Genomic DNA, 72,089 nt, shown 5'->3' with positions numbered 1-72,089 from the left:
TCTCAGTTATAAATTTTGGATCCGTTATATAACTGAGTGATTTAGAGCAACTGAGTTGTTCTACAATCCTGTATTTCTCCAGTCTAATAAAAATAATTCATTTATTACTATATATTTACTGTAATTCTATTGTACTGCGAGCGTGTATTCAGTACTTATCAATATGCCATTAATCAACCTTTTTAGCATCCACAGTGGCCCTACGAGGTAAGTGTTATCTCTTTTTCAGAGAAAGAAAATGAAGCACATCGAATGAAGGTATCTTTTCTTTCCTATTATGGTATTATGGATTTTTTTTTTTTAAAAAAAAGGTCTTTACTTAGAATTCACTATGGCATGCAGGTAGGATTTCAATGAATTTTATTTTTCCAAATAAAGTTGATTTTGCAATTACTATTTACTGAATTCTTTTATCACTTATTTTCAACTCAAACTTTATCATATAATACTGAATTCCTCTATATACAGGATCTGCTTCTGGACTCTGTTCTGGTCCATTGATCTGTCTTCCCTGTCCTGTGCCATTTCACTGTTTCAATGACTAAATTTAAAATGTTTTGATATTTTGTAAGGCATGTGTAACTTCTTTATTTTTTCTTAATATTTTCCAGAGGTTAAACAAATCCAAACCATTTTGCCCATTTTCTCTTCTGCATGACTAATTAGGCTGAGAATTTTCAGGTTTAATAGGAAAAATGTATTGGATTAAAATTAATTTGTGTGGGGGGTGGGAGATGAGGATAAGGGGGATCAAATATATGGTGATGGAAGGAAAACACTCTGGGTGGTGAACACACAACGGGATTTATAGATGATGTATTACAGAATTGTACACCTGAAATCTATGTAATTTTACTAACAATTGTCACCCCAATAAATTAAAAAAAAAATAATTTGTGGAGAACTGACTTTTCCAAACCATGGTAGGTATCTTCATTTATTCTCATCATCTTTCATATCCTTCAGTGAGGTACTATAGTTGTGTTCTTGTAGGTCATGCATTTTGTGTTGGAGTTATTTCTAGACATTATTATTATTGCTGTTATGAATAGGTAGGGCTAGCTTTTGGACGATGGGTAAAATTTGGATATGGGGAACAAAAGTAACCCAATTGAAGGTTTCGTGAAGAAAATAAGCATGTAGTGTCTGGGAGAAAGTAAGGGTTAATTATTGGGTGGTAGACGCTATATGGGTGGCTTTTTATTATCTCCAGGAGAAATTTTACTGACAATACTTACCTTACCTCCTTGATAGGATTATTACGAAAGTTTTTGAAACATGTGAGATATATGTAAATTAGTCTTCCAGTTTAATGCAAAATAAGCAGAATTGTTACTTGAGGCCTGTTTAAGTGTTAGATGAGTATATTCTGACACCTTGTGGTCATTGAAGGGTATGTGTGATGTCATAGTTCCATTGGTTGAACTGAAAGGATAGGGATTTTCCACAGAATCATATTTAGAAGTAAAAGTGGAGTTTAAAGATAATCAAATCCAACCTTCTTGTTTTACACATGAGGAAAGTGAGGCCCAGAGAGCAAATGGACCTTGCCCAAGCTCACACAGATTCTTTTTTTTTCATATTTTTTTTTATTGGGGTGACAATTGTTTGTAAAATTACATAGATTTCAGGTGTACAATTCTGTATTACATCATCTATAAATCCCGTTGTGTGTTCACCACCCAGAGTCAGTTCTCCTTCCATCACCATATATTTGATCCCCCTTACCCTCATCTCCCACCCCCCACTCCCGTTACCCTCTGGTAACCACTAAACTATTGTCTGTGTCTATGAGTTTTTGTTTCTCATTTGTTTGTCTTGTTCTTTTGTTGTTTTTGGTTTATATACCACATATCAGTGAAATCATATGGTTCTCTGCTTTTTCTGTCTGACTTGTTTCACTTAGCATTATACTCTCAAGATCCATCCATGTTGTCACAAATGGTAGTATTTCATTTTTTCTTATAGCAGAATAATATTCCATTGTGTATATATACCACAACTTCTTTATCCATTTATCTATCGAAGGACATTTTGGTTGTTTCCATGTCTTGGCCACCGTAAACAAGGCTGCAATGAACATTGGAGCACATGTGTCTTTATGTATAAATGTTTTCAGATTTTTTGGGTAGATACCTAGGAGTGGGATTGCTGGGTCATACAGTAATTCTATTCGTAATTTTTTGAGGAACATCCACACTGCCTTCCATAACGGTTGCACCAGTCTGCATTCCCACCAACAGTGTATGAGGGTTCCTTTTTCTCCACAGCCTCTCCAACACTTGTTACTATTTGTCTTGTTGATGATAGCCATTCTGACTGGGATGAGGTGATATCTTATTGTGGTTTTTATTTGCATTTCTCTGATGATTAGTGATGTTGAGCATTTTTTCATATGTCTATTTGCCATTTGTATATCCTCTTTGGTGAAATGTCCCTTCAGGTCCTCTGCCGATTTTCCAATTGGGTTGTTTGTTTTTTTGTTGTTGAGTTTCATGAGTTCGTTGTATATTTTGGATATTAGCCCCTTATCGGAGGCACTGTTTGCAAAAATCTTCTCCCATTCAGTTGGTTGCCTCTTTATTTTGTCGATGGTTTCTTTTGCTGTGCAGAAGCTTTTAAGTTTCATGTAGTCCCATTCATTTATTTTAGCTTTTACTTCCCTTGCCTTTGGAGTCAAATTCATAAAATGCTCTTTGAACCCAAGGTCCATAAGTTTAGTACCTATGTTTTCTTCTATGCAGTTTATTGTTTCAGGTCTTATGCTTAAGTCTTTGATCCATTTTGAATTAATTTTGGTACATGGTGACAGATAGCAGTCCAGTTTCATTCTTTTGCATGTGGCTTTCCAATTCTGCCAGCACCATTTATTGAAGAGGCTCTCTTTTCTCCATTGTATGTTTTTTGCCTCTTTGTCAAAAATTATCTGTCCATATTTATGTGGTTTTATTTCTGTGTTCTCAATTCTATTCCATTGGTCTATGTGTCTATTTTTCTGTCAATACCATGCTGTTTTGATTATTGTAGTTCTGTAGTACAAGCTAAAGTCAGGGAGTGTCACACAGATTCTTAGCAACATATCTGGGATCATTTTTTCTGACCTCTTGCCTATTGCTCTTTTTACTATATCATGTTCCTTTTGCTGATTTCCTACAATTATAGGAAAAAAGAACTAAAATAAAATAATTATAATTTTAAGTCCAAGACAGACTTCTCTACTTAATTTTGATGTTATCTGTGAGGAATTTAAATCCTTTATGCGTATATGTGTTGGGGTGGTGGTGGTGGTTTTTCCTGTGGGTGAGAGGGAGGTGTAGGGCTGGTTTCTGGGTGTTCCTAAAGCTGGTCAAATTGTAAACCCTAAAACATTGAGTCATTTCAACTTAGTGCAGTGGATATACACAATGCTTTGAGCGTCAGGGACCTAGAATATTTCCCAAATCATTCACAGTGTTTTCTTAATAGCCCAAGGAGTCCTGCACCTTTTGAGAATGGGTCTGCCTTAGTATTGGCTCTCCGGCATTGGAAGTATAGCCTCAGCCTGAGTGTCGTGATCAATTCAGAGCACAGTAGCTGGGGCCATTGGCCATTTTTACTCTCTGGGGATGAGGATCTGAATGGTGCATTTTCATGATCACCAAAGTCCTTCCATTGCTTTCCACAGATCTGCTTTTCCACACGGGTTCAGGGAGCAGCTGCGCCATGGTTTCCATGTACATTTTTCTGAGAAGAAGGTTAGTGGGATGAACTATGACCCTAGTCATTGCAGTTGATCTTAGGGCTACCATGTCTTCTCAGCAGGTCCTGATGGTTTACCTGGTGGTGTGACCCAGATTGTCACTCTTGAATGGTCTCGAGCCTTGGAAATCAGATCCTTCTCAGTTTGACATTGCTGCACTTGTCCATTCACAGTTACAAGGGGACAAGCATACCCAACTGGATCACCTGGGTTCCACACCTAATTCCTCCTGGACTCCTTATGTAAAAGCCATCCTACCTCCTTCTGCTGATGAGGGTCAGTATTATGACTCCTCTTCTTGCCTGTGGGTCTTTTGACACAAGGAATCCAGAGCTCTGACTTGTAGTTCCATCAGCTCTGACTGTAGTTCAGTGGGATCCTTGCTATGTCCCCTGGAAAGAATGTGGCCCCTTTGGGAAACTGGACCTTCAATCCTGCGGAGCTCAGAGTTGAGGGAAGAGAAAGTTTAGAAACCCCCCGTTGGTCACTGGGTGCGATGTTAAGTCAGGCTACTCCACTCCTTAGTTCTCAGACCCATGTGTTCTTCCTAGTGAGGACCTAACCTCATATCGAGGCCTTTGACTTAACACATACACTACGTTTCTCAGGATGGCACCCCATCATTTCAGAATGTTGTCCTCAAGCTAGTGCTTCAGCTGAGCCTGTAGAAAGCCATTCCAGCACCCTCTGAGATTGGTTGCTCTGAATGGTGTGGTGTGTGATATAACCAGTAGGTCCCATGGTGATGGATCCACGCCCACACCCCCCTCACTGTGAATTGCATGCTGTACTTCTGTGCCTATGTATTCTGTAAGTCCCAGGCGAGTGGTGCTGACTGAGGCTCTGCTAACAGAAAAGTCACACCCACTGCCAGATTAAATGTCTATCTCTGTGAGTATGAATCGTTGGCCCCCTTCAAGACAGGAGTGTTCAATTATAGTCAATTTGAAACCTGTAGGTCTCTTTGAGTAGTGCCATACCAGGAGCATAAGATTGGTCTCTGTTTCGGATAATTTGGACATTAAGAGGCAGCAATCGCTAGCTTGGCCTTGGTAAGTGGGAGTTCATGCTGCTGGGCCAACATGCAGTTTCTGTCTTTGCCACTGTGGCCATTCCATTCCTGTGGCCATCCTGACAGTTCTGGGCTGGCCAGTGACAATGGATAGCTAATGCTGACTGGTCAATTTATTTTTCTACTTGATGAGTGTAGCTTCCTAGTAAATTTTCAATTGGGACATATAAATACTCCAACTTTGTTCTTTTTCAATGTTGTTTTGCCCGTTATGTGTCTGTTGCATTTTCACATCAACTTTAGGGTCAATTTGTCAAGTTCTATAGAAAAAAAAAAGCCTACTGACATTTTGATAGAGATTATATTGACTCTATTGATCAATTTGGGGAAAATTTCCAACTAACAATATTAAGTCTTCCAATCCATGAATCCATTTGTTTAGATCTTCTATAATTTCTCTCAGCACTGTTTTGGAGTTTTCAATGTACAGTTGTTACACTTGTACAAGTGTTTCTAGTATCATGAGTTTTTAAAATCATAAAAGGGTTTTGGATTTTGTCACATGTTTTTCCTGTGTCTATTGAGATGATGTGTTCTTTTTCCCCCTTCATTCAAATACTATGGTGTATTACATTGACTAATTTTTGTATTTTGAACTAACCTTGTGTATCTGGGATAAATCCCATCAATCGTGATGTATAGTCCTTTTTGTGTGCTGCTAGATTCAGTTTGTGAGTATTTTGCTAAGGATTTTTGCATCTATATTCATAAAAGATACTGGTTTGTAGTATTCTTTTCTTGTGATGTCTTTGGTTTTGGTATCTGAGTAATTGCTGGCCTCATAGAGTGAGTTAGGAAGTGTTCCCTCCTCTTCTAATTTTGGAAGTTTGTACAGAATTGGTGTTAATAATTTTTTTCAGAAGTTTGGTAAAATTCATAAGTAAAGCCCTCTGGGCCTTGACTTTTCTTTGTGGGAAGTTTTAGAATCACTAATTAGTCTCTGTGCTAGTAATAGGTTGATTCAGATTTTCTATCCATTCTTTAGTCAATTTCAGTAGTTTGCATCTTTCTTGGAATTTTTCCATTTCACCTAAATTTTTCAATTTGTTTGTATACTGTTGTTCATAGTATTCTCTCATAATCCTTTAATTTCTCTAAGGTCAGTGGTGATAGCCTCTCTTTCATTCCTGATTTTGATAATCAATGTCTTCATTTTTCTTGTTTAGTCTTGCTAAAGGTTGTCAATTATTGTTCATCATTTCAAAGAGCCAATTTTAGTTACACTGATTTTCTCTATTGCTTTTGTGTTTTCTATTTCATTGACCTCCACTTTTGTCCTTATTATTTCCTTCTTCCTTCATCTTCTGGGTTTAGTTTGCCTTTCTTTTTCTAATTTCTCAAGGTGGAAGCTTAGGTTAATGGTTTGAGATCTTTCTCTTTTTTGAATACAGTTTCAGGTGTACAGCGCAGTGGTTAGGCAGTTATATAATTGATGAAGTGATCCCCCTGATAAGTCCAGTACCCATCTGACACCCCTACATAGTCTTTACAACATTATTGACTATATTCCCCATACTGTATTTCACATTCCCGTGACTATTTTGTGACTACCTATTTGTACTTCCTAATCCCCTCACCTTTTTCATCCATCCCCTCAACCCTCTCCCATCTAGCAATCATCAGTTTGTTCTCTGTATCTATTCTGTTTTGTTTGTTCATTTATTCTGTTCTTTGGATTCCACATATAAGTGAGATCATATGGTATTTGTCTTTCTTAGTCTGACTTATTTCACTTAGCATTATATCCTCTAGGTCTATCCATGTTGTTCCAAATGGTAAGATTTTATTCTTTTTTTGGCAGAGTAATACTCCATTGTATAAATGTATAATTTTTTTATCCAATCCTCTATTGATGGACATTTCAGTTGTTTCCATATCTTGGCTATTGTGGGTAGTGCTGCAGTACACATAGAGGTGCATATATTTTTTTGAATTAGTGTTTTGGATTTCTTTTGATAAATACCCCAGAGTGGAATTGCGGGCTCATAAGGTAGTTCTATTATTAACTTTTTGAGGAACATCCATACTGTTTTCCATAGTGGCTGCATCAATTTGCAATCCCACCAAGAGTGCACAAGGCTTCTCTTTTTTCTACATCCTCACCAACATTTCTTGTTTGTTGATTTATTGATAATGGCCATTCTGACAGGAGTGAGGTGATATTTCATTGTGGTTTAGATTTGTATTTCTCTGATGATTAGTGATGTTGAGCATCTTTTCATGTCTATGGGCCATCTATGTATCCTCTTTGGAGAAATGTCTGTTCAAGTTCTCTGCCCACTTTTCAGTTGGATTTTTTGTTTTTTGCTGTTGAGTTGTATGAGTTCTTTTGGGTTTTTTGTTTGTTTGTTTGCTCGTTTACAAATTTTGGCTATTAACCCCTCATCAGATGTATCATTGGCAAATATCTTCTCCCATTCAGTAAGATGTTTTTTCATTTTGTTGATTGTTTCCTTTGCTATACAAAAACTTTTTAGTTTGATGTAGTCCCATTAGTTTATTTTTTTCTTTTGTTTCTCTTGCCTAAGGGTGATGTCTGAGATTTTACTTCCTATATTTTCTTCTAGGAGTTTTATGGTTTTAGGTCTTACATTTAAGTCTTTAATCCACTTTGTGTTTATTCTTGTACATGGTGTAAGAAGGTGGTCTAGTTTCATTTTTTTGCATATATCTGTCCAGTCTTCCCAACACCATTTGTTTAACAGACTGTCTTTAGCCCAATGCATATTCTTGATTCCTTTGTCACAGATTACATGACCATATAGGCATTTATTTCTGGGCTCTCTATTCTGTTCCAATGATCTATGTGTCCATTTTTATGCTAATACCATGCTGTTTTGATTACTATGGCCTTGCCGTATAATTTGATATCAGATAGCATGATACCTCCCACTTTGTACTTCTTTCTCAGATTGCTATGGCTATTTGGTGTTTTTTATGGTTCCATATAAATTTTAGGATTATTTGTTCTGTGAAAAATTGCCATTGGTATTTTGATAGGGATTACGTTGTATCTATATATTGGTTTGGGTAGTATGGACATTTTAACTATATTCATTCTTCCTATCCATGAGCATGGTATATGTTTCCATTTATTTGTATCTTCTTTAATTTCTCTCTTCAATGTCTTATAATTTTCTGAGTACAGGTCTTTTACATCCTTAGTTGAGTTTATTCCTACGTATTTTTTTTTGATGCAATTATAAATGGGATTGTTTTCTTAATTTCTCTTTCTGATAGTTCATTATTGATGTATAAAAATGCAACCAATTTTTGATTATTAATTTGTATCCTGCTACTTTACTAAATTTATCAGTTCTAATAGGTTTTGATGGGATCTTTTGGGTTCTCTATATACGGTATCATGTCATCGGCAAAAAAATGACAGTTTTACTTCTTCCTTTCCAATTTAGATGCCTTTTATTTCTTTTTCTTGTCTAATTGCTCTGGCTAGGGCTTCCAATACAATGTTGCACAAAAGTGATGAAAGTGGGCATCCTTGTCTTGTTCTTGATCTTAAGAAAAACACTTTTACCTTTTCCCCACTGTGTATGATATTAGCTATTGGTTTGTCACATATGGCCTTTACTATGTTGAGATATGTTCCCTGTATTCCCACATTGCTGAGAGGTTTTGTTTTTGTTTTTTTAATCACAAATCAATGCTGGATTTTGTCAAACACTTTTTCTGCATCTATCGATATGACCATATGATTTTTATTTTTTATTTTGTTAATGTGGTGTATCATATTAATTGATTTGCAGATATTGAACCAACCTTGCATATTAAAAAATGAATCCCACTTGATCGTGATGTATGATCTTTTTAATGTATTGCTGAATTTGGTTTGCTAACATTTTGTTGAGGATTTTTGCATCTATGTTCATTAGGGATGTTGGCCTATAGTTTTCTTTTTTTGTAATGTCTTTGTCTAGTTTTGGAATCAGGGTAATGTGGCCTTGTAAAATGAGCACGAGAGCCTTCTATCCTCTTGGATTTTTTGGAATAGTTTGAGGAGAATAAGTGTTAATTCTTCCTTGAATGTTTAATAAAGTTCATCTGTGAAGCCCTCTGATCCAGGACTTTTATTTGTTGGGAGCTTGTTGATTAATGATTTGATTTTGTTCATAGTAATTGCTCTGTTCAGATTTTCTGTTTCTTCTTGAGTCAGGCTTGGAAGATTGTATGCTTCTAGGGTAGGAATTTATTCATTTCTTCCAGCTTGTCCAATTTGTTGGTATGTAGTTGCTCATAGTATTTTCTTAACATTTTTTCTATTTCTTTGGTGTCTGTTGTCACTTCTCCTCTATTATTTCTGATTTTATTTATTTGGGTTCTCTCTCTTTTTTCTTGATGAGTCTGATTAAAGGTTTGTCAATTTTGTTTATCTTTTCGAGAAACCAGCCCTTAGTTTCATTGATCTTTCATATTGTTTTTTTCAGCCTCTGTTTTGATTACTTCCATTCTGATCTCTATTATTTCCTTCCTTGTACTCACTTTGGGCTTTGTTTGCTGTTCTTTGACCAAGTCCCTTAAATGTAAAGTCAGAATGTTTATTTGAGATTTTTCTTGTTTCTCTAGGTAGGCCTGCATTGCTATGAATTTCCCTCTTAGAACTGCTTATGCTTTATCCCATAGGTTTGAGGTCATTGTATTTTCATTTGTCTCAAGGTATTTTTTGATCTTCCTTGATCTCATTGTTGACCCATTCATTATTTAGTAGCATGTTAAGTAGCCTCCATGTGTTTGTGTGTTTTTCAGTTTTTTTTCTTGTAATTGATTTCTAGTTTCATACCATTGTGGTCAGAGAAGACGCTTTATATGATTTCAGTCTTCTTAAATTTACTGAGACTTGTTCTGTGGCCTAACATGTGGTCTAGCTTGGAAAATGTTCCATATGCACTTGAAAAGAATGTATATTCTGCTGCTTTGGAGTGAAATGCATTTGATATTCTCCCTTTCATAAAATGGGATTTTTTAAAATTAGTTTCAGCTGTATAAAACAATGCAATCGTTAGTCTTTTCACCCCTCACAAAGTGATAACCCCCCTCCCCCAATCTATTGCCCCACTGATGTCATATATATATATATATATATATATATATATATATATATATATATATATATATAAAACAATTCCATTGACTCTATTCCCTATGCTATACTCCATATCCCATGACTATGTATATTAAATTATTAAATTATAGTTGACATACAATATTATTCAGCTTCAGGTGTACAGTACAGTGGTCAAGCATCTACACTGTCCATGAAGTGGTCTCCCTAATAAGACATGTTCCCATCAGACACCGTAAAAAATCTTTACATTATTGATTATATTCCCTAAACTGTCTTTCATATCCACGTGGCAATATTGTGGTTACCAATTTATGCTGTCTAGTCCCTTCCCCTTCTTCCACATCCCCATCCCCATCCCTCCTAGCAACCATCAGTTTTTCCTTTATATCTCTAAGACTATTTCTGTTTACTTTGCTCATTTATTCAGATCTTTAGAGTCCACATATAAGTGAGATCATATGGTATTTGTCTTTCTCCGACTGACTTATTTCACTTAGCATAATGTTCTCTAGGTCCATTCATATCGTTGCAAATGGTAAGATTTCATTCTTCTTTATCACTATGTTTCTTAAGCATTCTTTTGAGCAGTGTGTTAAACTCTGTGTCTAGTAGGTTGGCTGCCTTAATTTCATTTAGTTCTTTTTCTGGAGGTTTCTCCTGTTGTTTCATTTGGGACATGTTTCTTTGTTTCCACATGCTGGCTGCTTCTCTGTGTTTGCTTCTACATATTAGGTAGATCTCCTATGTCTCTCTGCCTTTGCTCGGTGGCCTTATGTAGTAGGTGTCCTGTGTGGTCCAGTGGCACAGTCTCCTTGATCACCTGTGCATGTCTTCCAGGAGTGTCCTTTATGTGTGTTGTATGTATTCTCCTCTTGTAGCTGAGCCTTGATTGCTTTTGGTGCATCAGTGGGCAGGATTAACTCCCAGGCTGACTGACTGTGAGGATGGCTATGCCTACAATGAATGAGCTGCTGTGTGTGGGGTGATGCCTCAGAGAGGGATTTGCGCCTCTGGACTCTATTGCCTGTTGAGGTTACTTTTTGCATGTGACACTTGTGGGGCTAGGCAGGTAGTGCTCTGGTGTGGTCTGAAGTTGGCCTGTGGGTGCGTTGTTTCTGGTGTCCCTTGTGAGGGGCTCCCATGCTGGCCAACTTCAGCCTCGCCTGTGACCAGCCCAGGGCTACCTGGTAGGAGCCATAAAGCTATATATGGTTGGTTTCTGCCTGCTCTGGACCTGGAAGTGTGTGGGGGGTGACCTTGCTGTGAACCGAGGCTGACTGTCACTAGTATTGGGACTGGGGTAGCTTAGCAAAAGGCCCAGAGCCCCCTAGGCCTGTTGCCACCTGCTAGCTGCCTGTAAGACCCAGCTGTTAAAAGAGCCTCCTTAGGTGCGTGGGCTGGTCTGGTTGACCCAGTGTTGATAGTGCCTCTGGCAATGCAGCACTAGCTGGACAGGGTGGGGTCCCAGGGAGTCACGAAGCATGACCAGTGGTTTTTATGAAGTTAATGCAGATTCAGTTCTTGCCCCAGTGCCTGGCCTGTGACCGCTTCACAGAACACCCTGAGAACACTGCAGCTAGCCACCACTGGCCTGTGACCACTTAGCAAAATGCCCTGAGAACACTGTAGCCAGCCATCGCTTACCTTGGGCCTGCAGGTCCCTGAGAGCTTCCCAAGAGAGACTGTAGTGCAGGCTGTGGCTCACTGCCCACCACTGAAAGTTCCCAGGGCCACAATGGATATCTGCTGCTAGAAAAGGCTTTCACAGGTCATGTAGCAGGGCTGGCGCCAAGAGCCAGGAGTGCCCATGGTGATGAGGTACCAGCAGTGCGAGTCAGGGACCCAGGGCATTACCCAGGTGGTGCATATGCGTGGTTTCCAGCCACCTTCTGTCTCACTGTGAGGGACAAAGAGTCCTCACTGATTTTCACTGCTAGATGTTGTGGGAACTTCTCTTCCCAGTACAGAATCCCTGGACTGGGAAGCCCAGTGTGGGGCTGGGACCCATCCCTCTTCCAGGGAGACCTCCACCACCGAGGTGTCCCACTCAGTGCTCAAGCACTATCTGTGAGTTTGGGGTCAGCCTGTTTTGTGTCTCCACCCCTTCTACCAGTCTCGATGTGGCCTTTTCTTTATATCCTTAGTTATAGGGGTTCTATTCAGCTAGTCTTCAGATGATTCTTAAGGTTGATTCTTCTATAATTTATTTGTAATTTTGGTGTGATCCTGGGAGGCAGTAGGCAGTAGGCATTACCTAATCTGCCATCTTAGACCTCTTCCTGTTCTGATTCATTTTTAAACAGTTGATATCATGAAGCAACTCAGGAGCACATCCCCACTTTTTGGAAAACAATGATCTGAAACTCTGATTTGACTATAATAAGTTAGTGATTGTTATTATCATCATCATCATCATTACTTGACACCAAATAACACTTTAGTTAATATACAATTGCTTATCTAATGGGTAGTGTATAATGTTTATTATACACTGATATATAGCAAAAAATAGTCATTCCACCTATCAGAAATCCAGGGGGCTGGCTGTATACACAATTAAAATTACTTTAGCAAGAGCTGGTCTATGTGGAGTCACTGCTTAAAATGAAAAGAAATTCTCATGATAATGATAACTTTGTTTTAACTTTGTGTATCAGTGACATAGTTGTTAATCATATTGTCATTCCCATAGGGGAATAAAAGAGGAAATCAGATATACCTAACAAAATCAGAAATACCATGTTAAATAAATTAAAAACAACTGAGACTAGATTGTGCAGTCTGTGTAAAGAAATACAAATAAAATTTCCACTGAAGGCCTGCTCCTTTATTTCATCTGCTTCTTGTCCCTACTCAAAACACTTCTCTCCTGCTTTGTAGAAAATTTGAATTCCTGACTCAGTAAGACACTTGCAGTCTATTTGGTTGAAAGAAGAGTGGCCATACTTTTCTGGTTAAATGATGCATTTATTGTCTCAAGTTGTGTGGTGCTGTATGAAAAGCCATTGCGGGGTAATTTTATAAATTTATGTTCTCTATATTCCACTTGATATATCTTTTAGGTATAGCATATGCTATATCATCATCTGTGGGGGTTTTTGTGTCTAGGATGACACTCTCATTTTTCATTACATCTGGAAAGAAAAACAGAAATTGTTGGTATAAATTCAATAAAAGAGCAATAAGTGATATAACTACATTACTCATTCATTCCTTAAATCTGACAATATGAGTTGACTGTTCCTAGCCCCACCCCTTCCCTCATTTTCTGTCCTGTCACTGATACAGGATGAGGTGGCTCAGACTACAGTGCTGAAAAATGCCCTGAGGTTCCTGCCACCAATAGAAAGGGAGAGTGGCATGATAAAAATTACATGAGCTGTGAAAAACAATTATAGTAAAATGTTTAATTTTAGTATCTAGATGATGAGTGTGTTCAATGTATAATTCTTTCAATTTTTCTGTATATTTGAAATTTTTCATAATGTTAGGAAAAACAGAAAAGTGGTGGAGATGGTGGCAAGAGAAGTTTTGGTGTAGTGGTGAGGACACAAACCTGGTTGGAATGGGTGTGAGAGATAAGCGGAGGAAAGGAGCTGGAGACAGCGGGTTTTAGCAGCTTTTTTGAAGAGTTTTACTGTAAAGGGACAGCAAATTTACAGTAAATGGAGCAGTAGCTGGAAGGGACTGAGTGAAGGAGATGATGGGAGAAATGACAGCATGCTTTTATGCTAATGGAAATGATCCAGTAACGAGGTAAAATACAATGATGCAGGAAAGGCAAAGAATTACAGGAGGGATGTCCCGTGTTGATGTTAGGAATAGAATTCTGTGCACAGGTGGAGTGTTGGCCTTAACATGAATAATCTATAACAACAGGAAGGAAGGTAGAGAATATGAGTACAAGTGCAGGTGTGTGGGGGGGTGTAGTGATGGGAGCTTGTGGAAGTTGTCTTTTTTTAAAAAAATTTGTATTGGGTAACTGTTTTTTCCAGGACCCATCAGCTCCAAGTGAAGTCATTGTCCTTCAGTGTAGTAGTGGAGGGCACAGCTCAGTTCCAAGTCCAGTTGCCGTTTTCAATTTTTATTTGCAGGGGGTACAGCCCACCATCCCACGTGGGAATTGAACCGGTAACTTTGTTGTTAAGAGTTTGCACTCTAACCAATTAAGCCACCTGGCCACCCACTGGCAGCTCAGCAGCAGCTCGTTGTCTTCAATCTAGTTGTGGAGGGCACAGCTCACTGGCCCATGTGGGAATCGAACAGGCAACCCTGTTGTTCGGAGCCCATGCTCTAACCAACTGAGCTATCCAGCCACTCCCTGGAAGTTGTCATTTGACCACCTGTATTTTCTCAGTAAAAAAGAAATAAGAATAGCAACTGTGAGGATGTGGGAAAATGTGTTAGGGATTTGAAAGGAGAGGAAAATACAAGTGATAGTCTTCTAGGAGAATGGGAAAGTAAATGGACTGGGGAAAATGGAATAGTCTATTTTTTAGTTACCGATGGTCAACCACAGTCTGAAAATATTAAATGAAAAATTCCAGAAATAAACAATTTATAAGTTTTAAATTGCACGCTGTTCTGAGTATCATGATGAAATCTCACACCATCCCACTCCATCTTGCCCAGGATGTGTAACATCCCTTTTTCCAGTGTCTCTACTGTATACACTCCTGTCCATTAGTCACTTAGTGGTTGTCTCTATTATCAGATCAGTTATCAGAGAGAGAGAGAGAGACCACATTCACAGAACTTTTATCGCAGTATATTGCTATAATTGTTCTATTTTATTATTAGTTATTGTTCTTAATCTCTTGCTGTGCCTAATTTATAAATTAAACTTTATCATAGGTACACATGTATAGGAAAAAACATAGTATATATAGGGTTTGGTGTAGTGGTGAGGACACAAACCTGGTTGGAATGGGTGTGAGAGATAAGCGGAGGAATCTGCAGATTCGGGTATCCACTGGGTGTCTTGGAACATATCCCCCATGGATGAGACGGGGGACTACTGCATGAGCTTATCTGTTTCCCTGTTCCTTTGCTAACACAGTATGTCATCAAACATTTTGTTCTCTTTCAATATGATAGTTGAAAACCTATATTTTGGTGTACTTTTAATTTGTATATTGCCATGCATGAGGGAAGCATCTTTTCATATGACTAAGAGTCAAAGCTTACAGGAGAATTTTTTTTTTTTTCTGGGAGACTACCTCTCAATCTTATGAGGTAAACAATTCGACTTTCTGTCTCCAAGACTAAACCTACAATAGGACTCAGAGCCCTGGATCACAGTAGCTTTGGGGTAGAAAATGTCTTAAAAGAGGTCTTAGGTTTTGTCCAAGCTCACAAGAAACACATCAGTGGTAGAGTAAGGACCATAATCCAGGACTTCTGATCCCCTGGCTGGGATTCAAGTTCTGTGCTTGGCACTTGGGGATAGCAAAGGTTTTGGAGCAGGCAAGTGATGAAACATTAATACGTGAGCTTTAAGAGAAATCAACTCATGTGTTTGTGATGGATGAGGATGAGTGAGGAGCAGTGGTTTTCTCATAGCAGGTATTTAGTGAATATGCAAACCAGAAAGAAGGACCCTCCCAGGAGGGGAGGGAGCTGCAAGACAAAGCAGTGGCCTTCTAGCTCATAGAACTCTGCCAATGGTCTTACATGGAGAGAAAACCAAGAAGTGTTGCTCACAGGACTACTGTGTATAATTGTGTAATTCGTTTGCTGCATGTAAGTAAGTGCCTGGTGGGGGAGAGTGGGCAGTAAGGCTGAAAATCAGCCTGCGTTCTTTACACTATGTCACAGGCCCATAGGGTTGGGTAAGCCCAGAATGGGTTCTCATTTCTAGTATGCCCAACAATAGGGGGTATTTTACTACTTTGTTAACACAGAGGGACATCTTTTTTTAATCCATCTATCCTGAGGGGCCACCTTCCTCTGATTTGCACGAAAGTGCTGTGTACGCTAGTGGTAGCCACATTGGTTCCCTCTGCAGTCATGCTGCACAATGTCCCCTGCAATGGCTGTGGGTTCTCACCCACCCTCTCAGGTCCTCTCCTTCCCCTTGATTCCTGTCTTTGGAGATAAATAGATTTCCCACTAGCATTCAAACAAAAAAGCAAAACAAAAGACAAGGGACTTTAAAGAAAGCTGTATACTTGCAAGTCATCTATGTCTGAGCTAATATGCTCTACCACCAAAACACGTGCTTAAAATTACAATTAAAGTCATACAGCCGTGTTCATATGATATGGTTAGGAATGAGAATTTGTGCGTACCAACAACAACAAAAAAAAATGAAACAAGAGAAAGCAGCAATCCCTAAAGAGAATGCTCAGCTTAAAGACATGGAAGTAATTGTATGTATGTAAATTGTAGTATGTAATTTTCAAGCAAATGCTCATCTAATTATTATGGACAGTGATGATAACCAATACAGAGATAACCAATACAGAATTATATACCATACAAAGGAAGCCTTTGTCTATACTTTCTTTTGAAATAACTGTAATCTTACTGAATGTGAATATTGGATTGATTTACCTGAGTATTTTGACAGATATTCATTACGTTGATGGTCTTCGTTTTCTTCATTTGGTGTGGTTAGTGATCCGTTAAATTTTATTGGTGCTGTAAGATATTTGTGACTGTTTACTGTCTTGGAAACTTCTAACAGAGAAATATTATTACCTAGGATACAGTTTTACTTCCCCAGTGGCTAATGTTACTTTTTAAGCCCATGAATTGCCCAGTTGATTTTCACTTACCGGAATCAGATAATTGTAAATGAAGCTGGCATTCCCCTAAAAACACAAAAATAAAAAGGTGAAAGAACTTTGAAATTTTACCCATTATTGAAATGTTTTTACTCCTTTTATCATATGGACAAAAAGAAAAGTTTAATTGTAGTCCAGTTATCTGCCCTTTCTCTTTCCTTGAACTAAGATGCTCTGCTAATTCTGAAGTAACACCACTAATATGAGGTCAGCACATATCACCATAATGGGATTACTTCATAGAAGTAAGCCAGCCAATAAGGTGACTAACAGAATGAAGGGGTGGGCCTAGACGGTTGCTTAGGACCCATTGATATAGGGGTGAATGAGACTAGATCCCTGCCGTCAGTAACAGAAGGCAGACAAATATCAATGATAATTCTGGATCAAATTATCAAACAGAGGAGGCAGTCAAATGTAAAGAGGAGGGATTCTCTGATCAAAATTCCTGTATTCCAATCTTGCTCCCTCACCTACTAGTTGTTGACTTTGAGCAAGCTACTTGCTCTCTGAGCCTCAGTTTCCTCATCTGTAAAACTGGGGTAAAAAATAGTACCTCTTTGATAGGGTTATTGTGATGGTTAAATAAGACAAGCAGTGTAAAGTTCACAGAACAGTATAATATCTACATCCATAATAAATCAACAACTCAGTACACCTCTAACTGCTGGGGTGCTATTCAGAGACCTAACGCAAGGTGGCTGCCTCCCAGAGTTTCCTTAATGGGGACAAATGGGATAGCCATAAAATGTGAAAATGAGAATGGAAAGTGGACAGCATACAAGGAGGTTGTTGGCCCTTGCCCTTGTCCTTGCCCCACCCAGAAGTTCTCATCATAAACAAAGCAGTTTCAGGCTGCCCCTCTTCCATAGCCACTTAGAAGAAAGTGAACCAGTAGGTCTTTAGATCCTCCTAAAACCTGAGATGAGACATGGGGTTCTGCCTGCCTTATGTGAGAGCACCAACACTCAGCTATCCTTTATAAATACTGTGTGGATGATCAGTGTAGAATTGACCTGATACCCCTATGCAGTTGATGATGGCAAGCTTTAGCTTTGTTCCTCTAACACCCATTCATGTCTTTCTCCCGTGACTCTCTGACTGCGAATGATCCATGTGAGGCCTTGGTTCTCACTCTATCTCTGCCCTGGTTTCTCAGAATTACATGTCTGACTCCTTCTTTTCATATTGGTTTGTCTTTGGACGTGGACTGACTCTGCTGTTTGGTCTCTTTTGACTTAGTTTTGGACTGTCAACATCCCCATGGGCACTGATGCTCTAATCAGTGTATAAGTCAGGATTCTATCAGAGAAACAAACCAGTAGGAGATATAATGTATATGTACGATATCAAATATATATCTTCTATATATCTATCTATACCGGGAGTGCCAAAAAAATGTATACAAGTGGACTCTGGTCAACATTGCTCAAGTAGTAGTTTGCCATCATCAAAAGTGTGTGGACACTGATGGTAACCACTTTGAGCACCTCTTGTCATTGCAGAAGTCAAATGTGACTTGTATTCATCTTTTGTTATCAGTATACATTGAGTCTTACAATTTTAATACAGTTTTCCTTTCTTAAAATGTGTATAAATTTTTTGGCACCCTCTGTATATTTACATACATATGATATCATAAATGTCATATCAAGGAATTGGCTTACATAACTGGAGACAAGCTTGACAAGTCTGAAATCTGTAGAGCATGCCGGCAGGCTGGAAACTCTTGGACAGGAGCTGACACTGCAGTCCACAGGCAGAATTTCTTCTTCTTCAGAGAAACCTCAGTTTTGCTCATAAATCTTATCATGTAATTGACCTGCTTAAGACCCTGCAATAGCTTCCCATTGCAATTAGATATCCAAGTTTATTCGCATTTCGAATGAGCTGACCCTTGTCTTCCTGTTTTTAACATTATTCTTAATTTTATTTTTCAATGTATTTTTCAGTTACAGTTGACTTGGGCTTTATCTCCTATCGGTTTTCATCTTTTTGTCCCTGGACAGGTCTGGCTCATTCATTCTCAGGACATCTGCACTGGCTGTCCTATCAGCCCAGGAAGTGCTTCCGCATATAGTTTCTGGACTTATTCCTTGTCGTTTAGGTCTCTCCGCAAATGGCACTCTCTCAGAGTGGCCTTTCTTGACAACCCAGGTATGCTATCATATTACTCTGTTTATTTTCTTTGTAGCCTTCATCACTATCTTATATTCTTATTATTCGTTTGATTCCTTGTATTGGTTTGTCTTCTCTGTTAAACTTGTAAGCTCTTTTTACGGCATGGGCCTTGTCTGTCTCACTCACTGTTCACCCACAGCGCCTAGTACAATGTTTGGCTTTCCCCTCTCCCCCGTGCTTTGCTCTAGAGTGTCCAGAAGTATGTTTGATCATCAGAAATAACAACACTAGTCTTCTCAGTGTTCTTCAGGAAAAATCTGGTCTATTTTGATGTTTTTGTAATACCACCTTCTGAAAGACACACGAAAGGATCTCCAGAGGACAAGATTCAAAACGGTGAAAAGTTCTGAAAAAATTCTGTCATATGAGGAACAGCTCATGAAATTTTGATGTTTAATCTGGAGAAGGACAGACTAAAGAGAACCATCTCAGGATCTTCACTAATTTTCATTACTCTCTTGCTCATGGTGCTCTTTCACCTTAATTTTTAGTCATTAATGCTTCTACATGGTTTAACCATAAGCTCCCATTCTGGGCCTTTTCTTCTCCTCATAACAAAAGCCTTTGAATTCAGATAGAATTCACTTTTGTCCAAATTCTCAGCAGAAGAGTTGAGCTTCCTAAATGATCTTCTGTGATTTTGTTTATGCTGGACCCATGCTAGAGGCTGTGTTCTGATACATACAAATGGCTGGAAAATTCAACTGACCTTCCTTTTATGCAAAGAAACGTTGCTAAATGCGTTACACTCTCAGATTTCCTAGGTATTAGGTTGCAAACACCATCATCTTCTCTTTTACCTCCTGATTTAAAAGAAATTAGAGCCATGTTTTGGTAGCAGTACCAGGCATGGGGAACGTCAACAGCTCCGTTCCCTCAATGGAATGTGGTTCCTGTTCTGCCAGCCCTTCTCAGTGTTGCTCTCGTCCTTGTCCCAAATGGGGATCCAGGGATCAGCTCCAAAGTCCCAGGGGTCTCACACAAACAGTAGCACTGATGACCTGCCCGAACAGTCCAGAATCCCAGATTTCTATCTTGAGGATCCTTCCTAAACAGTTTACTTTATTTCAAATATTTCGATGGGATTACATTTAAATCAGGGAATAATTTAGGCCAGGCCTAGAATAGAGTCCCTCCTTTGGTATAAATATCCTTTCCAGAACTCACCAATGAAAATATTAATATCTTGTTTGGAAATGGTGGAATTCTAGAACACAAGATAGAGCTGTAATTTTCTCTTCTCCTGCTATCCTTTCAGACTTGATAAAACAATTCTACTAGCATTATAAAAGATAGTGTGGGGACTCGGTCTGGGAAGTTATTTTTGTTGTTTAAAAAGAAGTTCCTCATTAATTGTTCACTAACTGGTTTTGGTAGCTATTGAAGATTGTTGCCTAGATCCATTGTTTTGCTGAGAGTTGCAAAATGGCGATTCCCCACCCCCAATTCTCTCATTCGTTCTGTGATTATTAGCTGGAAATTTTCTAAAAAAAAAGAAAAAGAAAAAGAGCTTCCCCTTATTAGCTACTTGATTATGTTGAAATACGGTCTGCACAGGAGAGTTAAGATAAATGCTTGAATGTTTCCCTTTCAATTTTCAGAATAAGGGATTGTTACCAATGGTAACCAATGATTTGGGGGGTTAATTTTGATTTTCATATATTTGATGCATTGCAGTCATTATGATGATGTTTTGATGCCCATTAGGAGCCTCTTCAGGTTGGCTCCTGAGAGGGACTGGAAGCTTCCATTAGGTGACTAAGCAGGCAAATCAAATCAAGAGCCACTGCACTGGGATGGCTGGGAGGGAAAACGGGTGTTTGCTGAGAGCCAACTCTACATACTTGGCTTGAAGCAATGTGTTGGACTCACAGTGGAGCCATATAGTTTTATCTTCACGATTTTTACTCCTTTACTTATGACTAAGTTGTTACTTGGGTGCCTGAGTTAATCTCATCATGTTACTCTTCATTCCTTTTACCTCTTTGTGTAATTTTAAAAACACTGGCCACTGCCCTCCACCTCACCCCCACCCTGGCACAATCTTGAATAGAAATTATAAAAGCGACAGCACTCCTCTTGTTTCCAATTTCAAAAAGAAAGCTTTCAAGTTTCACCAGAATGTATGAAGTTTGTGCACTCTCTCTCTTTGTACACACACACACACACACACACACACACACATTTGTAGATACATTTTGCCAAGCAATGACGCAGTCTCCGAGCCACAGGAGCTGCTAGGTTTGGCATGCTACTTTGCTATATTACTCAGTGGGTATGGTGACAGTGAGCCAAATGGATGCAAACCATCCATCACTTACAAGGACAGCAAAAGCAAGCTCAGAAGATCAGCATGATGCAAGCTCCTCACATCCTTAGTCCCTCAGGATGACAATGAATCACAGGGACAAGATGACAGATGACATGAGCAGTGACTCACTCTATCATGGAGGAATTGTTTCCATATTATATCCAGTTGGTTTTATAACTGGAAGTTGTACCCTAAGGGAAGAAGCAAGATGGCAAGTCCTATGCCTCACCAGAACGAGGGATGTGGGTGAGAAAGTGCCTCCTGGCAGCCCTCCACAAGATAGGGAGGTGGTGAAGAACAGACCTCACAAGACTGATTGCCTTGCCATGTTCCAAGGAGACTCACAGGACATTTCATTCACAGACTTATGTGAGCTTGCATTTGAACCTTGCCTGTGGGGCCTATGTGGACACGTGCCATGTTGTTAGGACACCTGAGCAGAGGCATTCCCCTATAACCAAGAACAAATACTGAAATTTAAGGGAACCTTTTAACTCTATTGATATACAGTAATAAGAAACACCTTGATTTTTATTTATTTGTTACAATCAAATGATAGTAATATCTACTGGGTAGATACTGCTATTGTCAAATTGTGTTCTTTAGAAATGTTTCGGTCGTAGTAAATCAGGATTTCGCCACTAGATGGCGCATGGCAAGTATTCATTATCCAATTGGTCAGTATGGAAAACTCGGAGGGATTACAACTCCAATTGTCGTTCATTCCAAAACGTATATAAATTTTAGCTTTAAATCTAATTATTGGTCATCATCCACTTGGTCAGTATGGAAAGCTCTGAGGGATCACAACTCCACTTGTCATTCATTCCAAGACGTTTATGAATTTTAGCTTTAAATCTAATTATTGTGCAATAATTATTTTCATTGTTTTCTTAATTTTCTGGATTTTAGATCAAAGAGTAACACAGCAAACACCTATGTGTACTTAACGTAGAATTACCAATTATTAACATATTTCTACATTTGCTTTATATACCTCTCTCTATGATATTTTTTCTAAAGCATTTCAGTGATTTGTAGACATTATGGCACTTCACCTCTCAGTACTTACTTCAGCATATGTCTCATGAGAACAAGTTCATCATTCTATATTATCATACCAAACAACTATTACATTGATCTAATGTTATCTAATATCTAGTCTATATTCAAATGTCCCAATTGTTCCCAAAATGTCTTTTATAGCTGTTTTATTTTCTATTCAGGATCCAATCAAAGATCACACATCATATTTGGTGTCATATCTCTTTTTTTGTCATATCTCTTTAATCTTCTGTAATCTAGAACAGTTTCTCTACCCCGCCTTTGTGAAATATGACAATTCTATACAAGTATACAAACGCACGTGTATATTTACATATTAAAATTTAATATCTATTTCTTTACTTCTTCCACCCACTGGGATTTCAATATTTTTAGGCAGACAATGTAACGACCCTAATTTTATAAATGTTACCCCAAATTGGTGAAATTTTAAAAAAAGGATGTTAGCAAATACCTGTATTTCTAAATGTCATATATGATAAAAACCCATACTGAACACACCACGTGATATATATAAGTGATATATTACAGAGTTGTACACCTGAAACCTATGTAACTTTACTAACAATTGTCACCCCAATAAATTTTAATTTAAAAAAAATTGGGATAGTTGTTCATTAGATTACAAACTTCAAAGAGGAAGGGACTGTGTTTTATTCATTTTTCTAATCTCTGCCCCAGTACAGATTTTGAATGTGGTGAGACTCAATACATGTTTTTGGGGTAAATAAATAATTCTTGCTCTCTTTTTTATTACAGTAAAATACACATAACAAATTTTAATTTTAACTATTTTAGGTGTACAGTTTAGTGGCTTTAAGTACATTTACATTGTTGTGATGGTTCTCTTTTGATAACCTAAGGGATATATGTTACTTGCAGAAAGTTATTAAATAGATAATCAAAAAGAAAAATAATTTGAACTCCACTCAAATTCTGCTATCCATAGAAAACCCAGACATAATCACCCTTAACATTTTGGTATATATCCTTCCAGATCTCTTTATGTACATTTATTCCTATCCAGATAAGATATAAAAGTGATCATATTATGCATACTGTATAGGAATCTGCTCTTATCTCCTTAACATATAGTTAATATTTTACATGTTAATAAATGGGTTGTCTTTTATCTGGTTATGTTTCATCCACTGTTTTTATGACATATACCTCCAGTAGCCATGCTGATGGGTAAGGTTCATGGTGACAGGGCTAAGAATACAGATGAATTCCATGCATTGTTGTTTTTTTTTTTTTTTTTCTCTGAGCACAGTGGATAACACTGGTTCAGGGCCTAGATTTCTAGTTGTGGGATATTGTGTAATTTGGGGATTACAGAAGGGGCTAGGCATCTTTTGCTGAGGCTCACCTTTAGGTGCAGGGCCTAATGACAGCATTGCACCAAGGGAAGGGACAAGAACAATCTATGTCCTTTGAATCGGATGTCATTTGAAACCAAAATCTTCTGGAGAACTTGTTATTGAATGCTTGACTCTCCTTATTACTTACCTGGGGGAAAACACATATTGACCAACAAAATGGTAATGCTCACTACCAGAGACTAGACCTTGTCTGATGCCTAGTAGGACCACTGCAGAAAAAAACATTAATGAGACTGTTGCTAGGAGACGGGAGAGCCAAAAGCCCATGGCATCGTAGGGGTTCCACTGGAAATCAAGGCAATTTAAGTGCATTTTAGATCAGAGGTTTAGCTGTTAAAATTTGTCCTTCGATGAGCATGTACTTTTTAACATGTGATGCTTAATATGATTTTGTGTTTCTGGAGGAATTTTGAGGCTAATCCCAAGGCATTTCATTCCTTTCCATAGAGCTTATCCCTTCTCCAGAGCACAGCCCACTTTAAAGTGGCTGCTGCGGCTTCCCCCCCCCCACCCCCGCCCTTCACTGCGACAAACTCAGAGCTGGTACAGACGCAGAACGCGTGCTGCTGGTAAGTAGCTGAGAAATATTTTGTAAAATAGATTCCCCAAATACGCTTTCTAAAGCAAGTGACATGTTTTGATGGAATACAATGATACAGAACTGTATAGGAATTTCTGACTCTAGTCAGCGGCACTGGGAAAATGCATTAAACTCTAAATGTTCCACAGTCACTTTTCTAGTTTAAAGCTTGTTTCTTAAGTGGTGAATGAGTTGCTGGAAGAAAATATAGAAACTTCTCCCTTATGATTCTGGTAAGATATTTCCCAAAATAAGAGTTGACGAAGATGTCACTAAAAAGACAAATTGCATTCAGAATGGTATCTCAGCTTTACAATGTTTGGATTAGGCGTGATGAAGTGGGTTACGATTCAAGATATTCTAAATTCTGATTTCCTTTCACAGTATGGAGAGAGCATGAGAAAAAAAATGTTATTTTGCAATAGGGAAAAGGACACCATTCCTCATTTTTTTAAATTAAGAAAATCATGTGACTGGATGTCTGTACAGGAGAGAAAATGAGAATGAGGGCAGCCTATGATGTTTGCATTCATTACTTCATGTGAGAGATGAACGTGTGTTGAATGGGAAAGATCAAGAATTGGTTTTTGGATGAAAAATCACAAAAAAAGAAGTAATGAATATTGTGACTGCGCCTTTATCTTGATAATAATTCATTTATATTTGTGGACATCAATTTGTGCAGTAAAGACAGAATATTCTCAGTGTTTCTTTCTTCGAAAAGGGATGTGAGAAGAATAGCAGAGATTCCTATCAACAAAGCTTTTCTGTTTGATTCTGAAGTGTGCCTGAAAAGGTGTAAGCTTTTGTGTATCCTTTTACCTGGAAATGGCTTTTGTAGATCCATTTCTGCACGAAAAAAGAAAAACATATCTAAAGTTGTGGTTTTTCATTTCTTTGAAATTCAGATTGTTTTGACACTTCAACAGGAAGAAAGGGGAGGAAAAGATAGGTAGATTTTTGAGTTAGATGATAAAATCCAGGAAGAAAAATAAGATTGAAAATGCTTAAAAGAAAGTCCACAAGATGGACCATTTTTTCAGGCTGAAAATGTCTGCTGGTAGCATGTTTTGCAGGGGGGAAGGGGGAGAACATGTTGAAGGCAAAGGGAGGGGTGTTGAACAGAGCACTGCAGCAAAGAGAATGACTGACGCATCCAGGGACATGTGACTATTCTCTGGTGTACTGAAGAAAATTTTCCAGGAGTCCATCTTGTAGAAGAAATTCTGTACCTACTAGCATGCAAATATTTCCGTAATTTTTATGGAGTACATACTGAGTTAGTTTTGCTTGACCCTCCATGGGTATACATTGGTACATTCAGTCTTTGCTTTTTATTGTCTTTATTCTAAGACTTTCTTTTCTGTGCTCCTCACCGCTTATGTAACACTTATTAAAATATCGTTTAAAATGCCGTCTTTTCCCTTTAATTATAAAAAAAATCACATCACTGTATAAATTTGGAAAAATTTAAAGATGACTATAAAAAATTACCCAGAATCCCATAACATAGAGATAATCACTATTAACATAATAACTGTCAATCTCTCCTCTCTCAATACATGCAAATGCATAGAAATAGAAATCTATATTTGTATATAAAATGAAGATCAGATGTACATATAGTTTTCAACCTGCTTTAGCTATTGAACAACATATTGGGAGAAATTTCCCATATTTTTAAATATCCCACAAGAAATGTGATGTTTTGTGGAGGCATGATTTTCGATCATATCGGTGTCCCACTGAATGTCCAATTATTGAGTGTTTGTTTATATGTGTAATTTTTGCTATTATAACTCAAGGAATATCTTTCCATATAAATCTCTGTGTGTTTTTGTTTTTTTCTCCTAGGAAAAATTTGTGGGCATGGAATTCCTGGATCAAATGGTATGACGCAGTTTACGGTTTCTCCCCCCAACCTCCAACCCCATATATATCGCCTAATTTATTTATCATATGTGGTAAAAACGTTATTTTCCAGTTGTTGTTTGCCTGTTGATTTTTTAAATCATTTATGGTGGGGTTATATTTACATGTCATAGCTTTACATTTTTAAATATCCACAACTATCAATTTTTGATTTTGTGATTTCTTTCTCTCCTCTGATGAGTATATTCACTTGTATTTTTTCCCTAGTCATTTCATTGCTTCATTTTTTACGATTAACTCTGATCATCTGGAATTTCTTTTGGTATATGGTATGAAGTAGGGTCTAATTTTATTTTTTTTCCAAATAGGTCACCAATAGTTTCAGCATCATTTATTGACTAATCCAACCTTCCTCCACTGATTTGAAATGGCAACAACTGTTCTCTCATTATGTAGGGTGTAGCTTTCCACAGGTCAGCCATTTTTTCTCTACCTAAGATGGTTACATTCCACAGTAGTATCCCTACCTTCTTACAACTTCTGGAAGCATTCTAAAGCATGATGTTCATGCTTATGCCCTTCAAGAATTCTAGGCACATGCAGTTTAGAACAGTGGTTTTCAAACAGGATTTAAAATTTTTAACTATTTAAAATTGTTATGAGATTTTTTTTTCCAATTAAAATTGAGGAATTCCTATATATAAAACCACTGTTCCAGATGTGCTGTTCCTCTTGGACACACCTGACATTCTAATTGTGTGTTCAAAAAATGCCCTCCTCCCCCCACACAGGGTTAGTGCTACTCCTAAATTTCTTCCTTCAACCTCTTTTTCTACTCCTCAGGTACTCGGAGAATTAAAGCTGTCTGGACTCAGTTCCTGGAATTTTCTAGAATGGTATAAGAGGGATATGTAAGAAATGTATGAGGAGCAGAAATAAATAATGTTTGCCAGCCTGTTGCTGGCCGTATTCTGATCTAAGGGTTTAAAGACGGCAGGGTGAGTCCCAATCTATGCCACCACTGCCACCATCTCTTACAGATAAAGGACACACCCCAGTGGTTCACCTCTTTTCACTGCAGGTGGAAGTCTCAAGAATAAAACACAGAGTCTTTTAGTGGGAGATGGGTTAAATGCTGCTCACAGAAATATTTGACTATTAAAGTCACCTGCCACCCACTGTTGACCCTCCATTCCCAAACCCAACACAGCCTTCTTTCCCTATTGACTTCTGAGCTGGCCTCTAGCCTTTACTGATTCTGAAAGAAAAAAAGTTGGCATGAGTGGGAGAATGCTTTCCCCACTCTTATTGCAAGGGGCTCCTTTGGCTCACAGCCACAGCCCCAGTCATTTCTTGACTTGCTGCATTAGGCTGTGATTTGTTTGTAACTGGAGGCTGGTTTCCCTGGCAACAGAAGCTTGCCAGGACTTGCGCATTTGCTCCCCTCTGCAGTGGCAGAATGTAGCAGTAGAGGCAAAGGAGGGGTCTTGGGAGCCTCAGTGACTGAAGGAATTATTCTGCCATCATGATGTCAGTTTTTCTGGGCTAAATTGCCATTGTTATTGTAAATAGAACGTTATTGTAAAACATGTTATCCCCATCGTTATTGTAAAAAAAAATTGCAATTTTTTTTAATCCTTGGAAGGCTTTGAAGTACTTCCTTTATCTTCCTCCCAGATTACCTGCCCTCATTATGTCCACCAGTGACTACGAAGTCTTCCCAATGTTTGAGGCCACTGAGACTCTCAGAGCGCCGAGGAGATTCATAGCAATGTACGCACAGAAAACAGACTGCCTGGTTTCAAACCTACCACTAACTATAGTTGAATTAATCTCTCTGTGCGTCAGTTTCCTCATGTAAAATGGGGATAATAATAGCACCTTTAGGACAGTGTCTGGCAATGATAATCATTGTATAAGTATTGGCCATTATTATTTATTGATATTGAAGGAGGCTTGCCCTGAAACAGACTCGTGTTGCTATGTACAAACTCACTCTCTAATGTCCACTGGCTAAATAACACAAACACACATTTACCCTACAGTACGTAGACTCTTCTCATGACACACAGACAAACATCACGGCACAAAGACTTGCCCCATAGCACACAGACATTTCTCAGATCACTGAGACTCAGGCGGAGGCACATATATTCTCCCCAAGGCAAAAAATCCACCCTAAGGGACACAGACTCCGCCTACCATAAAGACTCTACCCACCACACATCATGGACCATCCTGACATCACAGGCTGTCCTCATATCACACAGGCCCTTTCCCTGGCACACAGAGTCTATTTAGAGCACACAACCTCACCCCGCACAACAGAGTCTCCGAAGAGCACGCATATTCTCAAGGCCAAAAGACTCACTGTACAGGACGCAGTCGCTCCCTACAGCACACAAATCCTCCCCATAGGACACAAACTCTTACCACAGCACGTGAGCTCTGCCTGTAGCACACAGACTTCCCACAGCACATAGATTCTCTTAATGCCCCACTAGCTAAGCCCATCGCTGAGTCTCCCCACGGCACAGACTCTCCTCACATCACATTGACCCTGACCAGAGCACACAGACTCCATCCCACAGCACACAGACAGACTCCCACCAAGCTTGCAGACACATCTCATGACATGTAGACACTTCCTGGAGCATGCAGTCCCTCCTCAGGGCACACAGCCTCACCCCATATCACACAGACTGTACCCAGAGAGCACAGACTCTACCCACAATACACACATTCCCACCAGAGCACATGGACTGTCCAAAGAACACAGACGTCCCCCCAGAACACAGTCCATGACACAGCTGTAAGACCCACACAGAGAGGTACAAAAACTCTGCCGCAACAAACAGACTTACTCTATGACACACACACCAACCCAAGAGGACGCAGATTTGCCCCATAGTACACAGATATTGCTCAGATCAAGCAGTCACCCCACAAAAACACAGACTAAACCCATAGCACAGAGTCTCCCATAATACATAGATTCTCCTCACTGCCAAATGATTCTCCCCACAGAACACAGTCTGGCCCCGAAACTGAGATGCCCCACAGCACACAGACTCTCCCGAAAGCCTGTGGACTCACCCCACAAACATAAACTGTTTCCACAGGACACAGGCCCTCCCCATCTCCAGCAAACTGGCCCTAGGATGTACAGCTTCCCCCCAAGACAGACTCTCCCCACAGTTTGAGGACTCACCCCATGGTACACAGATTAAACCCATAGCACAGAGATGCAGTAGTACCTATTATAGCATGTATATCCCGCCATGATGCATGGCATTGCACTGCAACACAAAAACTTATCCCTCAATACAGCAGCTCACATCCCAACAAACATAGTTACCACATAATGTGGATACTGGCCCGATGGTGCACTCATGTGCCCTACAATATCCAGACCTTCACCAAACATACAGTTTCCACACAATGCACACTGTGGCCCTGTGTCAACAAAACACACCTCAAATTCTTCAGACACACTCTGCAATGAATAGACATACCTCACAATGCGTTAATATTGCACTACAGCATGCAAATTGGCCCTATGATGGAAAGACTCATTCCACAACAGACACGCTCATGCCACAGCAACACCTAATCGTCCTTCAAAGTGTTCTGATCTGCCCCTCAGGGCACTGTTGCAGACATGATTCACAATACTCGCACTCATCTCACAACAGAGATGCAACCCATCCATACAAACACATCCCACGGCACAACACTCCACCCATAGAATGCACAGAATTGTGTCACAGCACACACCATACAGATTCACTTCCCCCAAACTACACTCTTTATGGTGATGGCACAGTGCAAACCTATGTCCCAAAACACATGCAACCATTTGCTCTCCACCTGCCAGGTTTACCTCAAAGCACATAGACCGTTTTCACTGCTCACGCTGCTGCCCATAAACAAGATATACACAACCATGAACAGGATTCCACCAAAATGCCTAGATTCTCCCATCAATATACACACACAAACACCACTGAACACTGAGAGTCACCCTAAGTGTACAGAAAAGCCCTTTGGGTCGTATAGTTGCCCCACATCATAATCACACCCACACAACTTACAATTCACAGGCATGTCTATAAACACATACCAGGGGTGCCAAAAAATGTACACAAGTGGACACTTTGGTGAGTGTTGCTCAAGTAGTAGTTCGCTGTAATGAGAAGTGTCTGGACACTGATGGTAACCAGTTTGAGCACCTCTTGTCATTGCAGAAGTCAAACGTGACTTGCATTCATCTTTTGTTTTTGGTATATATTGAGTATTACAATTTTAATATAGTTTTTTCCTTTCTTATAATGTGTATACATTTTTTTGGCACCGTCTGTAGATTTTTTCCACAATACCCAGAACTGCATCACAACACAGACTTACTCGAAAATGGAAAACCTACAGTACACACAAAGATTCCCAAGTGTGTAGACATATAATACACATATAACCCTGCAATGCAAAGATCTCCATCATAGTTTACAGACATGCTTTACCACACTATTGGGCTACAACTCTGGCCTACAGCAGATACGCAGCTTGTGTAATGGTTAAGAGCAAGGCCTCTGGACCCACACTACCTGGGTTTGAATCTGGGTTCCATCCCTTTCTAATTGTATCACCTTGGGTAAGTATATTTCTCTGTTCTTTAGTTTGCTCATCTGTAAAGCAAAGATAACACTAGTACCTACTCAAAAGGGTAGTTGTGAGTATTAAATGAATTAAGATATGTTAAGTGCTTCATACAATGCCTGGCACCTGGGAGCTATTATAATTGTTAATATGTTACTGTCACCCCCCGACCACCACTATTACTACTAAAGCGAAAAGAGCCTACTTCGAGTACCTAGAATCATCTGACAGCACAAAGATTCACCACATGGTACATAGACTAGCCCCAAACACCTAGAAATACTCTACAACATACACATACCCAACCACAACACCCACACGCCCGACAGAGTACAGACAGAAGCCTAAACCAGATACCACTCAAAACACACAGAACTGCGTCACAATGAAGAAATCTGTTGTACAATGCGCAGCCCTGCTCCATGATACATACACAGACTCATCCCACAGTGCCCAGGCTGTATGCATAACACCTAGGTACACCCCACAAGACACAGACTCACAACACACACACATGCACCCTACAACTCAGTAATAAGCCCTATATTACACAAACACACCCTACCACACACAAATTTTTGTTGCATGTGTGGATATATCCGCTATTCACAGACATGCTCCAAAATTTATGCTCCTAAATTTATAACACTTGTACCATGATACTGACTCATCCTACAACACAGACTCACCCAACAATTAAGGGGTCCTCTATGATGCGAGCTTACCACAATATGCAGACTCATCCCAAACACCCAGACTTGCTCTCCAGTACATAAACTTGCTCCAAAGCAGTTTAGCATGCACCCACATGCCCTATACAATGCATGGAATTACATTATGACACATGCACTAAACCCACAACATAAGAGTTTTCCCCATAAACTCGGGTTTGCCTCAGGAATGTAGAGACTACTCCATGATACATGTCACATCTCCCAAGGCACCTGGAGGTACTTTAATGTGTACAGAGAAGATTTACCAGCATTGCATAACACACACCCTCACTGTACAATGCACAAACTTGTCCCCTTCCAAAGTGCCCACTTGTCTCCAATGCACAGATGTGCCCTACAACACAAAGACACTTCCGATGAGCACAGACAGACCCAATATGCACAGACATACTCCACACCACACCAACTCCCACACACACACCCTATAACACACAGACATCCTACAACGTACCACCCCATGTAGCAATTAGCCTCATAATACGTGGAGACCCCCTACAACATATACACATTTCCCACAGCACACATGGTTCCCTTACAACTCACAATTTACAGACTTCCTCTATAAAGCACAGACTTAGACAACGATACCCACATTCACTCCACAAGACACAGAAACATGCCATAATCCAAGGACTAGACTCACAACCAATAAACATACCTTTCAAAATAGGTACTCCTGTAAACAGCTTACAAAATCACATCACCACACATCTTTCCTTCAAAGCCCAAGCTTGACACACAAATTACACAGTTGGCCACAACAGAAAGCCTTGCCATGCAGTGCAAATATTAGCATCTCAACTTCTAAACTTGATATAAAGCAATGCCCTTTCAACAAGACCCACCGTGCAACTCACAGATAAACCCCACCATACTTGGATAAATCTGATGGTCCCTAGGTACTCTGCAACCCAAGACATGCCACAACACCTTGATACCCCACAAGGCCCAGAGACATGCGCGAAGACATGCACAGTACACCCCAAAACAAAAGGGCAGTCTAAGTTGTGGTTAAAAGCTTACATTTAGGATTCAGGCTGTCTGGGTTCCAATCCCACATGTATGATTTACTAATTGTAAACTTGGAAAGGTTTCTTAACCTCTCTGTGCCTTGTTTTCCTCAGGTATCAATTGGGAATAATAATGGTACTTGTTAGGGCTGTTAAGAGGAATAAATGAGTGAATGTCTTCTAAAGTGTTTGGAACAGTGCCTGGCACAGTATTAGTGTTATCGATGTTAATGGATCTTCTTCTTATTGTTGTTGTTGTTTCTACACATGGAACTGGACCATAATAGTAAGACTCAATCTAAAATAATTAGAATTAACCCACAACATATAGAGTATACACCCATAAAGCACAGAATCACATCACAACTCATACTCTCACCACAGGTTCCTTACAATTCCCGTGTCAACTACACTTAGCCCACAACACCCAGAGGCATCTACCACACAGATCTCTGCATAACACCTAGACTCATCACACACAAAACCTAGACACATACTGCAGTGCACAAATATATCTGCAATACAGAAACTCATCCGTGCAGAGACTTTGCCCATGTCAACTAAATACACCCTATCCTGTATATCATGCTCTACACTACATGTACTCCCCACAGAACCCATAGGCCACACACCACAAACAATTCACTTTAAGATCCCTAGAAACAATCCACAATACATACACTTCTCCAACACCATCCCTATCACAACCCACGAACATTACCTGTACATCCCAAATTACCCACAATGCTCACAGACTTGCCCCATAATGCACATAATCTCTCCACAGGATCCAGACTTGCTCTATGACACACAGGCTTGTCCCATAGCACATGGATTGGCCCATTCCCCACGAGTATGATCTTCAACGTACAGAGTCATATGACAAAGCAAACATGTCCCACGGTGCCTGTTCTAGGCACATAAACACATACTGGCTCCACACACCAAAGACTTAACGCGAAACATCTAGAATCAACCCAGTAAACATCATTTCACAATACCAAGATTTGTCCTACTACATACAAAAACTCTCCCAATACACAGACCTGGTACGCAGAACCTCAACATGCCCTACAATGTACAGACTCAACTTCACAGTGCAGACTCCTCCCACAAAGTAGCGAATGGCACCACAGCACACCATCTTGCCCCACTGTGTACATTCTAGCCTCACCATACTTAGACATAGTCTGCAATGCACAGGCATCCCCACAACTCACAGCCCCCCAGGGAACAGAATTACGCAAAAGTCCCAAATATAATACACCTTCAGTTCTCCCCACGTAGTCGCCCAATATGCAGGGCCCATAGCACTCAAATACAACCTATAACCACAGGCTTATCCCACAATCTGCAGACATGCCCCATAATAGATAGATATCTCCCACAATGCAACTCTCTGCCTGCATCACCCACACTCAACCTCAGAACATCCAGAGTCAACTCACTGCTCACAGATTACCCCACAACCCACAAATACATTCCACAATATACAGATGTGCCTCTCAAAGTAGGAATACAACCCCTATCCACAAGCTCACTCCATAATGCACAGGATAATAACACAGTTACCAGGTATGCCCCACAAAGTCCATACTGCCACACCATGTACACTCATCACACACCAAATTCATACCCCACAAAGCCAAGTATAAACCCCAACAAAGCACAGGTAAACCCCACGATGCAAAGATCTTCCTCATGACACAAGTATACCATGCAACAGACAGACCTTCCTACCATGCACAGGTTGGAATTAACAATGCACAGACCCGTGCTATAAACTGATTTGCTCCATAATAGACACAATCGCTCCACAATGAATACACTAGAACCACAACACCCAGGCTCACTGCAAAGCATTCTCCCCACATTTCCCCACCACATAAGAAGCCCTATAATGCGTACCTATGGCCCCCAACTCACAGACTTATGCAACCACAGCTAGACAAACCATACACTGCATAGACATGCGCCACAATCCAGACAGATGTCAGAATACCTCGTATACCATAGGAACATGTCTCATAACACACTGAATCCTGTGCAATGCACAGCCTTATTCCATGAAGCCCTGGTTCAACCCACTCAGTCTGATCTAACACCACACCTCCTAAGCCTTGTCCCCAAACACAAAGGCATGTCCTATAATGCACAGACATGTGCCTCCCCTTTCAGAATCACTCCATCATGCCCAGATTCACTCCACAATACCAAGAAACATCGTATTATTAATGCGCAGACAGAAATGCACAGCACACAGACTTGCCTCAAAAACACACAGCTGCACAACAGTGCACAGACATGCCTTACAACAGAGACATGCCTCAAACACAGCCTCACCTTACAGTGCAAACACCTGGCTTACAGGGAAAATCAGAGCAACAAAGCGCCTAGACCTGCCCTGCAGCACAGAGACACATCCTACAATGCCCATCCACAACCAACCGCACAGTTTCACCCCATCGATTGTGAGCTCATCACACAGCATGCTGAATTGCAAAAATCCCAATGCACAGACACAAATGCACAACTCAGACTCTCTCCAAAACACAGAATCATAACACAAAGCATTGCAATGCCCCACAATGCACAGTACCAAGTCACAATGGGGAGACGCATCTCATGTCACATGACTCTTCCTACAGTGAAGAAACATGCTCAAAACATGCATCTCTTCCATTCATGACGCCGTCATCTAGATATCCTTTACAATTCCTAGACACAGTACCAAGACTCTGCCCACCACTCAGACCCACACCAAAGCACACAAAACCAGCCCAGAGCATACAGATTCCCCACACGTTGTATAGGGTCGACTCATGACACATAGATGTGCCACAAAGTTCAGAATTGGCACAAAACACACGTACTTTTACACACACACGTCCTTCAGCACAAAGACTGACCCGAAAACACTTGCGGTCAGTGACAATACTCGACCTTTCTCGACAAAGCATGGAATAGCATCACAAGGCACAATGCGTCCTATAATATATGGGACAATCCCACAATTAACAGTTACCCTGTGGTACAAAGATTTGCCCGAGCAGTATACACACAGGCACTATAACACGTAGAAACACCCTACAATGTAGAGACTTTCCCCAGATGCAGACTTCTCTCACAACACACAGGATTACGTCACAGCACGTCAGCTCACTGTTCAAGTCATAAATTAGCCTAACACACTTTTCCCCACATTGCACTAACACCACAAATCCCAGACTTATACAAAAACACACAGGGTTGACCCAGAAAGTCTCAAACTCACAGTACAACACACACACACTCTAAAAATAGTTGCCAAATAATATTAAAACATAAAAACATGCCCTATAGAAACACTCTCACCAAGCCTATGGTTGCCCTGCTATAGATAGAAAGGAACAACAGCATTCAAACTGAGCTCACAAGTGTTTTTAGTTGCAGAATTGCATCATAACACACAACCATGACCAACAACTTACAGACCTACCCCAAAGAATCACCCCACACCACACTTACCACCAGTCACACTCAGCCCAAAATACACAAAACCACCCTACATCAAAAATAGCATAGCATAGATATACTCTCACTTAGAATCAATTCACAACTCATATTTGTCCCACAATACCCAGACACACATTACAATGTACAGACAACAATCACAACTTAGATTCTCCCAAAACAATGCACAGAATCCAGAAACAGCACAGAGTTCTCCCTCAATGTCCGGATTCACCTCATAGCACCCCAAATTGCATAAAAACACACACCCATTCCAAAATGGACAGCTTCTTCCACAACTCTTGCATATATCCCACAATACACAAATATGCGTCCTAAGATATAGACTCTCTAGAAATGCACAGCATAGCATAAGAACTTATGAACATTTCTAAAAACATGCACTCCATAATGAATGGACCCCTCCATAAAATCTTGTCACATCCTTAAACATGTAAACTCACCCCCTCCACCACCAGCATAGTCTTGTACAGTAGCTCTAAAACATGCCACAGAAAATAGACTTGCCCCACAATGCATAGAATTTTACACAACTTCCAAATTCATCGTACAATTCACAGACGTTCAGCCCTATACACAGTGTTATCTCACAATGCAGAGACTCATCCACAAAGAAAACAATTTACCCGTAGTGCACCACAACCACCAGATATGCCCCCAAATACACAGTCATGTACCACAACAGCAAGAAACATTCCACAACATGCATAGAAGCCTCATAATGCCCACTCTCCCATAACTCCCACACTCACCTCCTAACACCTAGACTAACTTATGATGTCACACATATTCCATGATGTACGACTCTCACTACAGCCCATGGAATCCCATCGCAATGCACAAATTGACCTCACAATGCAAAAATTTTCCAAAAAATGCCAAGACTTGCCTCATAAGGCATCCGATATTACAATAATACCTAGATTTGCCTGAAAACTCAGCACCATATTACTACAGAAATGCCTCATAATACAATGAGCAGGCTTGCCCCACAATGCCCAGACCCTAAAACACCAAGACATGCCCTCTAACACAATGCAAAATTTCCCTAGAATGCACAGCCTTGCTCCACACCATACATTTACCCAAGTATGGTAAAAGTAGATCCCAAACATCCAGCCACACCCCCAAATTCACAGTCTGGCCACACAACACAAAGGTATGTCTTACAATGCACCAACTGGCTCCATAATGCGTAGATACAGATAAACTCACTATGGAGAGATGTACCCTATGACACAAAGGTTTCTTCCATAAACACAAAATTGCATTCTGATGTACCCCCAAAACACACACGCTCTCTCCACAAGGCAAATACCCAAAAAGAAAACATGTGTCTCCAACCCCCAGAATTGCTCTAGGGCACACAGATTTGCCCCAGGGGATGAAGGCATACTCCATATTGTACAGTTATGCTCCTCCCCAGACATGCATTACAACACAGCCTCGCCCCACAAGGCACCATAGACCTACAACCCAGATACAGTCTATAGTGCTCATACTCATCCCCACAACACCTTGGCAAAAATTCCAAAGAAAAGATGTGTCCTACAATGTCCAAAATACCTTGAAAATGTGCAGACACTCCTGCAATCCCAGAATAGCTACATCACGCTCAGACTTTCTCCAAATTCACTCCAAAACACCTAGAATCAAATCACAACATACAAATTCAACCCATCTAAGGTTCTCCCTACAATACACTGACATTTCCCTCCACACTCAGACTCTCCTACATGTACAAAAATCTCATTACAACCTCACATCATCCCACAAAATCAATACATGACCCACAATCGTACAGACAAGCCTCATGATCTACAGACTGGCTTCACACTACTGAGACATGTACCCTATAATGTACAGACATGCCCTACCCCACAAACACCCCACAAAATAAATCATCACCCAACATAAAGATCCCAAACTCAAGACATGCTCGGTTATGCACTGGCTGGCATACCCCATAACACACAGAATTACACCATAAGGTAGACATATCTTGTGGCATGCAGAGTAGTCCCACAGCACAAACACAAGCTCCCCCACACCCAGACTCATCCCTAATAGCTCACACTCTCTTGATAGCACCAGGGCATACCCAATACCACATCCAGAATTAGCTTATATCATGCAGACTTGCCCCATAATACACAACACTGAACCACAACCTCCAGAAATGGCATACTATGTACCGACACAACCACATACCCAATAGACTCTCCCCTTTAAAAAACCCACATAGATTTCCCATAAGGCACAGACATACCCTAAAATGCAAAGACTGGCCTTACGGCATTACAATTTACTGTAGAACCTCTAGAATCAACCCATGTCACACAGTCTTACCCCATTACTCCAAGATAGATCCCACAATGTACAGACTGCAATGTATAGACCACACCACCTACATATGCCCTTCAATGTGAGGTCATGTTCCCCATTCCCTAGATTTCCCCAACAGTATATCCAAAAAATCATAGCCATAAAATTCACGATGTTCTGAACCACTCCTACAACACACAGTTACTCTAAACCAGATGCTCAGGACCCACAGAGCCCGTAATTCATGGAGAAAATCTAAAATGCTCAGCTTCACCTCACAACCCCTAGCTATGCCTTCCTAGATGTAGAAAACAACCTCATAATACACACATGAATCATACTGCTCACAGTCTGACACCACGAGAAACTCATTCACAGGACCTGCAATTTACAAACACTTCCCACTACCCATATACTCGCCCCACAGCACATAGACCCATCTTCCTTCATATACTCACCCCACAACATAAGACTCATCACCCCAAAACACAGAGAATCAACCCACAAGACAAAGAGACCTCCCCCGTAACAAAAAGATTTTGTCCACCGCACTCAGACTCACCTCACTTCCCCTGACTCACCCCACAACACCTAACCTCACACCACTACACAGAGACATGCCACCTAACCCAGAAACTAGCCCCAGAAGACTCAGACATGCCCCCCACGGTTCTCATAGACTCATACTACAACATAGAGAGCAGCCATGAACAGAGACATAATCCACACATTCACCCTGCAACACCCAGATTTGCCCCAAACTTTGGACACTCTTAATAATACCCAGACTTCCTCCACAGTATTCAGAAAGCCTCAAAACATCAAGAAAAGTGGAGCAATATGTATGCTCACTCTAGAACATTCAGCCTCACTTCTAGAGGCCCACACCCACTCTATCACATTTAATCCTCAATAACATATTAGAGCTTTGGCAAGTGACTTCACTCTTTTGAGTCTGTCTACCCATTTGTAAACATGGTGAAATACTTCCACGAATTAACTGAGATAATTTCAGGAAAGAATCAAGGTTCAGAACGCAGTCTTTGGAGGTAGACGTCTCTGCTCCCCATCTCAACTCCCCCACTTCCTGGAACTGGGACCTTGGCACATTTGATAGTAGAAATGGTCAGTGGTAGAGTAGAAGGAATATGGATTCCTGTCGGGCCTGGTTTGGAATTGTACCTCTGCCACTGATTGGCCACGTGACCCACATAATGCACTCTAGTTCTCTGATCCTCATCCTCATTTATAAACTGATTCGTGCCTCCTACGCTGTCATAAGGATTAAGTAACACCAGGTATCTTAATCTGAATTTCTAGCCAAAGAAAAGAAGTAGAATGGAGAAAAAGGTAGGAGTAACTTTGGAGCCCTGTGTAATAGGCATGCCCTGGGGGAACAGAAGGGGGCATGGGGACTGTGCAGTGTGGGTTTTGGACAGCCAAGAGGCAGCATATGGGCCCTGCCTGGGGCCACAGTTGGGAGGGAAGATAGGTACTTGGCAGAGTCTCCAACCGAAATATCCCTTCTGGCAGTGGGATTTGAAGATCCGAGCAGCCACCTGCTTTTTGTCTTCAGATTATAAAAAGCCTGTCTTATGAGACCATAGTTACTATCTTCAATAATCAACATTTTTCAAAGGAAACTGTCTTTTAATATTTATTTTCTTGCCTGCTTCAAGAGTAGGAAGAACATCTTGAGGCCCCTCTGCTGGCTGTATCATAGAAAAGCAGGTGTGGAAATGACCAGAAAAGCCTTTCCAGGAGAAAGTGCTCACACCTACACACACACATATTCATCATAGACAAGTACACACAAACAACACATGCACACACGCAGTGCCACAGATGTTTACTTTAACATAGAGCTACAGGTGTGAACTAATCCCACAGACTGTACATTCTTAAAGCCACAGCCAAAGACACGTTTGCACAAAGATGAACGTAGAACACAGAGTCCCAACAGGGGTCATCTCATGTTTGCACAAATACACATATGCATGAACACAGATACACACGAATGCCTACAGTTCTGTGTGTAGGCACAGAGCAACATATAGTCATAAATATGTACTCCACACCTGCACAGACCCAGAGAAGCACACAGACATGTATATATGCCATTCAGACGATGTGTTTGCTGATCCATAACCTCAAAGATGCAAACACACAGATACACACACATACACACATACAAAAACACATAGATGTTTCTGGGGGCTCATGAGGCACAGACACATTCTCAGACACCCCCAGACATTTATGCAGAAATGTAGACAAGCATACCCGAACCCACATGAGCACATGTGAGCACACACACCCATAGGTATGCATAGAGTCATTCATATGCAGACACGGGTATGTGTGTTTTTACTGATATGCAGAGGCACAGAGACATGGAGACATTTACACAAATGCTGAAACAGAGATGTATTCATAGGTAGATATATGTGTTTGGAACATGTACTTACTGGCATTTTCATGCTCACAGTGTCACATCCATATACACACAAAGGCATGGCTGTTATTCATACACACATGGTTAAACATGTTCATGTGTGTACATGCAACATAAGTGCATGTGTAAATGCACATAGGGCGCACATGGGAATATTCATGCATGTGGATGTACATATGGAAATACACAAGTACAAAAGGGTGCACACATAAAGGTACTTGTACACATAGACAAAACAGAGATGGATCCATAATCTCTACATGTATATATCATACAAACAGTTGTATATACATTTAGAGACATACTTTCATATACAGAGAGGTATGCATTATAGATAGATGGATAGATGATAGATAGATATAGATAGACAGATGATGATGATAGATAGATAGATAGATAGATAGATAGATAGATAGATAGATAGATTTAGCCAAGACACTTTCATATGCAGAAGCATATATCTACACAGAGAGACACAGGCCTAAAGACCCACATGAAGAAACACGTGGGCAAGCACATCAGCACTCACACACAGACTCACTCAGATGAACAAGAGGAGCATGGAAAAATCACGTGTGTGTGCAGAAACAGGTAAATTCACAGACACAAGCATGTGCACAGAGACAGACATACACGGAGCCACACCCATACAGACTCACAAAGAGATGGTGTGTGCAGATGTATGCAGAAACATATATACAGTTTTATACACATAGAGACACTCCACATGGATGTGCAGATAGACCGGAGACCCACAAACGCATACCTGAACAAACAGCACACAGATACATGCAGAAGCGTGCATGCCCATTGACCTGTGCATGCTGACATAGAATTGTGTGCACCCACACTAGCAGAGCCCAGCACACCTTCTCTCACACACACACTTGCACAGACACTTGTGTGTATAGTCATCTGTATGCATGTGGACATGCATGCATACCTCAGAGGCATGCACAAACAAATACAGGGGCAGAGGCACACCCGCGCACACAGACATACAAAATTCCCATGCATATAGAATCCTCACATGCACACAGCAGCATAAACATCTGCACATGGACACACGGGTGCATGCACCCAGTCATCCAAAGAAATTCATGGTCGTGCAGACGGATGTAGGCAGATGCACACACAGTGCCCCCATAGATGTGCAGAGGGTCACCCAGACACACGCACGCAAACAGCAGTGGCTGAACACTGAGGCGTGTACATATGATATAGAAGGACCTAGACACAGATAAAGGGGCTTACAGCAAGAATGTGCAGGTACACATAGACTTACACTCAGACACACACACTTGCTATATGCACACAGACGTGTAGACATGCAGAGAGACACATAGATGAATATTTGCAAGCAGTAAACATAAGGACTAAATGTGTTCACACAGACATAGGTGCTATCTTATACACATAGACTCACGCAGAGAGATATATATATACATATACACTGGGATAGAGGTACAGCCCCACAGACTTACATATGTACACATAGACATGGATACAGCCCCCCCCCCCCAAAGACAAGATTCTACCCATTCAGATGGTTACATTTTCCAAACCCCCATTATGGGCACATGTACACAGAGCTCTATAAATGCACTTGCACATACAGACACATAAATGCATATTAAGATGCACACTCAGATGCCAGATGTATGCCCCCCCCAATACACAAGCACATAACATCCTGTGTATAAAAGTAAGTGACATACACGTATATCTACAGACAATGTAGACTGAAACACTAAAAAATACAGACATTCACGGCACTCAAATGCACAGAGATGTACCCTCACATGTCAATCTATACACCCATTGGCACGCACACACACAAAATGGTCTACAAATGTACTCCTATGCCCATATAGCACTCAGTCCTAAGTGTACATCACATATGTGAATACACACACACGTATACATCTGTCAACTGAGGCATATAGATACAGACATGGACTCAATCATGCTACAAATGGAAACAGACTCATGCAGATTTATACGGATGAAAACAGAGATTCAATCACATAGAAAAGGATGTGCAAATAAACACTTGTCCAAAGGAGGATGTGACTTGTAATGTATCTATTTCTTAGCCTCTTCAAGAGATAATGAAAATTACTGAGCTCCCTCTGATGACTATACTGTTTAAAAGAAGATGTGGAAATTATCAGAGAGGTCTCTCAAAGATCGGGAGGGCACATGTGTGCATGATCGTGCACGTACACACACACACATTTCCACAGGCACAAAATCACAGGCATAGAATCACAGGAAAGCACAGAAATATAAACATGTATAGCCAAATATAGAAAGATATATAGGTACACACACACACACACACACTCATACACTGAAACATCACACATTGTAATATTTAAGGGTATGGCTATTGAATTTGAAAACAAATCAAACCAAACCTATGTTTGCATCCCAGCTACAGCATTTACGAGCTGTATGATTTGGGGCCATTTTTCTGCTTTTGCACCTGTAACATGGAGGTTCCATTAGCACCTATCTCTTACAGTCATTTGAAGATACAGTGAAATGAAAGGTTTAAGCTCGTATTTGGAATGTCATAGGTGCTGCTGCTGCTGCGGCGGCTGCTGCGGCTGCATTTTGATTTTGCTAGAGTTGAAGTTCTTAGGTGGATAGGGTTTGGGTTTTCTGGTCATGCTCATGTCATATCCTAGAGACGTATTGATTAACATTATTCGTAAATGGTATTAATGAAGAATAGTTACCTTCAGAGACAAAGCCCTTTCTGAAAATTTCTGTCCCTGGCAAATGGAAAGACCTAAAACAAATATTTCCTGTTATTGTTTGTTATGATTGTCACTGTTATTCGTATCCTTTTCCTTTTTGCAGGAGGAGATGGCAGATTGGAGCGAGCCCCGGGAAGGGAAAGAGGGCTTCCTTCCCGGTGCACATATGCCACCTAGTGACCATATTGAGTAAGTACAGTATTTGTGGATCGTTCCGAAACATTCCTAAAATTTCACCCATTGCAAAGTTGAATAACCTTCCTGGCGAATAAGATAGTATACATAAAGTTATAGTGGTTTCTGCTATATTCGGAAATTAAAAATACTTACAAAATAAAAAGAAACCTTTCTTCCTAAATTTCTTTCCCCTCCGCTCAGTTTTCCTCTGGACTTTATTGAGACTGTTCTGTAGCAGTGGTCTTCAAACTTTCTAATTATAGGCCGCCTAAAATAATTTTGAAAAACTATCTGCCCCATCACATATCTTTAAGTGAGCGCCTGAAGTTTCTTATCGTAAGTTTAATTATTTGTAGCGTTACTTCCAGCGCATTATATTTACTTATGCTTTTAAATAATATGATTTCATTGCATTTTGCATGATTCAGCGAACTAAAAGTACTACAGTAACTTGATACTCATCATTGTTGATTTAAAAGCAAACAAATAAAGAAAGAAGCATGAACAGACAGAAATTTTACATGATTTTATTACTTCCTTGAAATCAGCATTTCATTCAACTTCCCTCATATAATTTATCCTAATGTGATATATTTTTATGTTTAAAGGCCTTTTATTTTCACCCTACCATACATCTCTGCAAAAAGTAGATATGGACTGAAATAAATTTTCCTATAACCCTAAGCCTCTGAGTATCAAAATTGTTATCATTAAATTATTAGTAGTATACAGTTTATCAGACCAGTGTAAAATATTACACATTTTGATAAGTAATTATTTAAAAACTAGAGTTTGGTTAAAAATGCATCTCTTAAGTAAATATGATTGTTTATTTTCCCCCAAGTAATAGTCATGACTCTAAGGATAACTATTACTTCTAATGAGACAGAGTGCATTATAATTTTTTTCCTATTTTTCACTTTTGTAGATATAAGAACTCAGAAAACTTTGTTCCCATAAATAAGTAGAAGGGAATAGAATGAGTGTCCACATCATGGGTCAAAACTCACACAGTGACCACTCATCAAAAAGAATTTTCAATGATTTAAAATTGTTTTAATTAAAAATTTTAATTTTTAACAGACAACTTGATGAGGCCTATCTTTATTTTCATAATTTTTTTTTAATTGGGGAATATTGGAGAACGATGTGTTTCTCCAGGGCCCATCAACTCCAAGTCGTTGTCCCTCAATCTAGTTGTGGAGGGCGCAGCTCAGCTTCCAGTCTAGTCACCATTTTCAATCTTAGTTGCAGGGGGCACAGCCCACCATCCCATGCGGGAATTGAACCAGCAACCTTGTTGAGAGCTCCTGCTCTAACCAACTGAGCCATCTGGCCACCCCAAGGCCTATCTTTAAAAGTGTGAAAGCAAAGAAGCCTCAGTTTACAAAAGGATTTGTTGCCAAATCATGTTTTTCTGATTTTCTGAAAAGTTTACCGAAATGATCATACAAGATTTAGCAAATCACTACCATATTTGCCATACTTTCATTTTGAGACATTATTTTAAATCCAATATACTTACAAAAGGTTGAGAAAATCAAAATACTGAGATCAATATGTCTTAGCCAATACAATAATTTTGATGAAATGCCTTTAATTCATTATATTCTTTAAATATAAAACTTTGAGGCTGCAGGTTTGGATCATTAATTTCATGGAAAATATTTATAATATAACTTAATTGGCAAAGGCAATGTTCATATGGAAATAATCAGCCAAATTAGCTTTACCTTCAGAAAAAGTGTCTGACTACACTTTTCAATGGAAAAAATGAAGTAATATGCATTCTGAGGAGAAATATTAAAACGATAGAGAAATCAACTATGGGACACCTCTTGTTAAATAGTTCACTAACAAACTACAAAGAATGTTAAAATGATAATGAGATGTATGTCCACTTCAAAACAAATTAAGAAATTAAATAATAATTTTGTTTCTCATATGTAATTTTAAATTAAACAATGTAGTATGTAGCTAACATTATAAATCATGTATGAAACAAGGAATCTGATGGCAGGCATAATTTCCTTTGGTAAACACATATGCATTGATTTTTTAGAACACTAGTATTGGGTTTCTGGAAATAATTGAGAATCAAATATAAAAATTGTAAAATCCATTTATGTTATTAGATCACAGAATCAAACTTTCAACCACAGTTTATCAAAGAGAAAAGTATATTTAGCTAAAAAAATAATTGGTCTAGCAACCACCATATTTTATTTTTGATAATAGGGAGTAGAAAATACATTATTATTTATTTATAAAACGAAATGAGAATTGACTTTAACTGGAAAAGATATTTCAAGAGACAATCTGAGAAAACAGGTGTTAACAAATTTAACAAATGATGTACCTTATCTGAAAGAAATCACATACAATATCTATGCATAAGTTTTACCAGTGTAAACACTTTGTAATACAGGAAAACATTCCAGTTATATTTAAAAGAATCAATCAACTGTATATACTGCTGTTAGTTAGGAGGTGCTTTTCTTTTTAGTAAAGACACATGTAAGTGATTAGTATTGAGAATGGCTGCAAAATAATGCTTAATTTTAAGCAAGTGGAAAAAAAGTTGTGTTTAGGCAGATCAGTTGTAATCGAGAATACACATGCAAATTGAGAATCTGAGAGTAGATTTCCTGCAAACTCTCCCTGCTAGCATACTTCTTGAAAATAATTCATGTACTGGTAGCCTAGTTTGAAGACCACTGTTCTAAACTGTCTGCGGCAGGATTGCTCCATAGAAATATATTGTCATTGTTGGGATAACCAATTTATTGTTCACGTTCACAAGAGTGCAGTGGAAGTCGCTGCCAGATGCTTCTATGACTGATTGTGTTTGAGCAAAACATTCTGGAAGGGATTTTTTGGTTTTGCTGATACATGTATGTATCATCTAGACCTACGTTGTCCAATACGGGAGCCACTTAACCCCATGTGGCTTGTGTGAACTGTGATATGCGGTAAGCGTAAAATGCCAAATTTCAAAGAGCAGGCCAACATAAATAAAATATTTCATTAATATCTTGATATCAATTACATGTTGCAATGATAATATTTTGGATATACTGAGTTAAGTAGCACGTTATTAAAATTAATTTCACCTGCTTTTTAAACTTTTTAAAATGTTGCAACATGAAAATTGCAATTACATATGTGACTTGCATTATATGTATCATATGACAGTGCTGCTCTAGAGCTGATATTAAAATTCTAACTTCCTTTAAAAACATGACCACAGGAAAAAAAAGATTTGTCCACTACTCTCGTCCAGTAAGTATATTGGTATTCTGATGTAGGTAGTACTTTGATTAGTGTTTGGGTTTCCAGGTTGGGGAATTTCTAGTTGAAAGCAGGTAAAAGTAAAACAAGCAAGCAAGCAAACAAACAAACAAACAAAAAACCAGTATTTTGTTAAAGATATTTTATAAACAGTCTTTTATTAGTACCTAGAAATTTTCCCAATATGGACTTTGGATGGCTTCTCAGTGGGTGCAAGTGAAGCTTTTCAAACTCTTCCAAAATGTCAGTGGCGGATATTGCATTCTATGGAAGATATGAAGTATTTCATCACATTTGAGGTGCTGTTTTATGTAATTACGTTTTTATGTAACACTAAGAAAGAAAGAAAAAACTTCTGAATAAACTATGATGTAATGCTTTCATATCCATAGAATTTTAATTTTATATTTATTGAAAGAGCTTTTTTGGCTTATTTAGACATGTATTTTTATCATACTCGTATATCATGATACTATAATAGCCACGACCAAATTTGAATATACACAGGCAATGACAGCTCCCTTTCAAATGCCTCCTGGCTGACAGTGATTGTAGAACGCCATTGATTGAAAAGTGCACTCTGACTTCAGAGATGTGAAAATGTGAAGAAAATAAGCATCTGAGAAGTAGTTAAATACGGTAAGTCATTTGGCAAGAAAAAAGGGTGATGTAGGGCTGAAAGCCAAACTCCAAGACAGCAGCCTAGTAAAAACACTTTTCTGTGTATTATTGTAGTTACGAAAAACAAAATATGGATGTCATTTAAAAATATATCGTCGTGCATTTAAATAACATTACATGATATATTTCATCGCAATTGTTTGGTGGTTTTCTTAGCATTCTTTTATTTGTTTCCTGTCTTAGAAGTAGGAAGGCTAGGGAACAATCGGGATGGGTGGGGCTGTGACTGGGGACAGACTGGATCTCTCCAGGCGGAAAATGTCTAGCGTGTCTGTTGTAAGAACCACTTAGCACAGCCTTGTGTGAAGCTGTGCCTTCAATAGCACTGTTTGTTCTTTGTAAGTGGGCCTAACAGAGGCAGCCTTTCTCCTTGTCGTGGCTTAGTTTAGTTTTCACATATTCAATGTATCCTTTCTTGACTGAAGGGCCTCAAAGAGGGAGGAATGGTGATTGAGCTGCTTTCCTACTTTTTGTTTGATATAGTATTCGAGAGGGTCAGCAAGATGAATCAAAACTCCACAGGAAGTACATCATGTCAAGAATCAAGGGGAAAAAAACAAACCCTAGATTTGTCCTCCAGGAACTGTGGCAGATCTCTGATTGTAATGATACTCTTGATGGTATAAGAATTTACAAGAGGTAACAAAACCAACAGTAACAGTCTTCATGAAATGAGAAGAAGAGACATGTTCCCTCCCTTGTCCCTACAGCTATACATTATACTAAAACTTAAGTGTCTCTTGAGGGCTCAAAAGCTGGGTCAGCTTAATGGGCTTGTGACCTGTGCAGTCTCATAGGGCTCTGTGCTTAGAAGGGTTCCATGCTTGTTTTAATGCTCTGCTGTCATGGTCTTGAAACTCGCAATAATTTTGGAAAAGGGGGCCCACATTTTCACGTTCCATTGGGCCCCACAAATTAGGTAGTTGATCCCATTCAAAAGGAGATACTTGCCAGAGAATTATGAACTGAAGGAGCAAGATTAAATCGGAAGCATTGCTTTTCTAATGTTGTGCACTGAACTCTGTCAATATTCATAAACTACTGTTGCTGTTGGTGGTGATGTTAATAATAGTTGTAGAAGTAGTAATAGGAGGAGTAGTATTATCAGCAGTACTTTATATTGACTCCCTCATTTATTCATATGACCTGGGGCATCTCCTGTGTCTCTATTTTCTCACCTGCCCTCCCAATACCCATGATCTGTACAGGTTGAAACAGAGGAAAAAGATTATTTATTCCCCTACCCAGCATGGCATGGAGTCTGGGCAGCAACGACCTGCCTGGAGTCTTGGGGGCCTGAGTTGAGCTCAGCAATGAGGCTGCTCTGGCCCGTGACTGTAAAGCAGGTGTCCAGGGGGTGCTAGAGCCCGAAAATCAGTGCCTCTGAAATCTCAAGAGCCCAATGGGTACATCTCACTGCTGTCAAAAGGGCTGGGTCAAGGCACTTGGATGGAAACCGCAGATGCGCAGACAGGGCTAGAGGGTTGAGAAGAGAGGAGAGGAGGTGCATCCCGGAAAGATCCTCTGAGCCCCTGGGGCATAGTGACAAGGGCTTTTTCCTAGGGTGCCTGCAGTGTTGGAGAGGGAATGGCCAAGGGTGCCAGCCATCTCAGATTTCCACATAGGTTTTCTTACTGCCCAGAATGGAATGGTACTCCATTGCCATTATCTGAGTGAGAAAAGAAAACTTTTGTCTCCATTGTGTGAAGGAACTCATTTTCCTGCATGTAAAGGAGAAAAGTGGCACAATGGAGAGAGACCTTAAGGAAGTCAGCAAATGCCATGTGGCTTTTAAGTATGCAAGAATGCCTGTCAGTGATTTCCTTAAACAATTGCAGGGTTTCACTGCATTGCAATAAAGAGAAGTGAAAGCAGCACTTCAAATGAGGCCACCGAAAATGCCATTTGAAATATCTTGGCAGTGTACTGTGTCACTGTTGGGACACAGTGATAAACAATTTGCCTTATTTCACACATCAGAGATCGCTGGACTTTGTTTCTTGCGTGTGGCAGAAGTGAAGATAGGGATGTAGCCTTTTAGGAATAAGTGTCCAGGAGAAGACTTTTGGTTTCCTGGTTAAAATGACATAATGTATTTGGTTGCATGTCTCTGTTGGGAAATGGGAGGATTACTGTGTTGTGTCAGAAAGCAGGGAGTGAAGTGGCTGGGATGTATTTGCATTACAGTGGTACCTCGGTTTTCGAACATAATCCGTTCTGGAAGACCGTTCGAGTTCTGAAACATTGGAAAACAGCCGACAGCTAAGCCTCAGGATCTTGCACTCAGTGGAAGCCGCGTGACATGTTCGACATCCGAGGCGTTTGTAAACCGAAATGTTCGTCAACGGAGACGTTTGAAAACCGAGGTACAGTAGTACTATGATTTTTTTTTTGTACCTGAATTTGCACACTTACGTGCAATCTGTAGCAAGGGCTGCAGACCAGGTAAACCAATAGCAAAGAGCCAACATGTGGTCTTTGATTGGTTCAGATCTGAGACTTCCAGCTGCCTAGCAGCTTGGCTTGGGAAGGATGCATGGCAACCTGGATCTGGACTAGGGACAGGGATAACAATGCTGACTGGACAACTGAATTTGTGCTAAAGAAGGTTGGAGCGTGCCACCAAGCATGTGCATTTTGAGAAGCTTTCATCACATGGGAGCCTGCAAAGGAGAGCTGGCTGTTGCACACAAAGGTCTGGGTGCAGGCGCAATTATGCTTGTATGTGCAAGGATGAAGAGCGGGGAGGGTCCTGTGGGGGTGCATTGTAAACTAGTTGGATGGGGCCTCTCTCTACAGGTGCCTGTAACTGCCTTAGGCCAAGCCCCACTCGGGTTGGAATTAGAGGTTTTTTGAGCTACCTGCCTGAAATCCCGACTATGTTCTCAGACCAACCAAGAGAGGCCACACTTGTTGGTGAAGGCAGGTTGGGAGCTCAGCCATGACTTCATTGATAATACAGGAAGAGTTCCAGCACTTCTCTTAGCACCCCAGTTAAGACTGAGGACCAGAGAAGGGAAGATGATAATACAGTCTCAGAGTTGGAAAGAACCCTTAAAGGCCATTTAGTGCAATCCTTATATCTCAATTGAAGTCTCCAGTAAATAATTTCTCTTTCCCTCTGCTTGAACATCTCCAGGAATGGGGGAGTCTGTTTCCTGAGGTAGCCCATTCACTCTCTGGCCATCTTTATTAGTTCTGCCTCATATTGGACTGAAATCTACCTCCCTGCGCATTCTGATCTCTGGGCCAAGTCACCTCCTGCTGACACACGGCCCTTTTGCTCACTGAAGACAGGTCCTGTCTCATTGAACTCTTCTTGCCTTGCTTCATCTCTCTCCGCCATTCCCCATTCGATGATTTTGGCCCCTGTTCTTCTTGAGGGATCCTCTCAGCAGTCCAGCTCTCCAGGGTACCAAAAGCCTTGTACAGTATTCCTGTTGCAGCCTGACCACTTGTTACCTGAGCCGAATATCGTTTCTCTGTTAACCGCATGCCATACATGGTCAGATGGCATTGTTGATTCACCCAGTTTCCAGACAGTCTAAATTCAACTGGAAGGTGCCCCCACCTGCTTTACTCAGAACTACAGGGCCAGCCAATGCTTCTGACCAAAAGCAGGAGTTCACTCACTGAAAATGAGGTCATGGTGGCACAGGGACGAACAAGATGGAGGGTAGGAAGTTATCTGGTGTATTGTCTTTTCTTGAGAGCTTTAGTATCTGTTTTTCTTCTACTCTGCATGTCCCTAGTTTATTTACAGATAATTTCATGTGGCCTCTGGGAACCTGAGAAAATATGAAAAAGACACCCTTAAAGGGGGTTGAGGAATTGTATTAGTCACATTCATTGCTCACAATGAAGCAGGAGTGAGCTTGGGACTTCCTTTCTCTCTTCATGTCCCCCTACCCTGCCCCAGGTACCCTTTGGTTTAATAGAAATCTGTTAATGAGGCTTCTGATCGTTCATGTGTAGATTGTTCTAGAAATCAATCACTCTATTCAACTGGGAACCTCCTGAGTTAATTGGGCCCTTTAACCACCTCATTCTTTGTGTGTATGCTGAAAATGACAGGTGAGGAGGCATCAAATAAGTGGTCCAAAGCCTGATACACTAAAAAAAAAAAAATCCCAACAGATTAAACGTTCGGTTTTTTAATTTTTAACATAAAATAAAAAGCTTCTGATCAGTTTCTTTGTGTTATTCAGCATTAGAGAAAATATTTCTTTGCTAATCAAGAAAAGAGAGAATTTGGACAGATACTACCACTCTTTCAATTACCAGTCTTGCTCAGGATAGTGAGAACAGCCTGACTCCAGAGTATTTGTGCTACCACAAATTATCAGTACAATCTGGTAGAAGTCTTCCACCTTTGGGCCTCAATCACTTTGTTAATAGATAAAGGAGTTGAACCAAATATCTATTATATTTCTACTGAACAGCCTGGTCTAGAGAGTTACTCCTGCTGCATGGAACCTGAGTTCCAGTTACTTAAAAACCTCCCAAGGTTGAAACCTTTAAACTTGTGGTTCTCAGCCTTGGATGCACTTTAGAATCACATTAGGATCTTTTAAAAAATACTGATCCCCTCTTCCCTATGATTTGGATTCATCTGCTATAACTCATAACGACCTTTCTTCTAAGCTCTGAATTTCTTCCATAAAGCCATAGGGTAGGATCATAAAACATTAGGATTCTGTTATGTGAATGCCAGAAACATGTATAACCCCAGGTTGGACAGCTGCTGGATGAAGGGCAGATGCAACACTGAAACAGGCTTAGTTCAGACCCTCAACTAGTTCTCAAGAGCAAAACGAGGGCCTTCTCCTTAGCTCCTTAGTTGTTACAAGTCAAGCAAACGGACAGGAAAGAGTCACTTGAATTAATTCTGTCTTGGCTGCTGCTTGTTATTTGAGATTCTGAAAATCAGCCTAGTGCATTCCATCTATCCTCCCAGGGATATGCTTGGCATTGTTTGGTCTGCTTTCAGAAAGATAAATGGGGCTCAAAGAGTGTGATCATCTCCTTGGTTAAGCAAATTCCTTCCACCAAATATTTATTATTTTGTTTTAATGAGGGGATTTTTTTTTTTTTGGACTCTCCAGAGGTCTAAGGAAGAAAGCATAGAAAAGGTAGTTTGATTGGAATTGGACTGCCCTCTAGAATGGAGCAAGCAGCCATCAAGTTCATGACTGTAATAAGACCTCTCACAAGTGCAGAGACAAAGTGAGAAAGAGAAAAAAGGTACAAGAGTAAGGGAGGCTGAATGTACAGCCAGCCCAGCAGTTTCTGCAGTGAGTTGCATCATAAAGTAAGTTGGGGTTTTCCCAGAGCCCATGTGCCTGGGCGAACTTTATTTGCAATTTCCTTAACAGCTTTTTAAATCAACATATTTTATAGCAATTAACTATAATTACAAATCTTAAAAACATTTATATGGATAATTACGTGCCTAATTATTGTTCCTTCATTTTCAATTAATTCTAAAAGAAATTAACTGTGTGATTTTGACAAGTGTTTAGTGTTTCCAAAACTGATTGTGAATCTCTATTACTTAAATTTGTTGTTATACATTTTCGCAAATTTTTCCCAATCTGAAACTGTCTATAATTGTTGGCAGTAAGTTTCTTGTCTGCATGCCGGTCACACATTACTCTCACACCTATGATTGCTTGGAAGGGAGTGTGAACACTGCCAAGGAAAAATGACCCACCCAGTTAATCAGTGGCAGAGAGCTGAGAATTGGGCTCCATATTTTCCTATGGCGATTGTTTAGCCACTGGCTGCAGGCCACCAAGTGAGTTATTGATCCATTGGGACCCAGCCCATTTCAATTGCCATGATAGGCTTTCTGTCATCAGACTACTAAAACTGTGTGTTTGGGGGAGAGGAAAATAATGAAAACCACTAGTCTGTGCAACTTACCAGGTTTAAACTATCTAAAGGAAGATATTTGATAGGCATTGACAGTAGGGTAGCTGAATGGCAGAAATGCTGACCAATTGGACTTAGATGTGTTGAGGAAAACTCTGAAATCCAATTCACTGGCCCAGATAGCATCTGCAATACTGTTTGTGGTAGGGAGGGTTAGTATTAAGGGATTCCAAAAAGTGGTATATTTGCGGTGAATTCTTAATAAGAGGGGCACACAGAAGATGTATGACCAAATTCCAATTCAGATATTTATTACCTATGTGACCTCTGATGATTTTTCAAAGAGAGAAATCAGATAATGTGGGTAAAACAGCATCCAGGACCGTACTTGAGACCTAGCCTGTCCTCAGCAAATGTTCTTTTTCCTTCTTCCCCGAAATCTTAGACTTGTGTTATTCTATAAAGAGCTCATTTTTAAAGATTACTTCATTCTGAGATATTTTATTTGTACTTATTTGTCAGTCAATGGCAAGAGAATGACCTATTATTAACTTGTAGACCCATACAATTTTTTATGATATTTTAAAACCTTTACCTTACAAGCTTTTTAATTTATTATTTATCTTACCCGGTGCTAAGATAATTTTTTTAATAACATGAAAGGAATACAGTCATCCCTCGGTATCCATGGGATATTGGTTCCAGGACCCCTGCAAATACCAAAACCTGCCGATGCGGGAGTCCCTTATATAAAATGGCATAGTATTTGCATATAACATACACACATCTTCCCTTATAATTTAAATCATCTCTAGATTACTTATAATACCTAAACAATGTAAATGCTATATAAATAGTTGTTATACTGTGTTGTTCGGGGAATAATGACAAGAAGAAAAGTCTGTACATGTTCAGTACAGATGCAACCATCGTAGGTCTAACTACGTAGTACAAGTCAGCGACAATATAACAATTTTTTCCTATTTTCAATCCTTGGTTGGTTGAATCTGCGAATGCGGAACACGCAGATATGAAGGGCTAACTGTGCTAGGATTGGAGTACAATTGCACTGCCAAATATATGCATAGATTTTTTTTTTTCAGAATGTGTGCAGCTATTGTATGACCCTGAAAATAATTTTTTCTTTATAGGTTTGTATCACTTTGTCCTATTCTCTTGGAAGATGTTGATATTTGTACCCCCAATTTCTCTAGTGGCAAAGTTAAAAATAACGAGTTGCCTTTAATGTCAATACTGACAGTGATAAATGATGGCTGCTTGTTTGTATAGGTGTGAATGACGGGACCCATAGCTAATTACCATCCAACTCATTTATTCTTTGGGACCACCAATGAGCCAATCATTAAGGGGCTATATTCATTGTGATGAATCTTTCATTCAGAAAATATTTATTGAGCCTACTTATGGACCAGAAATTCTGCTAGTTGGTACATCCATGGCATAGCTCCAACCTTAAGGTGCTTATAATATAACAAGGAGCTAAGACCTGTCTATGAACAATTCAAACACAAGATACAAAACAAAAATGTCATGAGGAAGAACAAGATGCTACTGGAGTTCAGAGAAGGGAGTGGTTACTGCTGGTAGGGGGAATTCAGGAAAGGCTTTACTCATTCATTCATTCATTCACTTAACAAGCACTTGAACAAGAGACTATGCTAGGCTGAGGATACAGAGACAAATAAAATGCTGCCCTCAAGGAGTTTACCTTCTAGGGAAAGATATCCAGACTAGAGACAACACCCTGGGTTAAGTCTTACTGACGATTAAGGTCAGAACAAAGTGCTAGGGAGCTTAGAAGTTAGTATATTTGGGGAAGCCAAGGAAGGAGTCATGGTTGAAGCAGACATTGACCTGGAGTTTCTTTAGTGAGTTTATAGCCTAGTGAAGGTGACTGCCATGCATGTAAATAATTCCAACACTAGGTGAAAGGTGCTAAGTACCTTGAGAGAAATTCAGACAAAGGGCTGTGAGAGAGGCTTCAGGGGTGAATGTTTACTTCCAGCTGGGGCCTCAAGTAAGTATTTACAAAGAGGTCGAATTGGAGCTGGTCTTAGAGGATGAGTAAAACTTCAACAGGCAAGGAGGTGAGGGAAGGGGTGATCCAGAAGGAACAGCATGAATAGAGACACGACATTGCTACTAATGAGTCATTTGAAGTGGCTAGAGTGGACTAGGCTGGGCAATGGCAATTTGAGGACAATACAATGTGCAGCTAGATCATGGAAGGTAGCGAACACCAAGGTGACTCATTGGACTTCAATGAGTGGGCAATGTGTCTCTTCTTCTGACTGTGCCTTGGAATTGAGGTCAGGCTCTGGAATTGGGCTGCTTGGGTTCAAATACTGCCCCACCATTCACTAGCTGCATGAACTTGAGCAAACCTCTTAGCCTCTCTGAGCCTTGGTTTTAACATCTGTAAAATGGGTATGACAGTAATATTGTACCCCACAGGTACCTTCAATGAGAACTGGTTTACTTCATGTATTTGTAGCTTCTAGAACAGTGCTTAGCAAGACGGACTATATGTGTCAATTGTTAGTAGCAGCAGTAGTAGTAACAATAATAGTTGCGGTATAAACAGTAGCAACTTTAGGGAATTCTCGTGTTGTGAACTTGTAGGGACATACAGTGGTACCTTGGTTTTCGAACATAATCCATTCCGGAAGACCGTTCAAGTTCTGAAACGTTTAAAAACCGAGGCACGGTTTCCCCATAGAAAGTAATGTAAAATGGATTAATCCGTTCCAGACCTTTACAATCAACCCCCGAAACTGCAAATTTAGCATGAATTTTACTATCTAATGATACCATAAATCCATAAAATTTACGGCATTCGTAAACCGAAATGTTCGTCAACGGAGATGTTCGAAAACCGAGGTACCACTGTACTTAGGATGACCTGACCTGCTTCAGGAAACCAGTAGTGAACCTCAGGGCGTATTTTTAAATGATCAATATTATCCCCTGCATAACTGTTGAGGTACATCTGAGTTGAGCCATGTACTAGCCACATAAATAGCCAGGCCTCAGCTGTTAGAAATGGCCCAGCAAGAATGTTGGCTGCCAAGACAATAGAGGCAACCAATAAAACGGGTCCAGGATCAGGCCCAAGCAGGAGAGTTTCAGAGAGCTCCTCCATCTATGACACATCATCAGCAAAGCTTGCAAACAGTAGGGATCACCTGTGCTGAAAGTCTAGCAATAAAGGAATTGGATTCCCATGTCCCAGGTGTCTTAGTTTTCACACCCCTACCTCAAGTTGAAATTTTAACATGAAAGTGGAGCTATTTTCAAGTAATACTAAAGTGTCCCCACTGGGGGCTTGTTCACAGGAAACAGGTACAGCCTGAGAACAATGGTCTGCAAAGCTGTGGAGACTGTTCTTTCTCGTGTTGATCCCTGGTGCATTTTGGGACACAACTGAGAAGTCCAGCTGCATTTAGCAGATGGCCTATGATTGAGTATAATCTCCTTGCGTGCCCAACTGTGGATTCAGCTGATAGATGTCACTGTACACATGCCTCTTCCTTATGGATTGCAGTCGGTTATCACTAAACACACAAGCTGCTGTTATAAGACAGAGGTACCTTAGTAAGTCCTGGACGAGCCCACAAATCTCCCTTCTCAAATGAGCGTTAGCATAGGGAGCTCAGGGTTCCCTTTGCAGATTGACAGCAAAGTTCCTGAGACACAGAGCAATTAGAATGGATCTCTTTTTGAGACCTCTGTGTCTTATACTCTCTAAGCTGTATGCAAACATCATCATGTAGGCCTAAAAGTAATGGAATCATATTGTATTGGAAAAAAATGTTATTATATGTCTTAATCAAAAAAGGATTTAAAGCTGGCTGGTGTCAAGTGTTGTGCCAGCAATCAAACAGTCCTCCAAGGATTAAGTCGTAAGTGTCTTCTGCCCAATTTACGCACTTTACATCAGAAAATCGCTCTTAACTTATACTTCTTGATAAACATCAGTTAAACATTTACCTGGAAAATAATTATGTTTGTCTCCTCAGAATTTTTTTTGAGAGGGTATATTTTGGATGGCTCATATTTGTTTAAAAAGACTATCCTTGGAAGTTTCCTAAAATAAATGTACTTGTGGCAAACAGAGGCTTCCAAATCATTCCTAGAGTAGAGCTAGAAATGTAGAAACGAGGGAACAGAAATTCAGCGGGGTTTAGGTTCCGTGACAGAACATGGCATTAGGGTTTGAGCTCATTTGTATGACCTTGCATCAGCCTGTGTTCAGACTCAGTTTCTTCATCTGCTCATAACAGCATTGTCCTGAGGGAAGATTAATTAAAATACTATATGGAGAAATGATTTGTAAATGTAAAACGACCACTCAAATGTAAGGAATTGCTATTATTATCATCACCATTCATGATTCTACAGCTTATAACTAGTCAGAGTTTGTCTACATACATACGTACGTGCATACATACATACATACATACATCAAGCAGTCATGTCTTTCCCCACTAGATGGCAGGCAAGCCACTTGTTTATGGGGTTAGGGATCTAAAGAACCACAGCAATTCTGGTTTGTGAGGCAGTGCCACAATGGACAAGGGTGAATTAGAATTGTGAAAAACAGATGTTAAAATAAATCTCAAGCACTACCGGTTTGCAATTTACCAAGATTTTGTATCTATGTGAACCTGGTGTGTTTCTTTTTTTTTCTGACTAGGAGAAAGGGGACAGCCAAGCAATTTCTACAAATAAGGAAAATGTTCAGCCCACTTAGAGTTATAGCTAACAGACTTAAGGATTATTTATAACACCATTTGGCAGGCGATGGTTTCATCTACATCAGGGATCAACAAACTGCTTCTGCAGAGGGCCAGATAGTAAATATTTCCAGCTTTGCAGGTTGATCTGTCTCTGCTGCATTGATTCAGCTTTGCCTTTGTAGCCTGGAAACAGCCTGAGACACTAAGAAAATGAGTGGGCATGGCTGGGTTACAATAAAACTTTATTTATGGACACTTAAATTTGAAATTCGTATAACTTACACTTGCCACAAAATCTTCTTCTTTTGATTTTTTTCTGACCATTTAAAAATGTGAAAACCATTGTTGGCTCAAAGACCAAAGAAAAAATGGCCACAGGCTTGATTTGGCCCTCAGGGAATATTTTGCAGATTCCCGGATTAAAAGCTTTAATAGTCTTAACTATCAGATTGACAATCTTCTCAATTAATATATCATTTTACTGCTTTCATAATAAATATTTCAATGTGACTGTTATTTTTGCCATGAATAAATTAAGAATCCTTGTGATATTTTTTGCCTACCTCTCAATAATATGAACTTGTGTCTTGTTTGTTAGACTATAAACAAAAGAATTCAACTAGTGGTTGCGTTGTTCCTAGAGTTGTCAGAAAAAAACAAGACACTCAGCTAAATTTGAATTTCAACTAAACAATGAATAATTTTTAAAGTATAAATGTGTCCCATATATTGCATGGGACATATTTTATTATAAAAGCTCTGTATTTTGCCGTGTATAATGGGCACTTTTATGCCCAAATTTGTGAGGGAAAAATAAGGATGTGCATTATACATGGGTGGTATTAATTCCGTATCTATATAAATGGTTTTAATTCTTTTATTTATGCTTATGAGTTAAAAGTGTAATAATAATAAATAAATGCTAAAATTCCTTTATAATACAAAAAACAAGTACCTAAATATAAACACATACAAATTTGAATTAAAAAATTAAAACAAAAGATTTTTTCCCCTGAAAGTTTGGGCCAAAAACGTGGGTGCACATTATACATGGGAGCGCATTATACTCGGCAAAATACAGTATTTCTTGTTGATCTGAGATTCTGTTTTACTTTGGTGACCTATGTTTTTATTTCCTAAATCTGGCGTTCTTGTACTTATATATAGACTGCCTATTACTCGTTTATTAAAACCTTAAAAATAATTGAAGATCTGCAGACAGGACTCCTGAAGTGAACTATGCCTTTAGAGATTTGGGGAAAATACGCATCTCCAACCCCTGGTTGCTTTCAGTGCAAGTTAACACATCCGTGTGGCATAAACAGGCATGTTTCACATTTATTTTCCAGGAGTATTTTCCTGAGCGGCTAGGGCCAGTCTCACTTGGATAAGCCATTTTAATTGTGAGAAACCCAAAGTAATCTTCAGACAGGCACTTGCTTCAGAGAAACTTGAAGTCTTCTGAAGGGCTTGGGTGGGAACAACAAATCCAATCCTTCCCCCCCCTCGCACACCCCCCACCCGCGCCGGGCTGGTGTTTCATGGGGCTAGGCTTGTTTTAGGCCAATTCCCACCAAAAACCCCATCCTTCTCTAAACACTTTTTCCCACCTCTTGGTGGAGATTTCAAGTGTGCACAGGCAGTGTTTGGTAGAGCTTGCTTTAGCGGGGTTTCTTTGTGTGTGTATTTGTTAGGATGCACTACTGGTACTAAATACTGACACATATTTAATTTGCTTGGTGACTTTTCACGAAAGACAGCGAATGCTAAATCCTCCCCAAATCTGACGTTCTTTCCAGCTTGAAGATCTGCGGCCTGCCCAAGCGTTCAGGCGGATCAGGAACTGTTAACCACCAGAGACCTTGTGGAGTTTCTTATCCCTTTGGCCTTGAGATGGTTAATTCAGAGGGCCTCCTGGCTGCCGCAGCTGGGACCGAGTTGGGGGGTGGTGGTGAGTGGTGTAACTGAGGAAGTGTCCTGACACGCAGCGAACAGGTCAGAAGTGACGGCACACAGTCCTCCCATCCCTGCGGGGGCCCAGCCCGCCCTGCGCCGAGGGAGTGAACCTCCAGCGAGCAATAGCAGCCGTGGGCGGGCGGGCAGACGCTGGAGGGGCCACCCGAGGGGGCAGGTCTCTCCGGAGAGCAGCCAGTTCATAAAGGCTGCGCGGAAGGACACTGCTTCAGTGTAGGCGCGCTGCAAACACGAGACGCATTCTCCCCAGAGGGGAGCAGACCGTGCCTTGGCGGTTAGGAGAGGAGATTGCCGGGCCTGGAGCAGCCAGAACCAGGTAAGCCGACGTCCTTTCGGTATTCCGCTTTAACCAAGCTGATTTCCTTCGGGGGCCTGCCATTCACTACTCTTGCAGAGCAGCGTGGGCTCCCAGCCGGCCGGCCAGCCAGCCGGAACACGCCAGTCGGGCCTCCTCCTCCCCATCCTGCGGTGGCCCACGCTTAGATTCACTAGCACCTCCTCCGGGCTGCCTTTTACTGTTTCTCTACCTGCAAAATCATGTCCTTCACTTACGTCTTCCCTCAAATCACCAGGGCCTGGGCAAGGGCACATCTAGCGAGGCACTTGCCTTGGAGCAAAATTTAAGGGGGCACCAAGACTCAGTAATCAAGATGAAAATTTTAAATGTGATGTCTCTCAAATTCAAAGTTAATGCAAAAAACTTCCACGATGAACAACATATGAAAATGTTAAATAAATACATGATCTGACCCTGACTGGGCCACAGTCGCCTCACCCTAATGCCAGGCTTTGCAAATCAACTGTGAAGTGATTGATTGCCTCCTCTCTCCGTGGCCCCAAGTGCCGGGCCTCTGTGGTACCTATTATTTGGTCTTGCCGTGGCAATGAGTTGTGTTTCCCTTGTGTATATGCCTCCCTGGCTGTGCGGAAGGAAGGAGGGACTTCTACTTCACCACCTCAAGGAGCACAGCGGAGGCCATGGGGACGGTATGGAGTGTGGAGGTGACTAAAGGTGAGAGCTTCTCCCACACCCCAGGTTGTAAAGCTTTGCATGGGAACCACCAAAACCCCACCGAAGTAAGGCACAAGAGGAAGCTGTGGTTTCTTAATTAGGGCTTAGGAACCCGTTCAGAACTGAGTTGAATATAAGTGCTTTAAAGGACCCACCAGTAACAAGGAAGGGCTTTTGAAACTGTTTTTGCAGAAAGAGGGATGCCTCTGCACTTGGGGATTCTTTGTTCTTCTTTAGCCTGCCACGAGCACTTCCTGGTATTGCAATTCAGTGTGAATTTGCAATGATACAAGCACCTTTAATGAGGATCACACTCCACAATTTACAGTGTCATTCCCTCCTATCATGCATTATTTAACTCACAGCAGGCGGCAGGACACTGTGCTAGGCGCTGGTTAAAAGCTGCTTTCTGTGGTCAAAGTGAGGAGCCATTGTTTGCTGCCTTTGAGGTTAAGAGGGGGCAAACAGCGTACCTTAGGAAACAGTCTAGTTGTATTTCAGGTTGGGACCTGGCCAGCCACTAGGTCCGTGAACTTGCTGGATTCCTTAAAGCGTTCCCTAACTAAATGCTTCATTTTGCCTAATGCAGTCCAGTGAAAATGAGATAAGGAGAAAGAGCAAATGGAGGAGGAGATCTGGAAATTTATTGTTCAAATGTATGTGCCTTTTCTTTAAAAACTTTGGAAGCTATGAGCATGGCCAACACCCAAAAAGATGAGGGGAAAAAAGAGAATTTGTCACAACACTTTCCCGATCCTGGACTGCTAAGACGAGTTTGCTTCCCTGGAGGAGCTATGGCGTCAACATTCTATTTGACGAGAAACGGGAAGAAATTGGGGAAGTGCCGACTTTGCGCATAGCAGACCGCCTTGGCTTTTTGCATTCCTTCGCTGCCCGGGTTTAGCCTTTCCATTCTGTAGCCAGCAGAGGGTACTGTTGCTACATAGGCTCCATTTTGATTTTTTGGTAGGGAGAATTTTCAGAGCTATGAATATAAAAACTACTTGGATCCAGTAAGAAATACACACGATTTTGTATGAAATTTTACTGGGAAAAATAGGTTATTATTAAGAAATTATGAATGTCTTATTTGATTAGTGAACCATCGGACCACAGAAGGAAAGTGAAGATGTTTCATGACTGTCTTTGTTATCAAAGATTAAATTGCAAGAACAAAACAGCAATGGGATGATAAATATCAGCATGATATCCCTAAATTATTTAGGATACAAATAGTTAGGACTTTTTCTCTTAGGAATGTGTGTGCCGAGACTACTAACAGGGAAGAATAGGTCTGATTTATCCTAAACACCTGCTTTTTTATTCATTGCATACATAAACCCTTCCATTAATATCAAGAGAGTTAAACGTAACTCCATCTCATCAAAGAAATCGGGCATCTGAAGCCCTCTACGATTTACCTCAACAGACTTTTCCAGTTTTGTATTTTACTAACTACTTCTGCCCCCACTGTGTTTCAGCCTCATCTAATCTAGTCCCCATACTTAACCAGCATTTCCCTGCCTCTGCCTTTGCTCCCACTCACTTGCTCCATTCTCCACACACTGGAAATCCTACCCGTTCTTCAAGGTCCAGTTTAAATGCTAACACTTGTGAATGTTGTATGCAGCTCTTATTCTCTCTGAGCATTTATGCAGTAAAATGAGGACCTGTTCTGTTGCAGATACTGTCAAGGCATTCACAAATGATTAAAACAGGGAAACAGATGGCACTACAGTGACATATCACAAATGCTGTAATCAGAGTAAGCATGAGACAGAGCCTCAGAGCTCTAATCAGTTCTTCAGAGCCAGCTGGGGGGAGCAGGGAAAGCTTCCTGGAGGAGGTGGTGCTTGAAATAGTGTTGAAGGTTAAAGAAATCTGGATGATTGAAATAGCCCCTTAACTGGTAACATATAGATTACAAGGGATGAGGTAGTGAGAGATAAGACTGGGAAAGTAGGCAGGCACCATCATACAAAGGGAGGTTGGACTTTATTCAGTAAGCCATGGGGCCTCATGGGAGCGATTTAAAGTGGAGAAAGTACTGGATTAGACCCCTATTTTAGAAAGGTTGCCTGGAAGCAGTGTTGTAGATAGGCTTGAATGGCAGGCAGACAACTTAGGAAGTTACACGCCATTCTTCAGATGAGAAATAGGAAGGGCCTGAACCAGAGTAGATAAAGTAGGAATGGACAGAAGCAGGCAGATTAGGCCCCCATATCACGTTGTTTGTAACCCTTATGGAATGTGTGGCTTTCTACCTTATATTGTGTTATATTCATCTTCCCTAGAAGACTAAGTTCCTTGAGATCAAGTTTTTATTTCTCAGGTCATTTCTTTATTTGTCATATCACATGGCCTTGTACATGATATACTCTTGGTCAGCATGAGTTGACTGAGGGGAACAATTGAATTTCTGAAATTTTAGATCATGAAGGTTTACTTTGGAAATGTTGTATTATAGCTCTTTGGTCTCAAAAGTCAGGGGAATGACATCTTTATCATATTAGTAAATGCACCGTGGATAGTTTATATATTTTGAATAAAATGACATTTCTTATGGAAACCTCACCATTGGTTACCATTTATGGGTGTTATACTTTAAAGTGTTAAATGATTCTGATAGTGTGTACTGTTTGAGCTCACCACTTGTGTGCGTGTGTTTGAAGATTTTTGAAGAGGGAGAATGAGCTCTGCATAGCTGGTATACACACAAACCCCTTAAGACCAAATGTCCTTTCATAACAGAAACTGCAGTGCACTCAATCCTATTTGTACATACAAATCCTCACAAGGTGTGGCATTTAAAAAAAAATTCCTTGTTCTCGATTGAAATGCCAACAGAAAAAACATCCTGAGATCCCCCTGCCCTTGTGGACACTTGAGCCGGGTGAGCCCCAGAGCTCAACCAGCGAGGCTTTGTTTCTCCTTACAGAGGATGCCAGGCCGCTTAGACTCACAAGGACTAGAAGAAGGATGTTATACTCTCAACCCTGTAGACAAACGGACTTTGGAAAAGCACCTTGAGAAGAGGTGCACTTGGTTACACCATTATTTATTATCATCCTAGCAGCTTTAAGTCTCTGTCTAGCTTGCAGAACTGAAAGGTAACATGGGAAGTTTATTTCAGAGGCTTTATTCTTCACACTAACTTGGCTCCAGCATCTTGCAAAAGTGACATATCCTTAGCAAGGTCAGAGGACACTGGATGAAACTCTGACCCAAAGTGAATGTTATGGGTAGAAGTATATTCTATCATTTGAAAGTTGGCTGAATGAAGGTTTACCCAGTGATTTAGTTAAACATATAGTAGCCATTCTTCCTACCCAGGGTTGTGGTTATTAGTTTTTATGCTCTTGCTTGCTCTTTATTTCCTTCCATAAATTTCCATCTCCTGTGGGGTATAGAAAGCAGTTGTTATTAGTATTATGCAGCTGAACTGTCCCCAGGTTTAAATAATCTGGTTTCAGGTAAAATAGCTATAAATTTTTTGTTCAAATTTGGTAGAGAAAAAGAAAACTTGAAAATTGAGTCTCTTACCTTTAAATTGATATCGGGATTCAGGCTTCATAATGCCTTAGTATTTAATCTATTGACTTAAAGTGAGACAAATATTTAAAGTGATTTCCCTCCAATGGTTAGTTGTTCTTTAGTTGTAACTCTTCATCTTGTATTTAACCTTAAAAGGCACTGTGAGTGCCTAAAATGTAGCCATGGAACATGAGATTATTACTTCAGGCACTCGTGCATACACACGCACACACTCTTTATTATGAGGAAGTTCAAACCCACAGAGAAATAGAATAGTGCAATGAATGCCCACCTACCCACCACCCGGATCCCACAATTATTAACATTTTTTCATAAAATAAATGACTGATTACATGATAGGTGTAGTTGCTTCAGCTTTCCCTCCAAAAAAAGTGAATACAGAGGGTGCCAACAAAAATGTAGACACATTTTAAGAGAGGGAAAAAAACTGTTAAAATTATGTTGATGGTAACCACTTTGAGCACCTCTTGTAATTGCAGAAGTCAAACGTGACTTGTATTCATCTTTTGTTATTGGTATATATTGAGTATTACAATTTTAATAGTTTTTTCCTTTCTTAAAATATGTGTACATTTTTTTTGGCACCCTCTGTATTTGCCTTTATTACCCCAGTTCCATTATTATACCTAACAGAGTCAAGAGTAAACACCTAATCTCCTCTAACAGCCAACTCATATTCAAATTTATCCAGTTGTGCCCAAACTATGACTATTTATCAGTGAAACCATTATCAGAAGATCAGAGATCTGAGAACTTGGCACTATCACTCAGTTGATAAAAGTCAGGAGTATAGCTTGGCAGCAGAACAGAACTTAAGGCAGCAAAATATATAGTAATTATTTATTCATTTGGAAACACTCCCCTCCTCAAGCTACACTGACCTCTGGAGAAATTGAGAGATCAGTTGGAATCAACTTGAGCCCCCAATTTGGTTATCTTGGGGCTCTGACTCTACTAGAACTTCGGTGGCTCTAGTACAGAGGGGAAATAACATTGAGAGAAGCCTTCAGACACTCTTATAGATGGATAGTCAGTTATTCCAACAGCATTTATTGAGTAGGCCACCTTTTCCTCAATACGTTGAAATAATACCACGGAACTATCAAAATAGTGAATGAAAACACGTGAACATATTTTTATCATCTTAGGGCAGGGGAAGCTTTTCAAAGCAAGGTATGAAACATTTGACTACATAAATATTTGAAAACTCTTTATGGCAAAAGACAAAATAAATTTAAAAAGTAAATGCAGGTTTGAAGAAACTGCTTGCAGCATAGAATTAAAAGTAAGAGTTCTCTAATAAGCTAATACTGCCTATAAATCAGTCAGAAAAAAAATTTTAAAGTAGGCAAAAATACCAGGGGTGCCAAAAAAATGTACACAAGTGGACACTTTGGTCAACATTGCTCAAGTAGTAGTTCACCATAATCAGAAGTGTCTGGACGCTGATGGTAACCACTGTGAGCACCGCTTGTCATTGCAGAAGTCAAATGTGATTTGTATTCATCTTTTGTTATCAGTATATATTGAGTATTATAATTTTAATACAGTTTTTCTTTCTTAAAATGTGTATACATTTTTTGGCACCCTCTGTATAAATAGATGATTTAAAGATGAAGCGATAGAAATGGTTTATCATATGGAAGGATGGTTAAAGAAATGAAAATTAAAACACAAATGAGATTCCTTCTGCTTGGCACAAATTACAATGGTTGATAATATTTCATGCTCGTGAACATGCGGGAAAAGGACTCATCTACTGCTAGTGAGCATGCAAATTGGTACAGCTTTTGTAAGGGCAAGTTGGTGTATATCATTACCCCAAATTTCTGTTCTCCTCACTAGTTTATAAGCCTCTGTTCCTGACTTCGTTTTCTATTTTTGTATATGCTTTCTCCTAGATGGTGATATTTATGCTTCTCATCTCAGCCTGGTAGCCTGACCTTGATTCCTGAGTTCCCCGATCCCTTCACAACTGCAAGTCATTCTCATACAAAATTTGACTTTACCTAGTCTGCACCTTTGAGAGTTTTGGAACAATATGCAAGTTCAAGTCACCATCATGTTGTCTTGCTGACTCTCATGTGACAAGACCAGCATTTGAGTTGCTTGCTTCTGCCCTTGTTCTTCTGCCTGTTGCTCCCTCTGCAGCTGTCAATCACATACATGTGTAGTCATACAAAAGCTGTTTGCTTTTTCTATTTGTCTTGTGAATGTTGTCATTTGCTTCTTATATATTATATTAGTGTTGTGTACCACTCAGTGATATAAAACTTTCAATAATTGTAAATTTGCATAAGTTCGGGTGAGAATGGCACCCAAGCAAAACAAACAAACAAACAAACCACCAATAAAAGACAAAAACAAGAAACTGGATGATAGAAATGCAAGACAAGTGAAGAGGGCAAGAAAGATGATGTCTGTTGCTAACAAAATGAGAGTTCTTGAAATGTTTTGATAATGGTGAAAAAAAAGACCTCTGTAGGGTGTTTTTTTGGTGTTAATGAATTTACAATTTGTACAATAAAGAAAAATCAGAAAGGTATTAGGGCTAGTGTATCGAGGGGCACACCAGAATCATTGAGAAAATCACACATAACTCGAAATACCAAAATATAGAAAATGGAAAGAGATTTGCACTCATGGCTACTAAAATAGAGAAGGCCAAATAGGCCTCTTTCTGCATGTATAATCCATCAGCGAGCATCACAAAAATGCAAGTTTAAATTTCGATCTGGATGAAAAATTCTAACATTTTTTCGTGAGTAATGGGTGGTTGGATAGGGTTAAGAAATACTATGGTCTATGAAAAGAAGTGGCTGGCAGAGGAAGCAGATCATGAAGCTTCTGCAGAGTATCCTGAATACCTGAAGAAAATGATTGAGGAAAATGGCTATTTGCCTAAACAGGTCTTCAGTGCTGATGAAATGGTCCTTTTCTGGAAGCATATGCCTGCTTGCACATAATGGCAAAGGATGAGAAAAAGACCAGAGGCTTCAAGCCTGGAAACAACAAGCTCAAAGTTCTACTTTGTTCCAATGTAGACTTTTTGATTAAACCCATGTTGCTTCACAGACTTCGAAATCTATGTCCTCTTATAAGAGGATGTGAGAAATGCTTTCCTGGCTACAAGATGGGAAACCATAACATTGGGATCACTGAGAAATGCTTTTTGGGCTGGTTTTTGAAGTATTGTGTTCTTGAGGTTAAACAACGTTTAAACCAAAAAAATCTTGAATTCAATGTTGCTGATTCTGGACACTGACAAAAGTACAATAGTAAATGCTTCTCTTTGCGTTAAAATTATCTCCATCCCTCCCCCTGACCTGTAAAAACTCCAGTCCTTCAACTCATGCATCTGGGAGTGCTAAAAATGTTCACGATGTACTGCCCTCGGCGTATGTTTGACTACCTTGCAGATCTTATGAGAGAGACACCAGAACTTACTGTGAGAGAAGCTTGGCAAATTTTCTCCATTTGTCACACTCTTAACAATAGTAGAAGAATCAGTGAGAACAAATAAAACAATCAACCCTTAATGGAGACTGGTGGACACTTTGGAATGAGGTTGTAACTGATTGTGAAGGTTTCCTTCCGGTGGTAGAACTTGAAAATATTGTAGCATCTGCAAAACGTTTAGGTAGTGAAGGATTTGAAGACATTGAATTAAGTGACGTTGCTGAACTGTTAGGTTGTCATCCTCAGAAGATAGTTGAGAAATATTTCAGAGATGTGATCACCTCAGAAGTTGATAAAAGAGGTCAGCATAGGTTAACATCCAGAGCTCAAAGAATGTTGAAGTACCCACTCTGCAAATCAAAATGCTGTGATTATTCAGAGGGAAGAGGTTTCTGGTGGAATAGTTACTGACCTTCAGGCAAGGCTTAAATGATTACCCACAACCCTCTAAAGCAGTAATACAAACAGCAGGCAGAGAAGCTGCACACAGAGAGTTGAACCTTGGGATTCAGACTCTGATCAGCTCTGATGGTGTGGTGATCCACATGTCAGAGGGTGAAAGTGAAGCAGAAGACAGCTTACTTATCTCCAGACAAAATCTAATCTTCTCCATTCTTTCCCTATCACGAGTGTGATGTCCAGCATTTTCAATGATGCATGATTGTCCCCACCTTGAGATCAGAGAGAAATAGAAATGAATTGCCCAATAATCACTATTGCTAATGTAAATTTAATGCCATCAAGATTCATTTTACTTTAGTGTTTTATTTCAGTGACAACCCAATTGTCTGAGCTTTCATAATACTCCCTTCCCTGCCCCAGTTTTCACCCAAAGCTCATAAATTCCTCCAACACAAATTCCCCTGATGATGAGGGTTTGGGGAACTCAATTCTAGTACGTAAGGAGGGGGCTACTCTACTTGGTTGGACATTACAATTTTGTACCTTGACCTGAAATTTATATGAATTCCGTTTAGGTCTATCTTGCTATCTCAACAGAAAGGATCCAAACCCCCTCCTTTTAACCAGTTGGATATAAATTAATTTGTTTTGCAGCAATTGTATCAGGTCCTGAAAGGCAGTATATTTATAATGGATTCCTGGGTTTACTTTGATATCTGATCAAAGAGGAGATGCTGCTAGAGTTCATTTCCATCGATTTTCTCTGTTCCCATATGTGGTCTTCCCAGTGATTGAAACAGTTGAATATCTTCCAGAAAAAGATATTGATACTTCCTCTTCCCTAAAGGTGGTAGAAATCCAGTAATCTCCCACCCCAGTGTGGAGGTCTGAATTATAGGCTACGTATATCTGAGTTTGAAGTGATCAGAGAAAAAGGGAAAAATACAAAAGTTAAAAGGGCTTACTTGCGTAGTTACAGTTGAGATGACAGACATTCCTCAACAAGTTCAAAAGAGGCACATGAAAGTTGAAAACCCATGATAGGGTGCTTTGGAGCTAGTGACTTGTCACAGTGCCAGAGGATCTTATACTCTTGCTCTAAGCCACTGGTTCTCAACACTGACTGCACGTCAAAATCATGATGGGGACCTTTGAAAAAAATACAGATTTCTGGGACCCACACTTAGACACGCTGAATCAGGGATGGGGCCAGCATCTGTGTATTTCGAAAGCTCCTCAAGTCATTTTTTTATACAACCATGATTGCAAACCACTGCTCTATGTCTAAACAGAATTATAATAGAAAATATTCATATAATGCAAATGGTATGGGCTCAAGAGCTAGGAAACCTTGATTTCAAGTGTCTACTCTGCACTAGCTAAGTGGATGGTCTTATTCAAATCACTCCCCTCTTACCTTATCTGTCAAATGAAAGAATAGGATCCATCTCTAAAGTCCTTCTATCTCTGACATTGTTACCTTGAGAGAAAGGTGTTTCATCCTCATTGGTTGATTTTGGGAATACCCAAGCCATTTCATAGAGACCAAGGTAAGTAGTAGTATTATTGTATTGTGTTCTTGTTATTTTAAAAACTGTGCTTATTGTTCAAGCGTTACCACATTTTAGTCCTTCCCAGAAAAGAGAGTTAGGCATAGATGCCATAAAAAAAAAGTGAAACAAACATAGCACAAACTTCTTGGAAGGAAAGATAGCACCTCCTGTGAGCTTCTTTTTATGTGATAATTGCTATTTTTCTTCTGAGTTACAGGGTTTAGGGAAAATAATGCATAGATATTTTAAGGAAAACACTAACATTTTGTGTCTACTGTTTCCATAAACCAAAACAGAGAACTCTGTATGGTTCCTGTTTCAAGTTTCCATGGATACTTGGCACAGTCTTAATCTTATCTAGAGGTAAACATTAAGTCAATGATTGTTTTACCAGTTTAAACAGTGGTTCTATATGCCATTAAATAATGTGCTTTCCTGATTGTACCATTCATTGAGATTCCTGCATTTGCAATTTTTTCTCTTAATTTGACTAGAATTAGAAAAGTAAAATTATAAATGAAACAACATAAATCAGTAACTGTTAATATAAAATAATGTAATGGGAAACTGACTACTGCATGATTTTAGTTGTCATAGGAATGCCTAGACTTTAGCTTGATACATGGAAATATTTGTCTAGGGCCCAGGTCATTTGAAATAAAATATTGAGATAAATTTAATTCTTGGTTAAATCAATATCCAGTTAAAATAATCTAAGATGTATCATTCATGAGGGTAATAGAGCATTTTAATATGGTTGAGTTTAACAAGTCAGCAGAACTTATAGGAAGGAAGATGTGAAAGGTGGTATAGTGGTAGAAAAAGAAGTTAATGACAGACATTGATTCAAGATGGCAGATTAGAGAATATATAAGTGCAAAAAGAAAAAAATGACAACACTGCCATGTAAACAGGTGTTTCTTTTTTTTTAAGTTAAGAATAGTCCCCAAAATTGAAAATCTAAAATTTCTTTTAGTACATTTTATGTACAGTTTGAGTGGAAAGAATCTTTCTGTCGCCAAATGGCTCAGGTAAATGTTTGTGTTCAGTATTATGAAGTGCATGGAAATTTCCTTTCCAGACATATTTAACCACTGGGGGAAAAAAAAAATAAAAGAGTGGAAGAGAAATGGAGCCCAGGCTGCTGAAATTTGTAGCAAATATTAGAAAACTGGCATTACATTTAAAAAGAAACTTTTCTTTGTTTAAAATCTTTTAAGTTCAAAATGCAGAGAAGGTTCTTTAAACTAGACATTGGATTACATAGCTGCCACCACCTGAATGCTAATAAAGGGCTTCTACAGTGTGGATAGCCTAAAAGAGTCTGTGAATCATGTTTGTGCTGTGAAATACATTGATCACTGAACTTTACATAGTATTATTGCCTTTTAATGGCCTTTGATGTCAGTGTATTCTGGTTGTTTATCTGAGAATTTAGAAATAAATATGATGTGCTCTGAACAAAGTGTATATATTCTTGAGAACCGTATAATCAAAGAGAAAATAGAGGAAAGGATAAATAGTATATTTCATTTGCATGAATAACAAATATTGAGAAATCAAATATGCATCTAGTGTACTTGAGACATTACACTTCATCTTTCTTGCATTGTTATGTAAAGCCTAAGATGTAATTAACTCATCATTGCAAACAACTAGAGTTGGCTCTTGATGAATTGGTAATGGTGAGTGCAAGAATGAGAACATGACACATAGAGTGAGGACTTTGCCACTGGCTTCCTGTCTGCCCTGGGCTGGGGACTCCCTCTTTCTGAGTGAGTGGTGCTTAGTCCTGGCAGAAGAACCCTTGGGCTCTTGGGGCA

At 39.8% G+C, this 72,089-nt stretch overlaps 1 long non-coding RNA gene across 1 annotated transcript; it reads left to right on the top strand.

The window, feature by feature from the left end:
* The first annotated feature begins 50,001 nt into the window (after nucleotides 1-50,001).
* On the top strand, nucleotides 50,002-67,276 carry LOC117020527 (uncharacterized). Its single transcript, XR_004422716.1, has 3 exons — nucleotides 50,002-50,043; nucleotides 60,111-60,601; nucleotides 66,754-67,276. It is a non-coding gene; the product is annotated as an uncharacterized LOC117020527 (long non-coding RNA).
* Nucleotides 67,277-72,089: the final 4,813 nt, after the last annotated feature.

Source organism: Rhinolophus ferrumequinum, chromosome X, assembly GCF_004115265.2.
Source record: "Rhinolophus ferrumequinum isolate MPI-CBG mRhiFer1 chromosome X, mRhiFer1_v1.p, whole genome shotgun sequence".
Lineage (NCBI taxonomy): Eukaryota > Metazoa > Chordata > Mammalia > Chiroptera > Rhinolophidae > Rhinolophus > Rhinolophus ferrumequinum.
Note: the sequence above shows the minus strand (reverse complement) of the source record. Positions and strands in the feature narration are given on the sequence as shown.